The 72,089-nt window shown below is 47.6% G+C and overlaps 1 protein-coding gene across 1 annotated transcript; it reads left to right on the forward strand.

Annotated features, from left to right (window-relative positions):
• The first annotated feature begins 13,379 nt into the window (after positions 1 to 13,379).
• On the forward strand, positions 13,380 to 49,247 carry LOC119405321 (uncharacterized). Its single transcript, XM_049419253.1, has 13 exons — positions 13,380 to 13,531; positions 16,606 to 16,772; positions 19,359 to 19,506; positions 21,353 to 21,658; positions 29,669 to 29,823; positions 31,425 to 31,554; positions 33,519 to 33,658; positions 42,203 to 42,317; positions 43,717 to 43,871; positions 45,088 to 45,268; positions 45,766 to 45,950; positions 47,891 to 48,032; positions 48,686 to 49,247. The coding sequence occupies exons 1-13, from the start codon at positions 13,428 to 13,430 to the stop codon at positions 48,918 to 48,920; spliced, it is 2,163 nt and encodes a 720-aa protein (XP_049275210.1). The 5' UTR covers positions 13,380 to 13,427; the 3' UTR covers positions 48,921 to 49,247.
• The last annotated feature ends 22,842 nt before the right edge of the window (positions 49,248 to 72,089 follow it).

Consider the following 72,089-nt stretch of genomic DNA (forward strand, 5'->3'; position numbering starts at 1 on the left):
TAAATGGTATACGAAGTAAGGCTAGAGCTCACTCCGTTAGAATTCAGTCTGGCGACCCTACAAAAATTAAAAAAAAGCTCCACTAACGTAAAACCTGTGGAGGGGCGAAGCATGCAGTACGCGCCGGTGTTTCCCACAGCAATATCACTGCTAATAGGCAATGGGAGACAGAAGAGAGATTAGACACAGAGACCCGCAGTCCGCTTTTAGTTAACGTGCACGCTGCGAATTTTATTGTTTAACTACGCAAAACAGAAATCTCCTACCGGCACTACATTGCAGGTCAAGATCCAGTGCCTATGTATACGGGGTGGCCGGCGAGCGGTTGTGCAGTGCGAGCAGTCGGTTTTTTCATTCAAGAAACTCGCTGGCAGACGCTGCCTGCGTCGGCGTTGTTTCTCGCGGGCGAGGGCGCGTTCTCGTTCCTTGCGAGCTGGTAGTTCAGCATTCATCGCAGAAAGAGCGTTTCATAGTCAGCGCGCGCCGTTCGCTCTCTCTCGCCACACGGCGAGCGCTGAGGCGGTGGCGCCTTCTCTTGCACTCAAGCAAATGTACTGTCTCGACAGCAGACGACGATGCACAATGCACGCCGACACGCCGACACCATACGGTGCTTCGTCCCTAAAAGCTGGCATCACAAAATAAGGTGCTATAGGGAGCGAAGTGGCTTGCGCGAACGTCTCTCGCTTCAACGCGAAGTAACGGCGAGAACACAGCACGTATACATTGGTATGAGCCGTCTACTGATGTCAGTCGAGAGAGCGCACGCGAGCGCGCCGTTTTGATCAACGTTCGTAGTAATTCTTCCTGGTGGCGCAGCCTCACCCACCGTGGCCCCCCTTCATGCTTCTTCGCCCCGACAGAACCGACCTGCACGTTTCATCTCTGCTTGAGCCGCGCTCGTGTGCAGGTTTCGCTCGCACATAGAACATACGACGCGCGGGGCGATGTTATCGATGTGGACTTTATAGGGAACGTGACGGCGACAGAGACGGAAAAAATGCGCCTCAGTTGTCCATATAATTGTTATCGCAATAGTGTCCGAGGTTTTACGTGCTAAAACAATGATATAATTAGGGAGCACGCCGCACTGGAGGGCTCCGGAATTTGCACTATCTGGTGTTCTTTAACGTGCGCTGACATCGCACAGTACACGGTGGGTGAGGAACCTAAACTGCATAGCGAATATATTTCACGTTACAGTAACAATGCCCATGGAGGTGTTGCTAAGGTGTGCTGCTAAGGTGTATACTAGGGTGTTGTGGCTAAAGTGAGCTGCCTAGCTCGAGGGGGCGGGTGTTATTGCTTGTTGCTGCGGCCGCGTTTCGATGCGGGTGAAATGAAAATATTTCACCATCTTCCACTAAAGGGAGCCATGTGGGGATGAGAAAGAGCGCATGGGTTGACTTAATGTTCCGTTCACCACGGGCACCTTGCCCGATGTTAACGCGTCCTTGCATGTGGAGCACACCATGAAATCACTGTAGTTGCTGTTGCTGTTACTCGTCCTGAACTCTTGTTGGAGCACGCCACGCGGGTTCATCGCGCGTCTGCAGAATCTCGTTCCCCGACGCCATCACGTGATTGCCGTCTTGTTTTAATTCTTTTTGCTGGTAAAGTAGCTGCTGGCGATCTAGGTTTGCCCCTTTGTTTGTAAAGAAGTGGCTTAATTTTCTGGGTTGACAGAAACTTAGTTTCAAGATCATTCATAAAAATTTTAGCGTAGTTAGGTGTTAGGTGCCATTCGAGTCCCTATAGCAGTGCCATTTATTTGTAAATTGTATTGGTTATGAAACTCGAAGCTATTTAGTTAAAGTACCAGCTTCGCAAGGGTTTCAGTGACTATTGGACTTGACGTGTTCTCACATTTGTGCGCACTATAGGACTCTACTAATATTTTGATGCCGTCACTATGAGGAATATGGGTGTACAGGGAAGTTACATCAAGTTACAATGAAGGCACCATCAGGGATTTTTACATCGTTGATGGTCCGTATGAAGCGGTTGGTATCACGTAGGTAGGAGGAGTGTGTAGGCGGTATGTTCTCAATTAGGGAGTCTAACTTGATATTGGTTCGGTGAGGGTACCTTTTTCGAAATTATTGGTCTGCCGGGGTTTCCTTTTTTATGTATTTCCGGAAGTATATGAAACCGTCCTGGTGTGGCACGTGCTACAGTAGGGCCTTAGAAAGTTTAGGATCTAACTTTTCGAGCTCTACGAGATCATGGAGTGCGGTGTTCATTATTGCTTGATGTTCTGGGGCTGGGTCTTTATCAAGTTGTTTGTAGAAAGAGGTGTTAGTTAATTGGCGGGTGCCCTCTTCGATATAATCCGATTTATTTAATATTACAATCTCTCCCCCTTTATCCGCTGGTTTTATTATAATATCCGTTCGATCACTGAGTGCCTCAAGTGCATCATACTCCTTTCTTAGAGATTTTTAGCTGATGCCGCTCTGTGTGTGTTATATTCCCGGAGTATGTCTTTTTCAACGGCTTCGATGTAGATATCTAGATGCTTCTCCCGCTGAGAGCTTGGTGTCCACTGTTGCCCTGAACTGGAAAGTATTATGGTAGTGGTTTCTTTCTGGGTTTGTCGAAAAAGTATTCCTCTAGGCGAATATTCCGTGCGAAGTTATCAAGGTCTTGTAGTAAGGCATACTGATTGTATCGGCCAGTTGTGGGGGAAAAGGTGAGTCCGCGGGAGATTACTGCTCGTTCATGACTGTCAAGTTGAACTTTGGACCGGTTAAATATGTTTTCTTCTGTGTTGTTTTGTGTGTTATTGGTGTCTCTCGGCCGGTCGTTAAAGGTTTTATGAATGTTTCCGAGTTGTGGCCCAACCACTGGTTGAGGGCCCTCTGGATTGCCTATGTAGAGCTCGCAGGAGTGCGTAATTTTATCCTTTGCCATTTGTTTCTTGTTTACCTTTACGATTTCCTCTGTACTCTTTTTCTCAAACCGTTTCAGTTCACCGACTTATAGAGTGGTTAGGGAGGTATTAGATCTAGCGCCACGTTCCGCTGCCCTCAGAGACGCGAGCGCCCTTTCACAGTGCGCCACAACGAGTTCGGTTAGCTTTAGTGAAGCGCATTTCAGAATTAGATTGCATTTTTGGGTTTCCTCTTCATCAAAGTCGTGCATTGACAGCTTAAATGATAATGGAATGCCCCGTGGGGCAATACCGGATTGTAAATAAATTTTAAGGCTCTGCACATGCAGGTCATGGCGTAGCCGTTTATCAAGAATTTTTCTTAACCTCAAAAAATGGGGTGTCTGCGGTTTTGCGCGTGCATCGTCTGTGGGGGAGGCGTTCAGTGGGTTTGAGCGACCATATCTTCACGACCTAGTAGAGCCACAGTATTTCCGGAGATCGTACTTTTTTGAGGAGGGGGCAGATGCTTGTTCCCTGTGTGCTGGATGGGAGTCCGATAGCTCGCAGTCCTCTGTGGTCGGTGGTGGGCCTGCTGGAGTGACGTACAGGGCTCGGGTTGAGTTGACCGTGGTCTTGTGAAGGGTGGCGAAGATGTTGACCTTGAATGGCTTGGTTCTCTGCCTCGGGGCCGCTGAGAGGGCTTCCTTTCCCCGGTCATTGGTGCAGCCGTCCCTGCATTCCGAGTTGTGGCTACTGTAGCGGTCGGGTTCGACGACGAGGTCGCCGTGGTCTCGGCGCGCACAGGATGAGATTTCGTTACTTGTTTTTTCGTTGCTTGTTTTTTCGTCTAGTGTGCGGGCGTTCTGATGGCCTGTGCGGTCCTTGGTGGATGTGCTTGGCTGCCCTTTGCCAGAGTGCTCGAGCTTGGCGTCTGTTATTGGACGTTGCTGGCCGAAATGTTCGACTTGAGCACCTGTGCGAAAGATGAGTTCACTGGCGGCGGCCGGTTCGCTTCAAAGGTGGGCATAAGGTCCCTCCAGACTCCCATGCGTTCCGAGTATGAAGCAGCACATTGCAGATGTTCCAGCCAAGGAAAGAAACACCACTCAAGTTCGTGTGTAACCCGTCCGCGGCCAGCACCATTCGTGGCGGGAAGTAGTGGATGGCATGGTCATTGAAAAACACATTCCGACGACTTTTGCACAAGTTAAGAAGCCAGGAATTAAAACGATGTGTTTGCTTGTTAATATGGTTCACTTGCATGCCGTTGGGATGTCGGAGCCGCTCGTTCAAGCCTCGAGGCAGCACCAGGGTGGCAAATATGGTGCCAATGTCTGACATTTCGCTCCTTATATGGTCGAGTAGCGCGGCATACTTCCCGATGGCGATGTCGGCACTCGTCCTGGCGAGGTCATTCGTCCCGATGTGGAGTATCAAAAATGAAGTACCTCGTGGTACAAAGTCCAGAAGTCCTGCGATGTCATCAGTGTTGTGGGTCACCAGGCGGCGAGATGAACGCAGGAGATTCGGGGCTGGAACAGTCGAAGAGGTTGTGCAGATGCCTCTTCTGCGAATCCCCGAACACGGCACAAGTCGGTGTCTGCTGAGGGAACTTCCAGATTACTTGTTTTGGAGAAGCGTGGATGGTAGCCATTGTAAAGAGTACGTAGATTATGAAGAGTCTGTATTCGGTTGCCATAAAATAAATAGGAAAAAGGTATACGCCTCTAAAAAACTGTTTATTTGTCGACGTTTCGAGCGGAGAGATTTACCAGGCTTCGATGCGCTCTTGTATCGTTGTCCTCCGAGTGCACAGGGAGAGAAAAAGTAAAAAGAAAGTAAGAAAAGTTAAGGAAAATGAGGAAAAAGAAAACAGTCGCGAACAGACCACGTGCACATACTTAAACATACTAACACGTGTTTTCTGGAAAAGAAGTTGTGAAAAAAATGTCAAGATGACTGGTTCAATCAGTTGCACAATTTATGAAAAAAATCTTTAAAAGATTTCACACATGCGCGGTAGGTAGACAGACAAGCTAGGAAGCTAATTACCTACACATTAAAAAAACGTTTTGCATGAAAAAAATGATAAAACAAAGAAATAGTTTACAAATATCGGACAAAAATTAGGTGGCCTGCTAGCGCATTTGCCACCTGCTTCATGAATGAAATAGGCCTCAACGATCTCACGCTCTGTCTTTCCCTTTCTTCAAAAGCTGTGTGCCATGAAAATCACGGAGCAGCTAGAACGCCTGTAATAGTTAGCCAAAAATACACCAGTCATATGACGCACATGGTCACTATGCTCCTTAGCCCTGTCGTTGAAGCATGACCGGTCTGGCCAATGTATTGTCGTCCGCCACTTATGGGAGTCCTGTAGACAACATTAGAAGTGCACACAGTAAACTTATTCCTGTGCTGAGTCGTGGAACCCGGGCGCTTGCTTTTGTTTCTCATCGCACACAACTTCGAGATTTTACACTGCCCAGACAGTACCACTCGAACGTCATGCTTTCACAATTATTGTCTTAGTGTCGTGCGATGTCGCGTGAGTACAAGGAATCACATGCACATGCTTCGTTTTTTTCTTGCCACACTTCTCTTTGGTTTGAACGCGTTTGGTTTTGACATATTTGTGCTCATTTTGATAAATTTGTTGGGCCACAAAGCAGCCTTTTCATTATGCTGCCCCCAGGCCGACGTGACTGAATGTCTGTCTATCATACATGCTTAGTTTAATGGTCCCAAAAGAGAAATTTAGGTTGTTCTTTCACTGGCTTTTTTCTTCAACGTTTGAGCTGCTGGTGATAACGACACATACACATTGCCTTGTGGGGAGTGCGGCGCCGCAGCAGCTGTAGCGGTGCTCGCATGGCGTTTTTTCTTGTATACTGAGTCAGGACATGGATGTGATGAATGGTAAATAAAAATACATTTCAAAAACATACAATTTTCTGTGGTTCATTTTAATCGCGGGCACTTGTTGGTACCTGTCCTTGAGCTCAGAATGGAAGCTTCTCGAAAGCCGTGTCCATCACTGAAAATTAAAGAAAAATGTTGTGCATTTCTCAAGGAACAGTAATTGTACGACAGACATATTGACACTAAACTGTGAAGCTAAACTAAATATCCAGCACAACGTTACTGCCGAGGTGTGTTGATAATTCAGAGCATTCCCGTGGAAGTTTTTATTGTAAAGTATCACAATGCCCACATTCTTGTGGAGATACAATACAGAAACTGTTGTATGGAGATTTAGATGAGCTTTGAAACACAACACAAATGAAAACCAGAACCGCCACTCGTACCCAGCTGTGAGACACTTCTAAATATGTTTGAAGAGAGAAGATTATTGCACCAGAAAAAATAACATTTAAAATACTGCCACAGACATGCCCACCACAGAGTTAATTATATGCCGAGCTTTATAAGCTCACGGGAGCATTTCTTTGAAAGTATTGCTGGAAACCACGACATGGATATCGGCGGTTTTAGGTAGTATCGCATCAGAACGGTTAATTGTGCGAGTTGCTGCGCGTCCATCTTGAACGAATAAACAGCGCGAAAAAACAAGGACGAGCAAAGGGACAACAGACAACCCCGCTGACTGGCAACTAAAATTTTATTTCAAAACGAAGAGAATAAGTAGCATCTGGAAAAACGTGATAAAAAACAACCGTCACGCATGCGCAAGATAACAAAAGTTGCAAAAAACCCAAGTGGCTGATTAGACATGAACATAGCGCAAATTATCTTTAAGGTATGACACTTCTGCCTGTGATAATGCTACCGAAGGTTGACTGATGCACTTGTGACCTTCCAGTAATGGTTACTGGTAGTAAAAGCACCACTGTGTTTTTACTCCATTGTTAAAGTGCGCATCAACGAACTAAAGGTTGGCACTGCTGGCACTATCCGTGCATCATTACACGAGAAAGCTACAAAGGCATACTGACAAATGCGTTATTCTCTAGTGGACTTAGCGAAATCATATAAATGCTCAGGATCTGGGGTCTCCGCCAGGACACACAAAAACGCAAAAATACAAATGCTGTGGATCGGTGACGAGCCTACTATTTTTTTACAGAAGCCCGTGTACACTGTGATGTCAGTACTGTCAGGACTCATTATCGCCTTTCGGCCAGGAGCCCTCGTTAAATCTAAAAGGTGTTTATTCACATCATGCTGGTTCCGGGAATCTCTCCAGCGTGCCTTAAGAGTCTTTTGCTTTCCCTAGATCACTTACTAAACGAAACATCGTTCACCTCATATGTCAAATGCGGTATTAGTCTTAATGCGACGCCCACAGGGCACTACTTGACAGAGCCGATCGATATCAGTGGCGGCGACAATGCAACATTGTCGAGGCCGTCAGTACCTCAAAAGGAAGGTCAGAAATCTCTGCACCTGAAGACGAAAAGATGCTGAACATGTCATTATTGCTCTGGCTCTTTTCGGCTTAATTATCAAGCTTATCAGCTTTCTTATGGATTGTTTAAGAAGGAACCGTGCAGAGTGCAACCGGTTTCTCTTCAGATCCAAACATAATAGCTCCAATCGTAGCAGTACATGTTAAAGATCCCCAGCTGGTCGCAATTGTGTTGAGCCATCCACCACGGCGTCTCCCACAGCCTGAGTCGTTTTGGGACGTCAAACGCCATAAACCAACATAGAGTACGATTTACACTTGCAGTGACCTATGGTACACAAATGTATAAAGCATTTGAAAGCACTACAGCAATATCACTGGTGCATCACATTGCACATAAAAAAAGTAGCAAAAGAAAGAAAAGAGAATACTTTCAGGTGTGCTTATCTACCTCATTAAAGAAATCTTTAAAATAAAAGGTCTCAAGCTTGCGCACATATTCTGCCAAGAATTTTTCATCGCGTTCTACGCATACAGTGATACTTTGCTATGAGGCGTACACATAAAGAAGCGCTTCTCTGATATCTAAAATGTGCAGTATACTCATTGTCTGAGAATAATACTGATGCGTTTTCTTCAGACGAAGTTGGCCATTCACATAGCAGGTGCATGGCACGAAGCTTACTTCCTGTTCATGGTCGATGAGCTTCTTATTCTTTAAAGAAAATGGGCACTTTATCTCGACGGGACACATTCTTTCATCTCAATCCAAAATGCCGTCTAGGCTGCAGCATAGTCATGTGTGCTCTGGGTGCATGAAAGGCTAACCTGCAAATAAAAGAGTTGGCATAAGTTTCAAGCTTTCTTTCAAAGTATGCGTGCATTTTTACTTCATGGATGACAGTGCCAAAGTGCTGCGGACAGCTCTGATCTGCCTTTATTTTCCATTTGTGTTCCTGCACAAAGTGTCAGTAAAAGGTGACCCCACGGTCAGCACCAGTATATGTTGATCATGTATGCGTTAAAAAGGCGTGAACTTTCATACAATTTTGCATACTGTCTAGATTATCTAGCCTAATTCTGAATTCTAGCTTGCAATAAGAAGTTGCAGCAGATGAAAATAACTTCGGCCTCGCAAGGTAACTTGCGGGAGTTCGTAGTTGATGAGCATGGTTTGGACTTAATGTGCACTGCTGCTTGTTGTCCGCAGATGGCATTCTGTGTGCCATTTGTGATCAGGTATGTGCATCAGTAAGAGAAAACACATGTGGATACCGTAGGTATATTACGCCAAGAAACATACTCATTGATGCTTGCCGCCTTGTTGCTGAAGCAATTTCAACAATCTCATCCCTGCTTTTGGTTATCACACTCTGATAAAAGCATTTCACTGTTGCTGAGAGCGCGTACATGCCATACCTTTTCAGCCCAAGAGGTAATGTTGTTGAAACTTCAAAGTTGTGGTGAACTGTCGCTCATTATCAAATATATTTTTACAAGGTCGCAGTGCGTCTCGTCAACTTGCTTGGCAGCAACGGCGACAACAGCATCAGGTATCTCAATCGCGCGCGCTGCTCTCTTCAGAATTTATGACATGCCTTAACGCGCAGTTCACGTCCGTAAACTGGCTGTGGGCGACTGCCAGGCTGAAGGGCATCAGGATCGGCTTTATGATGGGACGACCTAGACGAAAAACATAGTTGCACATGCTCAAAAAGACGATTTCGCAAAGTGTAAACATACGCTCACACTTACTTAGGGAATGTTCCCTCATGGACTTCTTTGTGTCAAGCGTTGGTCGGGCCAATGGCTTCTGCCAAGCACACGGCAAGTGAGTGCACGACGTGTGTTGGTGGTTATTGGCATACGCCGCGCCGTGCTTACACCAGCAGGTGCAATAAGCATTTACAATTTTTCTTTCGTGTGCTGATAACTAGTGGCAGGAAAGTACACAGTTGGTTATTGCCTGCGCAGAAGTGTTTTCAGACAATCCGTGAAACAGAACAAGCCTGCTCGAGGGCGCAAGCGTAGAACATGCGCAGTAGGAAAAAAAAAGTCAGTTTCGCCGTAAGGACGAAGCAATGAATGCGATAGCAAGAAAAGCGGCCCGTGATGGACGCGCTGCTACACATCTGCCCCCCGGCAGCAACTACCGCGCGAGCAGACAGCTTAAGGGCAAGGTTCTCCCTGCTAAATATTAGAAGAAGCGAGCGAGCTGGCCGACGAATTTTAAATGCGCCCGTCGCGCTCCTCGCGCCATCTCGCTGGTAATGAAGAAACCATTGTAAGCGCCTGCCGTCTCTGAGTCCTGCCAGCGGTAAAGGGTGCGTATATAACGCTCCCCGTTAGCTGCCTGAAGGATCTGCGTTTTGTGGCATAGTGGTTAGCGCAACACGCTGCGGAGCCAGAGTTCGCTGGTTCGATTCCACGTTTCGGAAGCATTTTTCTGAATTATTTTTCTTTGGAAATTTTATATATATATATATATATATATATATATATATATATATATATATATATATATATATATATACGGTGTATGACGGCGGCGACGGGGACGGCAAAAGCCTGCCGAGACTGTCCATATAATTGCTATCGCAAATAAAAAATTCCGAGAAAGGTTTCATAGAACATAATCGACTACCGTGTGCTAGCTAATGCGCTCATTTGACATACTAACAGCGCTAGAAGACTTAGAGACGGGTACTTCATGTGGTCTCTTTCTTTTAATCGCTGCTAATAAGTCATTTAAACTATCCCAGCTTTCTGCTAATGCGCGTCGGTACAAGTGACGCGCCAGGCTGGCGATAAGAAGTAATATCTATCGCATACCAAGAAAAAGTTTACTCGCCTCTAATTGGACGTCGCACTCTACGCTCTTCATGCAGACTTCATGCCTTCAGGTAGTATCCGAGGGATTATCGGTCACCTGCCAGCTCGTAAAAAGATCACGTGCTACGTGACGCCATCAGGCAGAAAAAGTGTTCCACACTGGCCGTCATGGCTACGAACGGCGCTGACTAACACTCCCAGATTGAAATACACAGATATACCCCATAAAGTGGACGGGATGATCACCGCCGTAGCTCAATTGTTAGAGCATCGGACGCGTTATTCGAAGGTTGCAGGTTCGGTCCCTGCCGGCGGCAAGCTATCTTTTTATCAACTTTAATTTCTTCACATCTATATCGCAATTACTAGAAATAACATTCCCTATACTTTCATTGGCTTGATTGTCTCTTAGTTCCCACCAAAGCTTTTCATTTGTGCGACGCATTTTCCCGAAGATTTCCGACGTACCAACGGCACTGCGTAGTTCTTCTCTCATGCAGTAAACGTGACTTGCGGCGTACAAGTCACCACCGCGAAACAAGCTACTTCGTTTGAAGTATTTCTGAACGTTTGCTGTTCGTCCGTATAGCCGCAAACAGCAAGTTGGGCTCCTTTTACATTGCCATTTTCACGTACCGACGTTCACCGCACACAACTTCGAGCTACGCGCCGTTGAGAGAACAGGTACAAAATGCGCGATGTGGCCGCATTGGCGCTGCGCACTCCGAGGGCGGTGGCGCCACCAACTGAGCGCACGAGGCCTATATGCTGGTAGTGCGGTTTTCCCAGCACAGCATCAATATAGGCTTTACATGATGTGCTAAAGCTTTAGGCCGCACCATTATTCTTGTTATATAAATATGAACTGTTCGTGTGAGGAACTCCTACCTTATCGTCACAAGGAATAAAAGAACGCCCTGAACAGGTTTCACGGTAACGGCACACTGATTCTTCAGTGCCGCACTTTTTCAGGGCAGTCCAGGACTACAAGGCATGCCTGGTGGAACTGACGCGAGTTGATGGATGTGGAAGCGCTTCGTTACTCGTCCGACGACGGCAGCGAATGTACAAGTTCTTGCGAGAGCACCCAATCTGCGTTGAACATATGAACGGTAAGTCTCGCTATCATGGCAGAAAGAAACACGCTGCATCCGCATAGAAAACCGCACGAACGCATTCCTCGTGGCAACTTTGAACTCGGAGTAATGGTACTGATTGAGACGCTAGAGGAAGCACGCGTAAGAAGAGCTGCTCGGCGTGTTCATTGCGCCGGACGTTGAGTCATCAGCTCTTTCAGCCGCCTTGGGGAGAAACTTGGCAAATGCTTGCGTATGGGTCTCTTGAAGCACTGAATATTTAGTGACGATAGGTATTGATGAATATGGAGGCCTCGAGGCCAACACAACATTTGGACAGAAGGATTGCTCATCACCAATACCCTGACACTTTCAGGGTCTCGTCCAAACGTTGTGCTCTGCTTATGGGAACCCCGTTTATACCACAGCGGATGCGGCGCGCTTGCCCTGCACACAGTAAGCAACGAGTTGTTAGCTTTCAAAACATGTACCAGACGACAGGCAAGCGGGATTTTCTCCTAGTTCTAGACGGCAGGATTAGGCACATGGAATGACCATTGAGGGAAGGCATGGGCTGCAGTGGCGCTGTGGCGCGTGTCTGTAAGATAATATGGAATAAAAATAGGAGAAAGATCGAGGATTGAAGTGGTGAGAAGAAATAGTCGAACAGGGAATGCTGCTGGAACCAGCGTTTAGACAAGTGGACCTGTCTTCCTTCAGGATAGCAGCTTACGATTCGAAAAAGTCAAGTCCACTTTCCGAAATGTCGGTTCCAGGGGCATTTCCTGCTCAATGTTTATTTCACTAAGCTGGGCTAGCTTGTTCATATTGCGGACTCGGCAAGTGCACTACCGTGGACTGGACGGTAAAGCAGGCAGGTTTAATGTAAGGCAGGTCAAACGTTTAGGCGCGAGTGAATGAAGGCTTTTCATCAAAGAGAGAAGGGTATGGATCAGTGACACTTCTGGACTGTGGCCCGGCAATGAAGTGTTTTTAGAAATACTTCTGTAAGTTCGGCATGCGTTCAGGCCTGTTAAATGTCTGTCTGTTTCTTTCATCGTGTTCGTGTCGGTGCGCCGAATTTTGTCCAAAGAATCAGCCTCGACGTGGTTCGTCGTGCGTGGCAGACAGGCTACATACGGCACGGCATCTGAAATCGGCCGCTGTTGCGGGCCTCCACCGAGATGCTACTACAGCGTACTAGTTGTTCTAGTTCACTGTAATGCTACTGCGATCAGTCGCGATGCAAGGCTTTTACGACCCCTGCGGGCGAGCTTCAAGAGTATTGCGAGCACGCACGCACGCACGCACGCACGCACGCGCGCGCACACACACACACACACACACACACACACACACACACACACACACACACACACACACACACGCACACGCGCACCCACCTCATTAGATATCGCCGGAATCTCTAGATAAGGCTTCCGCGAGCATTGTGTAAGAATGGGAGGGTTCCCTCCTGGTCTTTCTGATAGCAGGGCCACTGATATTAGAAACATTAGCAAGTAGGGTGTTGCTGCGGCAGTGTTAATCTGCAAAAGGAGGCAGGAATGCGCTCGGGCAACGTAGGCAAGGGTGAGAGCGTAAAACCTGACGAAACATGCACGAAAGAAATCATTAAACGCTTTCCTTATTTCAAGGGACCATGCGTCGCAACACGAGTGAGAAGTCGGGCTCGTTTGCCCTTTGTTTCAAGCGCTACGAAGCTGCCGTCTGTATGTGTCGGCCAGGTTCCTCGCAGCTATTTTTGTCTGGTCGTCCTAGCAGCATTGGTCTCCTTGCAGAATAAATTCTATAGGGAAACCAAGCTCAATTTTGGGCGCGATGCTCGCGCGGCTGAGCTATGCGTTACCGGGGGCAGGCGCTGCCAGCGAAGGCGGTTTGTCGCCGCACTTGACAGCAGCGGCGGCAATGACACATATGCGCATGCGCTCCTCATTCGGCCCAGAGCACTGCTAGTCAGCAATAGTTACAATGTGACGCACCATAGATGCAATCCGAGAGCTCTGCGCGTACGCGAAAACGGAGGCGGCAGTGTTGTGGCCTTGGATGCCCCCAGTTGCGATAAGAGCAGTGGCGCCGCTCGACGTTGCTTTGGAAGCCTATACACACGTTGTTTGTGTATGCGCAAGCGTCTTGCCTTGCCGAGTAGCAGTGTGGAATTCAGGGCATGTTGCACCTGGTAATGGGGCATTACTTTGTTTCAGCGTCCTCGCAACTCGTAGTGGAGCCACTTCTGGCGAAGTCAGCCGCTTGCGCGATGCAGGACGTGTGGAACGCGCAGTTCATGTGCGCCAAAAGTTTCCACGACGAGGTGGACGAGATACGAGAGCGCAGTGGCGGACGGTCGCAAGAAATTTGCGAGTACGTATTAACACGTTCGATAGAGGATGCTATTCGTTCTGACGTTTCATTCGTCACTAACTGCTGTTATTTATTTATTTATTTTCATCATAAGCTGGTTACTACAATATGAAACGAAGGTGAAAAATCAGATTCTTCAATTTCGCAGTGTAACATCAGTACCGGCAAGTCCGGGTGACGTAACGGATTTCAGACTGTTGTTTTCGTATTTGAACCACTTATATACAAGCTGTCAGCTAGCCTCTAGGAAACGCCTTCGTCACCTATGATGTTCTGGCGGCGTCGCCACGTTTAATTGAAAGTGATTTGCCAAGCCACATTCCGTGGCAAGGGTTGCGTTCCTGTAAATAACGCGGTAGCGTCAAAGAGCCCGCGTCGCAGAAAATGCGGCGTCGGCGTCGTCTGCGAAAATATCGTCGTTATCCGTGAGCGAAAAATCCCGACGGACGCAAAGAACAAAATCTCAAACCGGAATCGAGCCCCCACATTCTGCTTGGCAGTCACGTGTTCTATCGCAGAGCTACTCACTGCTTGAGACTGCTTTGGAAGAAGACTATGCAGGCGCCGCGTAGCGCGAGGCATTCCCAGGATTTGGGGAAATTTTTGCGTGGCGCCATCTCTCGGCGGTAGCAACGGCGTCCTGCCATACCTGAATGGGAAATGGACGAAAAAAATCATATCTCTTGAAAAAAGCAAGCTACCAAACACGACTCGGGGTTCTGTACAGTAGAGACCTACTGGAGCGTTTTGGTAAAATTGTAGTATTGCATTACAAAGCGTGTGGCTTTCCCAGGACAATTGAACACCGCCCATTAGAAACACGTGGGGCCCCACTGTAAAATTTTCAACACTCTGGGAAGCCACGCGGTTTGTAGTGCGACACTGTAAGTTTAACAGAATGTTCAAATAAGTATCTACTGTATAGAACCGGGAGTCGTTTTTGATAACTAACTTTTTTCGTCAGATATGATCTTTTTTTTGCCTATTTCCCATTCAGTTACGGCAGGCCACCGCAGTAACCGGCGAGAGATGGTGGTACGTGCATATGTCCTCAAATCCTGGTCATGGGAGTCGACGTGATATTGCGTGGTAGAAGCGTAGAATCGCAGCAGGTGTACACCACGTGATTTGTGTCACGTCTATTTGTGTCACGTCTATTCGTCCATTACAAAGCGCTCAGCAATAATTCATCGTGTTCAGCTGCGTAGATACGCAGCTGCGCACGATGAGGATTACAGATGATTACCGACTCCTAATGGGTATACTTCGTTGCTTCGCGAAAAGTTCCTTGAGGTGTGCGCCCTAGGAGAGTTTACAACGGCGAATGTCACGCGCGTAGGCGTTCCTGTCCTCACGGCACTCACGGCCGGTCTAGAGACGCGCGCTCGCTCCTTCCCATACGGCCTGTGCAGCTGCCGGGAGTACAATGGAACTTTTTCTATACAGTCACGACGGCGCGCTCCGCGTGAGGGCGTCGCGAGCCAACCGCCCAAAGCGCGTTTCGCCGCATGCGCTTCGTGTTGTAAACCAGCTGTGCCCGGCCAATTTCTCGTGCTATTACTTCTATCGGTTGTAGCAAGCGGTGAAGGAAGTACAGGTGCGTGTGGGGACAGTCTGCCTTTCTCGGCACTCGGCAATAGAAGACGCACACGCAGCGCTACTAGCAACAACAATATTTTTTAAGACCCGACCACCTTATATTCGATGGAGGCGAAAATGCCTGAGGCCCGTGTGCTTAGATTGCTGTGGCTGGAAAATGAATTTTCAGGCTGAATTAAGCGCATCCAGGATTCTTCTGTCGCCGCTGGCGTTGGAAACTTTACAGACGAGACGTACACTGCCCTGCTTTTCACCACAAAGTCCACAGTAGAGACAGTCCGATTTCTTCTGAGAAAAGGAGTAAACTATATATATATGTATATATATACCTGCTCACGAAGAAATTTAACAGTGATCCTATAGAGGCATTGTTTGGAAAATTGAGGGCAATGTGCGGGGGCAATGACGTGCTAGACGCAAGAGCCGCCACAGCTGCTTTGACCCACATTGTCAAGGAAAAGGCGCTACCTTCAAAAGACATGGGCATTCGCGACGAAAACATTGAAGAAGCGGCGGTGTCTATTCCGGAAGTTGTTATTGAGGAACTTGAAGCTCTGCGAGAACCTCCTCGCAAACCACCGAACTCTGTTGCTTATTCAGGCTTGGTGTATGTAGGTGGTTACATTGCCAAACTCATCACTGATGTCGGTTGCGAAACATGCGCCATGCTAGTGACGACAAACAAAACGAGCAGTCCTTTGTATCATCATCTCCGTCAGCAAGAAGCCTATGATCTAGTGACAGTTGGCTCGGAGCGCCCCCACGAAATTGCGGCCATAGGTAGCAACAGCCCCCCGTGCGCAGGCCGTAAAGGAAGGAGCGAGCGCGCGCCTCCAGACCGGCCGTGCGGCACTGTTGATGTTTTCACCGAGAGGCGAAGCATGGCAATCGAATGAGCATGCGACGCGAACGAGGCCCGAAACGCTACCGCGTCCCTCTCTTTTAAGCGTCTTCCACTCTTCGTAAAAGGGTAGTTTATTATTGCAAGCGAAATCACTTTTGTGTGTGTGTGTGTGTGTTTTTTGCGTTATTAGATATTGTGTACTACAGTCTGGATATTCTGCCGGACTCCTAAGCAAAAAAAAAATTTTTGAGGTAGGCTGGAAGATCAGGAATAATAATAAGCTTGCTCTCGGGTGAAGTCGACAGTCGGACGGTAACCCGTCTGGTTGGGAAAATACATGAATACAGTTAAAATAGACAGTGACCACGAATGTTCACCTAAATATCAAGACGTTTCGGCTCGCGCACGGGAACCCAAACGTCTTGCTTTTAGGTGAACATTCGTGGTCAATGTCTATTTTGTCTTCTTGCGCTCGGATGACTCATTCATATGGTGCTTCGCAACAAAAGAAAGCTAATATAATTTAAAAAAAAGTCCTACTGAAAGCAGGTAGGTACGCCTGCGCTCATTTACACACGCGGTTCAATTGCACTCCGTTTTTCTTTCTCTTCTTTTCAAACCACATGTTCAGATCCGTGAAGCGCTATTACAGCTGCCTGGACGCTGTGGTACACGACGGACCCTGCAAGGAGGACGCCGACCTCGAGGAACAAGCCAAGTATTTTCGCAATGTGCTAACTTACAAGTACAGCGATCTGTGCCCCGAGGAGCTCAGAATGCCCGCATCGAAACGCAGAGGTAAGCCCGTGCACATCCAGTAAGCGCGGCAATTGTGGAAGGCTTAGGAAGTTCTTGAAGCATTTTTCAGAATATGAAAGGGGCATTGAATGTACGCTTTAACGTTTCCTGAAAGGATAATTTAAACTTCGGCAAGAGTACAGTATAAACCTTGCAATATATGACGTCAGTGGCATAGCCAGGGTGGCACAACGGGCCCGTGCCCCCCCCCCCCCTCCTCGAAATCTTTTCCCCCTTGATATACAGAGCTCAAAATGATACTCGACCCCACTTATCTGCCCGGACCCCATGTCAGATCAAGGAAGTGCCCCCCCCCCTCCTCCCCGAAAAGAACTTCTGCCTACGCCACTGCATGACGTCACGCAATAATTTTTTGTCACAATCTCGCTCGGTGGCTCTTCTTTTGTGTTTTACCGGCAAATAAGTACTACGCTGGGAAAAGGAGAAACCAGACTACAGAGTACAGCTCTGTCCAAATGGCTCACGTATGAGAAGGTACATTAAAGTCTCTGACGCTGCTATGGCGCTTCTACCGCGAAGTTATTCTCTTAAATTGAAGAAAAAGAAAACTTCGTGCTTTACCGCCGTGTCTGCCAAATTTTACTTTTTCTGTAGTCGATGGCGACATCAAATAGCAGGGGGCGAACACTGAACTGTCCTTCTAAAAGCGAATTTTATATGAACGGATTGTCAAATAACGTTTCCCCATTTTTATGATGCCATGGAACAGACGCAAACTCCTTTGAATGCATATTCAAAACCAAGACGAGCCTCTGAAGCGCAATGGATCAAAAGGTGGATGCGGCGCGGTTTTGTTGTCTGAACATGTAAAATTTGAGGACAGCGCCTCGGTCGAAGTAATACGTTATGATACTCGGACTTTACGACTGTTTTTACGTGTATAGTGTGTCGCTAAATTTCACTCGGCATGAAGATTAGTGTCGTCGAAATGAAATTATCCGAAACGGCTCCATCCGTGTGCAATCTTCTCTACGATGTACCGTTCTGTGGTGAAAACTTATTGAAACAGCCTTAGCCGTGTTATTTTCGGAAGTTACAAGCTCTGGTCAAGCATAATTCACTGAAACATTACGAAACCACTAGAGCAATCCGAAGTTCCTTTTAGAGAGAAAGTGCGGATAGTCTAAATAAATAGAATAAACAAATTTAAAGTCACTTTTGCAGACATGCGCAAATCATCGTATGGCGTGTCACAAAATCAATGGGCTTTTCTCGAGAATGCCAGCACGAGCGGTAGGCAACAGTGACATCCCCGTTGAGCGTTTTATCTTGTTCTGTCTTTCTATTTTCTTCGTTGTAAAGGTTCTTGTCTCAAGTAATGAAAACCAGTTACCAGCAAGCGCTTGTCCTTATACTCTTCACTAACGAACGAAGATGCAGGCAAGAAAAAGAGATGCAGTTTGCAGAATTTTATCTCACTTGGTTCAAGTGGAAAAGAAGAAACATTGTGACAAAAATTTCACTTTTCCAAGGGTAAGATTGGGTGTCCACAAACGGGGACTTTATTTGTAAATGTGACAAAAACACCGCCGCTAAATGCGAATTCTGGCTTTCAGTGCTTCAAATATTTTTCGTAGCGTTAGCTACACTGGTCTAGCCGAGCCAGTTTCGCGTGGATCCTCAAGAGCCGTATGGCGCATGCGCGAGAATCAGTGATGTCACGCACCGTCGGCAGCGCCCGCGCACTCCGCCGCCGCCGCGCGCGACTCGCCGCTGCCGGTCTGCGCTTTCCAGAGGAGTGACGTCGTAGCCTTGGCAGACGTATTGGCTCCGGCGCGCGCGCAGTTATTCGCCTTCGCTGTGCAGTCGCCGTCTAACATTGCACTGGAGCCGTTTGATAGCGCCTCTGACTGGCGTTTGCCAGTGTGGTATAGCCATTGAGAAGGAGAGCGCAAATGCTGCTCAACGACGCAGAAGAGCGGACAAGCTTAACTCCTCGGATCCAGAAGTAGTTGTCTGGCAAAATAAATATACATGTGCCACATAATACGTATACCGTGTGTGTGTCATTGGAGCAGCAGTAAGCATGATAATGAAGCTAATCCTAGACAATCAAGAAAGCTAAGAATAATTTGCTGAACCTTTGCTAACGCTACGTTATCCTGGCATAGCCGAGCTAAGCCACTGCAACATTTTTTTTAAATGATTGCCGCTGACAAAGAGCATAACTTTTGTTCGCAAGTTGTATGCAAAAAAGAGTAATTGCAAAACTTTAAGCACTTAGGTCCAAGCAACCGCACACTGCACGGTCTGCCCCCCGCCGTTTTGTTTTGTTTGCACACCAACCGCTACAGTTTACTTCGGCTGCTCACGTTTGGAGTATGGGTAAGGGGAACTCTGGGCGACAAATGCGCGAGTTTTTGATGACACTCAGCAGTTTGCTGTCGGGTAGTTTGCTTTAAAAGTCATGTCCACGATCGTGGACGCTGGTATAGAAGAGGTTACATTAGTCCTAATGTCGTGCTTCGCGCTGTGCCACTTCGTACAAAAGTTCGAAACGGACCTTTGTCGCTAACCATCTTCTGACGACCGGTACGCTCCGTGCACGTCTGGCACCTTCTCAAGTAAAGGTTCTTCGCGCAATTGGGGCCGCCAGTGGCCACTTGGAGGCGCAGTCGTGCCAGGAGGACAAGGCCACCAAGGAGTTCTTCGCCTGCGGCCTCCTCTTCAACGTCATCGTGAGCCGCAACCCTCCCAAGGAGAAAACCTGCACGTGAGTCCAGCGAATTTCGTTAAATCTATTTCTGAATGTGATGTTTGTATATCGATTGTACACGTAATCACATGTCCGTATAAGCCTTAAAATGCTGGGTAACTCAGCCAGTAACTGAATTTTTTTTTGCCCAGAGAGGAACTGTTGCTCCCTTGAGGAATATTGGGAAGGAGCAACTGTTGGTCCCATGAGAAGCAACTACGCGGGGAGGGACAGTTCGTCCCTTCGCCATTACCCCCAAAAGAGAGGAATGGGCGTGGCAGGTCAATTACTCCTCTGAAGGAGCAACCTCAATACCCCTCTTCCTCCTTTACTTCTTAGAGTGCAGCGTCGGCGCCGTTTTTCGCACGCATTCCCAGGATCTGGGGACATCTGCATCCTAAGAAAAGGTCGAGTAAAAAGAGCGTATTTTTGTCCGACAACGACAATCGTCATCAGTCTCGCTTACGTTCCCTTTCTTGAAAATTCGGTGCTGGGCACTTTCCCACCAAGATGCTATAATATGTCACGTTAACAACGCTCATGCCGTTCGTGACCTGGAAGTGCCGGGCGCGCGGCGACAACGCAAGGAAAGATGCGGTAGACAGATGACGTTCATTTTAGTGGCACAAAAAGACAACCTTTTTACTCGTTTTTTTTCTTTTTTTTTAGTGTGGCGTCATCTCTCGGCAGGGGCAACGGCGCCCTCCTGTAACTGAATGGGAAATAGGCGAAAAGAAAAAGTATCTCACGAAACAAAAAACAGTTGACAAAAAGGACTGCCGGTTCTGTATAGTAAAGACCCACTGGAACATTCTAACAAAGCCGAACTTTGCTCGCGTCGTCGCCGCCTTGTAGAACAAAGCGCGCGCTGCAACCGTCTGCTGGGCGAGGTAGGGTCGGAAAAGAGTAGGCACATTACGTCACGTACACAGGGTGGCCCGCGTTATCAGGCGTGATTCCGAAAATGGCTACCAATTTTAAAATTCGTTTTCTAAAAAACTAAATGACTTACGGTTGTATAATTTGCCACATATCATTAGGGTACCGAAGAGAACATATGTTGAAAGTTTAATTGAAATCGGTGAATATCGAAAAATCCCCGGAGTTCCCCTTTAACGCGGTGCCATTTTAAAGAACGCATTTCCCATATATCGTGTATGGATTATTTATGAAGGTGATTTGACCTCAGGATTCGAGGAACATATCGATTCCGACCTCCAGAATGCCGTCGATTATGAAATATAGAGATATTTTTCCTCGGTTTATTTCAACACATGGGGATCGACCGTTTATGGGGTGGCTCACTAAATAAGTGCTTGAGATCATTCCCGTATCTGTAGCTTACCCGAACAAAGCGTTATTGGACACAAGGGCGTTGACGAGGCATTCGTGTTCATGCCATGTCTTTATAGCTTTATTATCACGACCATTTTCCACTGAATTTCACTGCACACATTTCATGTCACTCGCATGATTTTAATACTTATATGTTTTACCCGCCTTCAGCGCGCGCGGTATTTTAAGGCCCATATACAGCCACTTACCACAATCATTGGTCACATTTCTTGTCCCATGACCTTGCGCTCTCTGGCCATCAAAAAGCCCTTGCGCCATAAAACACCACATATCATCAACAAAGCGTTATTAATCGCTGTAGGCGAGTAATTAATCCGAGTACTCTTTAGCAAAGTCACAAACATCTTATTTCTTCTGAAGCCGCGGGTCGCTAGCGAAGCGTCCGGGGGAGGCATGGTTGAGACCCCTGAACTAGCCCAACGAGCCACGCTTCTTAGTACATTTCTCGCTGTACGATGCTAGAGCGTACTAGCACACTCTAAAGATACCATCATATGGCTTCCCACAGGGCGTACAAGAATATGGAGAAGTGCACGAGGGACCTGCAGTGCGCCAGCGCCACGTCCACCTTCAACTTCCTGTCGATGCGCGTGATGGACCTGCTGCTGAGCCCGTTCGACAAGTACTGCCGGGGCTTCACGGGCTCCGACGTTTCGAACCGCACAGTGCCGCCTCCGCCGCCGCCCACTCCCCCGCCGACGTGCAACGAGGACCTGTACCTGCAGAAGTACTTTGAGTGCGGCCTTATGTACATGTTCAACTTGCCCGGCGCCAACGAGACCGACTACAATAAGCGCACGAGCCTTGTGTGCGAGTAAGTAGTTGAGTTGAAGTGGTCATGCTTCGACTTACCGGACCTCCGAGCGGTTGCTTAAAGCACGTCGATAATTACGCTGCTCTGGAGACGTGTCCTTTTCTGGGACAAATCACCCGCAGATTCGTGTGTGAGTCGCTTCTATATGCACCCCCCCCCCTTCTCCCCTTGTCGAAAGCCTTGGAGGGCTTTTCATGAGCACCGACGACACGGGATTATTAAAAACGTAGCAATGTCTGCTACGACACAACAAATTCGGTACTAACAACAAAGCCTTGCGAGGAGTGTTTGATATGCGGAGTATATCTTCTAAAGGGCAGAGCCTGTAAGTGCGTGTACGGTGATCGCGATATTACTGTGGTCACGTACAACCTTACAAGTCTGCGGCATGCGCTCTTTAAGGCCGGATGCACACAAGCCTTCACCAGTGGGCGCGCTCACCAGACCGACGTCATGAGTCGGACAACTGGTAACTTCGGAGATCAATGCCGAGTGCTTGAGTGGGGCTCTTTAGTCGTGGAGGCAATCGGATGCCGCGCTTCGGTCATCTGGGCGGGGCCTCTGGACATCTTAGGTTCTTCTTTGCGCTAATATAATTTTAAGCAGCTAATCTTGACTGCCTAACCTTCTAAATAACTCTACGGTACACAAGACGCGCGGGATATCGTTAATTTTAGTTTCAATACAAAAGCTATTTGCATATAGTACATTTTGTGCTGAGCATCAGGTAGCACACGAAGCTCTGTCGGTGACTTGCATTCTGCTTGTGTCACGTAATATGCGACGCCAGCAAATTAATTGATTTTCTGCATCCGCCGCCACGCTGGTTAAATCTTCCCCGAGACATGAGTGAGTGGATCTATAAAAATACGCTGAAGCAGGAATTGAGCGACATAATTTGCTCTGTCTTTACTTCTAGGCATCGCGCGCCTTATGTGCCTTCAACTACTGAGAAGTGTATCGTTTTTGACACTTTCGTTTTATCTCTTTCACGAAAGCCTGAGTGTCCTAGGTTAAGAAATATAAGCCGAAATTAATATTAAAGCCGAGCGAGAATAAGCCAATGAAAATAATGCCTTTTAGGTTCATTCTGCGTCACTTGGTGGAACTTGCTTAAAGGGACATTAAAACAAATGACAATTTCTGTCGGAGTGAAAGACCAATGCTTGAGAAACGCTGAAACGTCAGTATTATTCGCAGTTCTTTAGCAATCCAGAACTCTTGGTAATTGTAGGACACGATTTGCGCCACCATTGGGTCATTCTGGAACAACAGCCCAACGACTTCGAACGTTCGAAGTACATCTAATCATTAGCACTCAAACTACCCACGACAGAAAAGGGTATTGCAGTGCATTAGAAGACGGAATAAAATGCAAATAGTGCGTTTCTGTTTGATACAGAAAGATAACTTTTTGACGGTATATCATTTGAGAACGACACAAGTTCTGTTTCTCCCAGCTCCGCAGCGCCGGCTGTCGGTCAGTAGGGCGAACATGGCGAATGAGGCGTCACAAGGATTCCACGCAGGTGTGTGGTTTGAATTGCGCTAACGACATGCGGACCACTGAAACGTGATTTTCTTTCAAAGTGAGCATGCATTTCCTTGGCACGAAGTAAGCAATGTGGGGTTTCTGGAACGCTATTTAACCAATCAACGCCGACTTAATGCTTGCATATAGTGTCCCTTTAGGTTGGTCTACTGAGGACGGTACTTAGGCAAATCATTATCTTAACGTTGCCGATATACATGGCGACGCGCCGCGGCGATCTAGCGGTTATGAAGCTCTCTGTTGACCCAGGGGTCGCGGGATCGAACCGTGGCCGCGGCGGCCGCACTTAGAGGAGGCAAAAGGCTGCAGGCTCGTGTTCTTTATGCACGCGTGCGCACTGGGTGGGGTGGTAGGGAGAGGAGAGGCGACCACTCCCCGTAGTCGCCTAAGAGGTGGGGGGGGCGCAACGTCTGCCCCATACGTTGACCTAATAGAGAGGGGGTCGCTGCGATTAACCTTGTTCGGTGCGCTGGTCGTTCGTGCACGGAGACATGACGGTAACGAGGGCCGTCCCTGTTACAGCCCAAACCTTCCAATTACGCCTGGCTCTTGTGTCATGACGTGGCTATAGTCGGATACAACTTAAGAAGTCCGGAGAGCCCAGACGACCGAGTCGCGGCAGCCAATCACCTCCGCGACTGAAGAAATAGTCCCGCTCATGCATTCGGCAATGTTCTTCGAAGGCGGGGTCACCGGCCGTCCGGCTTATGACGTCAGTCAGGTATTCGCGCCCATTGGTGCAGGCTTGTGGGCATTCACCTTTGAGTAGGAAATGCCACAGACTTCTACGTGCTCGTAGTGCGCTGCCAGTGGACACGGACAAGAAAAAACCAGGAAAACAACACAGCGTGATGCGCAAACTCACTACATTATTTCGATCATGTACAGCTTTATGTACGTACAAGAATGAAGGAGCACGAAAAGCATTTTACATGCTTATCAGCGAAGGGTGCGTTAGCACACTTTCGATTGCCGTTTCTCAAAACGAAATTAACTTTTTGAAGGAAACCGTATCACCGCATACGTAATTTCTTGACACGTTTCGGTGACATTATTTGAAGCCGTGATATGGGCGCACCGAAGAGACTTTCAATGCCTTGTTCAAACCCACAGAAAATTTTCCACGGTTCCACGTAATCCACTGCAAAACACTAGAAAAGAACGCAAGAACGATCTCTCCTTTTCTTGTATCGAAATGCCTCACCGACACACTCGGTCAAGGCTATAAGGCTACAAGAATGGCTAGTGGGGACCTTTTGCTAGAAGTTCAAAGTAAGACCCAGTATGAAAAACTTTCAAAACTTGCCTCTTTTGGAAACACCCCTGTCTCTATTACACCACACCGATCCCTCAACAGTTCCCGAGGTGTAGTATCTGACCAAGACCTGTTGGACTTGACTGAGAGTGAGCTCCTTGAGGGCTGGAATGAACATCATGTGACGCACGTACAGCGAATTAAAATCAGACGTGACGACAAAGAAATCCCGACAAAACACCTCATTATAACATTTTCCACAAGCACCCTTCCAGAATATCTTGAAACAGGCTACCTGAAGCTTAAGGTCAGACCTTACATCCCAAACCCGAGGCGTTGCTTTAAGTGCCAGCGTTTCGGTCACGGCTCTCAGAGCTGCCGCGGCCGTCAAACCTGTGCCAAATGTAGTTCGCACGATCACCCTGCAGACGACTGTGTAGAAGTTCCGCGTTGTGCAAACTGCGAAGGTGGGCACGCAGCCTACTCTCGTAGTTGTCCCGCATGGAAAAAAGAAAAAGAAATAATAACACTCAAGGTAACGGAAAACATCTCCTTTAGGGAGGCGCGAAAACGCCTTTCTTTTCCACAGGGAACTTCATTCGCGGACGTGGCACGCAAGGGGGCAGTGTCACAAAGGTTCGCGGCGGCCGCACGTACCACGCACAGTGGACGGGCGGTAGCGCCAACTGCCCCCTCAGCGGAAGCAGCCCGTACTGCTCCGCAACCAAAGGGCATGCAGGTCTCCGGATCTGCAGGCCCAGGGCCTTCTGTTCAGGCAGAAAGCCCCAAAACACAGACACCCGTCCGCGTGAGCCGCGACTGGGCATCCAGCGCCTCTGCCGAGGTGATGGACACAACGGCAAGCCCAACGGCGTCTCAGGCGCCGAAGGAGCGGCGCGGCTCGTTGGAGCGCGCCAAAAAAGAAAAAGCCCGCATCACAGGGCCTGGAAAGGGCTCTGTGACCTAAGGTAATAGTTCTTTCAGTACACACAGCACTAACTTACACTCAAAATGGATACACAAATTATACAATGGAACGTCAGAGGTCTACTAAGAAACCTCGACGATATCCAAGAGCTGCTACATGAACACTCACCAAAAGTGCTGTGTGTGCAAGAAACACATTTAAAATCCAAAAACACGAATTTTCTACGCCAATATGTCATATTCCGAAAGGACCGGGATGATGCTGTGGCGTCATCTGGTGGCGTAGCCGTTATAGTTAACCAAGGAATTGCATGTACCCACTTACCACTCCAAACATCCCTTGAGGCAGTGGCTGTTCGAGCCGTCCTATTCAACAAACTGATCACGATCTGCTCACTTTACATACCCCCGCAGTGCCAGCTCCAAAAATATGAATTCGAATCCTTAATAGACCAACTTCCAGAACCATTTCTGGTCCTTGGAGACTTGAATGCACACAACAGTCTATGGGGTGACTCTCGCTGCGATGCGCGAGGTCGTCTGATTGAACAGTTCCTTTTCTCTTCTGGCGCATGTCTCCTGAATAAAAAACAACCAACATATTATTGCCTTGCAAACAGAACATACTCGTCCATAGATCTCAGCATAGCGTCTCCATCACTTCAGCCCCTAATTAAATGGAAAGTTCTCAATAATCCTTATGGAAGTGACCACTTTCCAATACTTCTCAACACACCAATTACAAATGAATGTCCCCATCAGGTTCCAAAATGGCAGATTAAGAAGGCCGATTGGGAACAGTTTCGGAAAGTTACACTGTTAAGTTGGACGGACATGTCTTCCTTAAGCATAGACGCAGCTCAAGAATACTTTACTTCATTTCTGATTGATGCGGCAACCAAATGTATTCCACAATCAAGTGGATACTCTGGAAAACGACGAGTTCCATGGTGGAACAGTGATTGCAGAAATGCGCGTAAGAAACAAAACAAAGCATGGAATTTGCTTCGCGACTCCCCGACAGCGGAGAATCTTACAAATTTTAAGATTATCAAGTCTCAAGGCAGGAGAACGCGCCGACAGGCTAGAAGAGAGAGTTGGCAAAAATTTCTATCAGGCATCAATTCATACACACAAGAAGGCAAACTCTGGAACATGATTAGTAGGGTAGAAGGACGACAAACACATTCACTGCCTCTAGTAAACACACAAGGCGACAGCTTAGAAGACCAAGCAAACTTTCTAGGCGCACATTTCGAACAAGTGTCCAGCTCGTCGCACTATTCCGAGGCTTTCCAACGCTACAAGACAACAATAGAAAAACAGAAATTAGAGCGCAAATCCACAAAACACGATGCGTACAACAGAGCTTTCTCCTTAGCTGAGCTGCAGGCATCGCTAAGCTGCTGCAGTAGTTCCGCCCCAGGCTCCGACCGTGTGGTATATGACATGCTGAAAAACCTACCTGCCGAAACGCAAAAAACCTTACTTTCCTTGTACAATGCTATCTGGTTTTCCGGTGAGATCCCCTCGTCTTGGAAAGAGGCGATCGTCGTTCCCATTCTTAAACAGGGCAAGGATCCATCCTCCGTTGCGAGTTACAGGCCCATCGCACTTACAAGCTGCCTGTGTAAACTTTTCGAAAAGATGATAAACCGCCGACTTATGCATTTCCTGGAAACAAACAATCTACTTGACCCGTACCAGTGCGGATTTCGCGAGGGTAGATCCACCACCGACCACCTGTTACGTATCGAGGCACAAATCCGTGACGCATTCGCCCACAAGCAGTTCTTTCTTTCTGTGTTCCTCGATATGGAAAAGGCTTACGACACAACATGGCGCTTCGGAATACTAAGAGACCTGTCCCACCTTGGTGTACGTGGTAGAATGCTAGATATAATAGAAAGCTACTTGTCGGATCGTACGCTCCGTGTCCGAGTAGGAAATGTTCTATCAAGACCATTCCTTCAAGAAACCGGAGTGCCACAGGGTGGTGTACTTAGCTGTACACTCTTTATAATCAAAATGAATTCCTTGCGTCTTTGCATCCCACGGAATATGTTTTATTGCACATATGTCGATGATGTACAGGTCGGCTTTAAATCGTGCAACCTCTCGATGTGTGAGCGGCAGGTCCAGCTAGGTTTAAACAAGATCTCTAGATGGGCAGACGAAAATGGCTTTACACTGAATGCACAAAAAAGTACTTGCGTCTTACTCTCCCGAAAGAGAGGCCTCCATCCCGATCCAGACATTGGCCTACTTGGACAGCGTCTGTCGGTAAAAACGGAGCACAAGTTCCTAGGGCTTATCCTAGACACGAAACTCTCCTTTATAACACACATCAAGTACATAAAACACAAGTGCATAAAAACAATGAATGTTCTAAAAGTATTGTCACGCACTGCGTGGGGCAGTGACAAGAAATGTCTGATAAATTTGTATAAAAGCCTCATACGCACTCGCCTAGACTACGGGGCAATAATCTACCAGTCTGCGACACCAAGCGCCCTAAAAATGCTTGACCCAGTCCACCATCTAGGCATTCGGCTATCTACGGGCGCCTTTCGCACCAGCCCCGTGGAAAGCCTCTACGTCGAATCGAACGAGTGGTCGCTACACCTCCAGAGATCTTACCTATCTTTTGTATATTTCCTGAAGGTGAACGCAAACAACGAACACCCCTCACACACTACAATCAATCAGTTGTCTGCTTCTGAACTTTTTCACAACCGTCCTTCGATGAGACAGCCGTACTCACTTCGTGTGAGGAGCCTAGCTGAAGAAATGGGTGTGCCACTTCTCGAACACTGTCTAATGGCTCCCGCTGCCTATCTCCCGCCGTGGCAGTGGCAGCTTATAGATTGCGATGTTTCTTTCGTCGAAGTTACCAAGCATGCGCCACTTGCACATATCCGTACACACTTCCTTGAATTACAATACAAGTACCCACACCCTGAGTTCTTTACAGATGCCTCAAAGTCTAACACTTCTGTGTCGTACGCAGCCGTTGGTCCATCCTTTTCCGATTCCGGTATTCTGCACCCTGATTCCAGTATTTTCACGGCAGAAGCCTACGCGATACTTGCGGCAGTTAAACACATAAAACAGTTAAAACTACAAAAGGCAGTGATATATACGGATTCATTAAGTGTAGTGAAAGCTTTAAAAACTATGACAAAACACACAAATCCGGTCCTTGTCTCGCTCTACTCTATTTTATGCACGATCTACTCACTTAAACAGCACGTCGTAGTGTGCTGGGTGCCAGGGCACCGCGAGATACAAGGCAACGTGTTGGCGGATCAGCTAGCAGCATCCGCCCACGAAAACAGTCCCAATACATCTGTAGCTATCCCTCCAATAGACTTAAAACCATTCCTCAAAAGGAAGCTCAGGGCCTTTTGGCAGAGCACATGGGATAGGCACACACAAAATAAACTGCACGTTATCAAGCCGCAGTTAGGTAACTGGCCGCCAGTATCAAAATCACGCCACACAGAAGTTACACTCTGCAGACTTAGGATTGGCCACACATACAGTACACATTCATACATTTTGTCCGGAGGCGATCCACCTGTGTGTGACCATTGTGGCGACCCCCTCACTGTACTCCACACCTTACTGCAATGCAGGGAACTAGACGCTCTCAGAAAAAAGCATTTTTCATCTGTATACCTGCAGTACCCTCTTCATCCTGCTATGTTCATTGGCAGAGAACCCCTTTTTAAATATCAGTCCCTCTTTGAATTTTTAAAAAGTGTACATAATTTCAATGTTATTTTTCCAGGCGCTCCGTAGCGCGGCCTCATTATTGAGGCTGCTGCTACGGTTTCCATCAAAGGAAGCACCTGCCTCCCGGCCTTTGGGATCAAATGCCTTGAGGAGGCACTCGTGCTCTTATCCCGTTTTTCACTTGTAAATACCATGATCACTCGTCATCTATCCCACAACCATAGATCACACCACTTGTCACTGCCATAATTTTAGACTGTATACACATTTTTTACGCTTCTTTATAGCGCGTGATTTTAGGCCTCCATACAGCCACAATACACCCTATCATCGTATCACTGGTCATCGCTAGCACCACATAAAAGACATGGCGCTCTTTGGCCACCCATGGCCCTTGCGCCAAAAAACCCCACTAATCAATGAAGCCGTGATATGTTTATTTTTCTTATTTTTGTGTTCTACTGCCTTATCACTAATCATCATTAATCTTATAGATATAATCCAATTAACTCTGTACTGCACAAAAACTTTTGCACAGTCTCATACATGGTCACAAGGCGTGCGTGGACACTGTCAAGTCGTCTACCTACTGCCCGAACGGAATTCCCATTCAGAAAAACCTCGACTTCTTCGACAACGAGCTTCGCACGGTTCCCAGGGAGAAATGCTCCGCCCTCGCTGCGAAGCGCGCAGGTACGGCCTAGTCACAAGTAACCTTAAAGGGCCCCTTAAGGGACCCTGCAACACTGACCAGCATGGTCATAAAACGCTGCCGATCGGTAGTCTGGGCTCCACGAACACGTGAGCCAGACATTACTGCACATTATAGCACGCTGCCTGAACTTCACAACTGATTCTCAAGGTCAGCTGTAAATCGCTCCTTCTTCTCTTGACAAATGATGTCATAAACCCAAATGACGGCGCCATAAACCCAAAGCCCACAGCCATTGACTCATTTGAGCATCGTGTGCGCCATAGTTACCGCGACCGCCGCGGGATGCCGCCACGCGCCCGCTCGCTATCACACTGAAAGTAAGCCGCGCGTTGGAAGAAAAAAATAGAATAAAAGAAAGTGCTTAAGATCATGACGCGCGCTGACGAAAGGACGTAGCTTCTTGCCCCCTCTTCATCCCTCCTTCGCGTAGCTTTCAACGCGCTCACTGGTACGAGAGACTATAAAATGTTTGGCGGCAGTCCATTTCCGAGGCAATAAACTGCTTTAATCAAGCCATTCTGTGATTACTTAGAAAAGTGTTGCTAGGTCTCTTTAACCACTCCGAGTTCAAAGACGAGGGAATGGTTTCTTTCTCGCTTTCACTGTCGTTCCTAAAAACACTATCTCCTCCTCGCCACTTATTTCTGTAATGAAAACGTGCTAAGCGTTAGAGGGACACTAAAGAGCAAAACCATTTTTCACGTACTAGTAAACTACTGTTTCACGATGCTAAAAACACCACGCTTGCCGCGAGCAAACGCACCAAAAGAAAATGTGGGTGAGGACGCCACCTTGAAGTTTCCACACCATTCGCCATGACGTCACATATTTGGACGCGCCTACTACGGCCTACGTACTTCATAATCGGTAAAAATGAAGTACATTGTCCTCTGAGGGGGGCATAGACTTAACATACCAAGTCTGAGGAAATTTTGTTGAGCCAATTAATGGTGCCAAAATACGATAAGTACACTTTGAAATCCATGACGTCACGCGCGGAGAAATCGGGGGGGGGTGGGGGGTGGAGGCATTTTGCGTCGCTCGAGCGACAACTGCGAATTTTGATCATAGGAGCGCGGTCGTGAGCGCTATCTCAACAGAGATCAGTAGACGGCTGGTATACCCTTGTACGTGGTGTGCTCTCGCCGCTCCGCTCCATGAAGCGGCCGTATTCCTTTACACCAACGTTTTGTAGGGTTACGCGAGATCGGATCCAGGAGCTGCTAGCCTTACTTTGTATAACAATGCAATTTGTTGCTGTGGCATTCACTGCTTCGGCCTTGTGGCGAAACTGCGATCCTTTTTTTGTTCTCGTTAGTAGTAGGTTTTCTGCGCTGATTATTATACATGTCTTGTGTCTCCAAAGCGAAATAGCAACATCTGGGGAGGAGGACTTTCACGAGTTTGCCACGTACCGCACCCTGGCGCTGAGCACAAAGTGTCAAAGATATTACGTTGGGGTCAAGACATCTGCACATCACCTCTGGGTCCGCGCGTAGTCGCTGTGATAACGCAGTGTGCACTACCAAGTTTCAATGCTGGCCATGCGCTCCATACGACCATTCTTTACTGTATGCAGCGCGAAGGCGGTTCCGGAGTTCTGTGCCACGCTGTCACATCCGCGAATACGCTGGCACCTACTTTACGTGCGCAACAGTTTTCCTGGTGGCTACGTACCCTGACCAACCGGCGGAAGACGAGCTCTGTAGGTGAGCGTGTCACACTTTTCGCTGCGATATTGCTCGTAGGGACTCGTTTGGAAACCGTTTATACCGGATGTTCAAAATTAAGCTTTATGAATTTCTTAAAATTCAACACTGGGAGGCACGTGAAAACCACTTTTGCAGATAAGTTATGTGTCCAGGGGGACATAAAGTGAGACAATAATTGTCGCTGTCAGCCACCCAGTTAACTAAGATTGAATTATGAACTTTTCAGTGAGTGCAGAAAGCGGGCATGTTTGTATTGAATAGTTGGAGGCAGTCGCGTTTCTACGCAGTTCCACTTGGAAGAATTCTTCTAGCATGTCTGTGTCCCGAGATATCCTGCTGCAAAGTTTAATTACGGTTTGCATGATTACGCATGCAAGACAGTGAGCACTGGCGCAAAGCTCCTCCTCGATGTGCCGCGGCAGTTGCGAGTGGCGTTTAATCTGACAACGAGTCGAAGGCATAGGCAAAGATGATAACGGCAGGGGCGTAGCCAAGGGGGGTGGGGGGTGGGGGTGGGGGTGGGGGGTTCAGACCCCCCCCGAAATTTTTCAATTTTGCTTCCGTATATATACACGCTCACATACAAACGCACGCACGAACATACATAAAGTATGGTTGAACCCCCCCCCCCCCCCCCGAAGAAAATTTCTGGCTACGCCGCTGGATAACGGTTACCCTTTTGCTACCTACCGGCTGGCGATAGCAAGCAATGACTGCTCGTCACATCAGGGCGGGACATTGCGCCGATCCTCACCGTCTCGCATGCGTAATCATGCAAACCGCAATTGAACTTTGCAGCGGGATATCTCGGGACACAGACATGCTAGAAGAATTCTTCCAAGTGGAACTGCGTAGAAACGTGACTGCCTCCAAAGTCGAAAGCCTTAAATGCCTCATCGATCGCAAAAATTGACCGGCGTCCCGCGTCGGCGTCTCCCGTCGGCGGCTTCAACACGAGGTATGCAGAAAATTATCATCACGTGATGTCAACATATGACGTCATCATGACATCTGAAATCGCCAAAGTCTGTGCCTTCATTCTGACGTCATCGGGAGATCACGTCACATGATGACGTCATCGCTGACATCGTAGCTTGGTCAAAGGAGGGCAGATCACAGGATCAATACATCGACCGAGAAGAAAAAGAAGATGGCTTTCGCCTTCCAGTCGTCTTATAGGTGAGCGCATAAGGGACCCTGTCAGTTTTAAAGACGATAGTCTTCCTTGGGATACTTGAACGCAGATAGTTTGGTCTGTCTGTCTGTCTGTCTGTGTCTGTCTGTCTGTCTGTCTGTCTGTCTGTCTGTCTGTCTGTCTGTCTGTCTGTCACACGATTCAGCCACCCGGCCAAAGTTTAAGCACTTGCTGAACGCCCAGCCATCTTGAACTGGTAGCTGCGTTCATACTTGTGAACATTGTCGATCAAAAAGCAAATATTGCGCATATCTGAGGCGCAACATCAATACGTAAGTATTAGGTGGTGTGTTTCTTTACGAGAAAATACACAGATACGTAATTCTAAAGACCCTACTAATGTTTCCTAGGCTGCGCTGAAAATGCGACGCTATGCACGAATAAGCCATCTGCCGACGATATGGTGCTGCCACTTGGCAGTGACCCTGGGAACAGCATCACGGATGGCCGCGGATGAGACCTGAACTCATGTAGTACGGCCGGCAGAAGACCTTTCGACGACATTTGCAGCGAAGCACGCAGATACGCGGCCAATTTTTTGTCTTGAGTCTTTCCTTGCTTATGAAGCCACGCGCAAATCTGAAGAATGGCTTTTTCGTTTTGTAGAAGAGTAATTTGTTCGTATAACTCAACATGTGATCTTTAGCGGAGGCGCCTCCAAGGTAACAGCGAACCGAACCTGACTGCTACAGAGCCTTTCAAGGCTCACGCTGATTTGAGAAGTACCCACTTTCACACTCGCTGTGTGACGTTTCTTGCTCGGCAGGTTGCTGGCGGAGTTTAAAAAATGCGTCACCAGCCTGGTGCCTTGCCGAACGGGCAGCGACATCACGGGGCAGCTGTACTACTTCACGTCGGTGCTCACGGAGGGATACACCGACAAATGCAGGCACAAAAACATCAGCGGTGAGTTGCACTGGATGCAAACGTCACGTAATTACGCATACGCAGTGCACATATCAGAATCTGCGACGTGCAGCTTTTGTAAAGCTGTTAACATATAAAGGCCATGAACATTGAGACCAATGGCGCGTTGTGGTATGTTAGCGAAGGGGATTAACAAATGCTGTATCATCATCAGCCTCGGCAAGGAATGTGCACAAGAGGTCATTTTTTTTTTCGGATGTACTTTTGCATTTTTACCAGTAAATGTGTACTGCATCGTCATGTAAAACTAAAGGTGGTACTTATCAAATTGATAGAACCGTTGCTGTCGTATGAAAATGTTTTTCCAGAAATTCACATGCTAAATCACACGCCCAGAAATTCACATGCTCAATCTCGAGAAAAAAAAAAAAAAGCTGCCAGAAATAGAAATCGCGACATTTCATCGTAAAGGGTCACTGCAACATTTTTTGAACACGGTCACAAAATGCTGTCAATTGATAGTCGAGGCTCCTGAGAACAAGTGAACCAAATATTTTAGCGCAGCACGCTGCATGCAATTTACACTTAAGTTTAAATGCCAGCTAGAAATCGCTCGCTCTTCTCTCGTCCAATGATGCCATAAGCACGATTTGGCTTACGACATCAATTTAGCTTACGGTCATTGACTGATTTGAGCATCGTGAGCTCCGTAGTTACCGCGGCCGCCGCAGGATGGCGCGACGTGCCCGCGCAACGCTCTGTAGGGCTAGAATTACACCGTCCTATGTACTCATCTTCGGCATTACCATCAGCCTTATATCGGCGTACATTTATACTCATGTCTGTTCACACCTATCTCAACGCACTAGCGTTCATGCACCACCTCAATATTTATCGATCGGATACGTGAGCTAATAATAATATCTGGGGTTTAACGTGCCAAAACCACCATATGATTATGAGAGACGCCGTAGTGGAGGGCTCCGGAAATTTCGACCACCTGGGGTTCTTTAACGTGCGCCTAAATCTAAGCACAAGGGCCTCGAACATTTTCGCCTCCATCGAAAATGCAGCCGCCGTGGCCGGTATTTGATCCCGCGACCTTCGCGTCAGCAGCCGAGCGCCATAACCACTAGACCACCGTGGCGGGGCCGGAGACGTGAGCTAGGGGTGAGGGCGGGTTGCCATGACCTCGCCCCGCAATCTCAGACGGGAAGTTCTTGATAAAAATATCTCGTGTGAGTCGCGTATTTCATAAAAATGTCCTTACTGGATTGAAAGCACTGATAACACGCATTTGAAGGTACAAGTATAAAAGGCGTATCGTAGAGCACCGATTATGTGAGATATCGGCGTTAAAGAGCATTGACACCAGGATCGAAGAGGCTAGTTTTACGCTAAGGGACTAATGGGTCGACTCACTCAGGCTCACTCAGTCTCATTGTGAGTCTGAGTGAGTCTGGCTGAGTAATATTGTTACGGAGAGGAAGTGAAGGAAGACGAAGGGCTGAAGAGCCTGACTGGCGCGCGAGTGTGGCGGTCAGCCATCTTGACTCTTTTACTAATTCCTCTCTGTAAATACATATTTTATTTACTCATACAACCCCGTATCATATGGTGGACGTGCTGGGTACTGCAGCAGGCAACGGAGCTCCGCAGCGGACGTCGCATCGCCCTCCCAACCATGGCTAACGTTGAGCCTTCTGCATCAACGTCGCTGTCTCCATCAACGTCGCCATCACCACCACTTGTTTTTGTACCACCTAAGGATCCCGGTACGTTCTGTGGGACCGATGGCGTCGACGTTGAAGACTGGTTGGCCATGTTTGAACGCGTGAGTGTACCGAACAGATGGGATCCCACACTTCAGCTGGCCAATGTGTTATTTTACTTGAGGGGCACTGCGAAGGTGTGGTACGAAAACAACGAAGAAGAACTCACTAGCTGGGACCAATGCAAAGAAAAGTTGCGAGAGGTGTTTGGCAAACCCGCCGGCCGTAAGATCGCCGCCAAAAAGGAGCTGGCCTGCCGTGCCCAATCTTCCACGGAATCGTACCTCTCCTATATTCAGGACGTGCTCACTCTCTGCCGAAAGGCCGACTGTGACATGACGGAAAGTGAAAAGGTCGGGATGTGCTGAAGGGGATCGCCGACGATACATTCAACCTCCTGATGTGCAAGGGCTGTTCCACCGTGGATGCGATCATCAAAGAGTGTCGTCAGTTCGAGCAAGCAAAAAGCCGACGCATTCTGCAACCGTTCGCCAGACTTCCAAACACCGCTGCCACGTCGACGTGTGAAGAGCAGTCAACACCGCAACATCCTTCGCCGCCGGAAGACCTGACACGAATTGTTCGTCGTGAACTGGAAGCGATGGTGCCCTCAGCATTCTATTCGCGCAGCACCGATGCCACCCCTGTTACCGTTCCTCTCGTTCAAGCCATCGTTCGTCAGGAGCTGGAAAATATCGGAGTGCATTCTGTGTGTTCTGTCGCCACTCCCAGAGTCAGCGAACGCCTTTCTGCCACGTCCTCCTCAAACCGACGATTCTCTCCACGTTCTCGCAACCCGGCTGAGTGGCGAACTGCAGATGACCGCCCAATATGTTTGACCTGCCACCGCGCTGGACATATTGCCCGCTACTGCCGCAGCACATGGTCCTCGGCACCTCGTGCAACGACCAATATGACCCGTTTTGACAGTAATGCCCACCATTTTTCACCCGCTCCCGAGTCCAACGCCGCTGACAATGCCGCTAGGAACACTTGGTACAGCCGCTCGCCTTCGCCACGTGGACACCAATCTCGTTCGCCGCAAACACTTCGCCCATCGTCCCGTTCACCACAGCCACGACGCCTATCGTCCCCCGTGGCTTTCGGCCGCACCATTTCGGAAAACTAAGAAATGCAGCCCCCGGGGGTGGTGCTGCATTGACGACTACGGCAGCAAATCCTCTCCCAGACGAAGTGTCATCGACGTTAAAGTAGACGGCGTACCTGTTCAAGCACTTGTCGACACGGGAGCGAACCTATCTGTAATGAGTTCACGGCTACGCACACGTTTAAAGAAAGTCCTCACAACAGCAGCTACACAAGTGCTCCGTGTGGCCGATGGCGGCACGCCAATCGTACTTGGTATGTGTACTGCCCGCTTAAGTATAGCCGACCAACCTACTTCAGTCATCTTCGTCGTGATTGACCGCTGCCCTTACGACGTTATCCTTGGACTGGACTTTTTGTCAAATCACTCTGCTGTCATCGATTGCGCTACCGGCGTCCTTCAGCTAGAACTGCCTCAGCTCGTCGCTGCTTCCAACACTACCCCGCCGCGACTGTGCTCTCTTCAAGACGTGCGTCTCTCACCTCAGGCAGCCCGTTCTGACAGCACAGCCGCAGGTTCCCGACGGTGAATATGTCCTCTATCCCCTCGTTGACATGCTTTTGAGCCGGAACGTTGCCGTTCCGCATACACTCGTCACTGTCACCGACAACCGTACCTCGCTACCACTTCTAAATTTCAGCTTGTGCCCTCAAGTACTTCCTCGTGGCATGTTCTTGGCCAACATATCTGATGCTGACGAATTTGAAATTGCAGCTCTCAGCGCCGAGACTGATTTACTTGCGCCTACTGCGACTCACAGCTCATCTTCTTTGCCGGCTGATTTCTCGAAGATGATTGCCCCGGACCTCAACCCTGCACAGGCCAATGACATTCGTCGCCTCCTCGCGTCGTACAGTGACATTTTTGATCTTGACAACAGACCTCTAGGGCAAACGTCCGTCGTTCAGCACCGTATAAACACCGGTGACGCAAGTCCCATTCGTCGGCGCCCCTATCGTGTTCCCCACACTGAGCGCAGAGTGATCCAAACGGAAGTCGAGAAAATGCTCAGCAAAGGTGTCATCGAACCATCAGACAGTCCTTGGGCCTCCCCTGTCGTCCTTGTAAAGAAAAAAGTTGGTAGCTGGCGCCTCTGCGTTGACTATCGCCACTTAAACAAGATCACCCGCAAAGACGTATACCCGCTACCACGCATCGATGACGCGTTGGACTGTCTGCACGGAGCTACATACTTCTCGTCTATTGATCTTCGGTCCGGCTACTGGCAGATTTCTGTCGATGCAATGGACCGCGAGAAGACTGCCTTCATAACACCTGATGGCTTATATACCAGTTCAAGGTCATGCCCTTTGGCCTATGCAATGCTCCTGCGACATTCGAACGGATGATGGACTCTCTGTTGCGAGGTTACAAGTGGTCCACTTGTCTTTGTTACCTTGATGACGTGACTGTCTTTTCTTCCACCTTCGACAGCCACCTGACGCGTCTCGCTGCAATTCTCGCAGTCTTCAGAACAGCCGGGCTTCAACTGATTTCCAAGAAATGCCAGTTTGGCCGCCGGGAGATTACCGTCCTGGGCCATCTTGTAAACGCTGACGGCGTCCAACCAGATCCTGAAAAGATCCGCGCTGTTCGCAGCTTTCCTGTGCCCCGCTCTACTTTTGACGTGCGGAGCTTCATCGGCCTATGCTCTTACTTTCGTCGTTTTGTGAAAAACTTCGCCGACATTGCTAGGCCACTAACAGATCTGCTGAAGAAAGACACCACATTCTCATGGGGCCCTGAGCAGGCTCAAGCGTTCATCGCTCTCATTGGCTTCTTGACTACTCCCCCCATACTTGCTAGCTTTGATCCATCTGCTCCAACAGAAGTTCGCACCGACACCAGCGGGCACGGTATCGGAGCAGTTCTCGCTCAACGGTAGCACAGTCAACAGTGCATGATAGCTTACGCCAGTCGCCTGCTCTCTTCCCCCGAGAGAAATTATTCCATCACCGAAAGAGAGTGCTTGGCTTTAGTCTGGGCTGTCGCTAAGTTCCGGCCATACCTGTTTGGCCGCATGTTCTCCGTCGTTACGGACCACCACGCTCTCTGCTGGCTCACTTCTCTGAAGGACCCGACCGGACGTCTTGGTCGCTGGGCATTGCGGCTCCAGGAATTTTCTTTTACAGTCACCTACAAGTCTGGACATTTGCACAAGGATGCAGACTGTCTTTCGCGTCATCCGGTGGATCCTCCTGACCCCGCTGCGCATGATCCCGACAGCTGCGTAATGGCTTTTACTGACGTGAGCGACATGCGCACCGAACAACGGCGGGATGAGTCATTGCGCACCATCATCGATGTCATCCAGTCTGGCAGCACCGACGCCGCATTCCGTATGTTCGTGCTGCATAACGGCATCCTCTACCGCCGCAACGTCAGCATTGAAGGCCCGGAGCTCCTGCTTATCGTTCCTCGCCATCTACGGCCCGTCATACTTGAACAACTTCACGACGTACCGACGGCGGGACATCTCGGAGTTTCGCGCACATACGACCGCGTGCGACGTCGGTTCTTCTGGCCTGGGCTATACCGCTCCGTGCGTCGTTATGTTGCTACTTGCGACCTATGCCAACGCCGGAAAAGGCCTCCTCTGCCGCCTGCTGGATTTCTACAACCAATTGAAGTTCCCTCGGAACCATTCCATCGCGTCGGCCTTGACCTGCTTGGCCCTTTTCCGACGACGATTTTGGGAAATAAGTGGATCGCGGTCGCTACAGATTATGCGACACGTTACGCCGCCACGAAGGCCATGCCAACTAGTTGCGCCACGGACGTCGCGGATTTCCTTCTTCACGACGTCATCCTCCTCCACGGTGCACCCCGACAGCTGCTGACGGACCGCGGCCGCTCTTTCTTGTCCAGAGTTGTCGACGACCTCCTTAGATCTTGTGCCACAGAGCACAAGCTGTCTACCGCCTACCATCCACAGACTAATGGACTTACTGAACGTCTTAACCGCGCACTCACAGAGATGCTTTCCATGTACGTCTCTCAAGATCATCGCGACTGGGACGCCACGTTGGCCTATGTGACTTTTGCATATAATTCCTCTAGACATGATACCACGGGATTTTCACCTTTTTATCTTTTGTATGGTCGCCACCCCATATTGCCGTTTGACACCGTCTTACCTTCCGCGCCATCTGTTACCATGTACGCTCACGACGCTATTGAACGGGCTCACATGGCTCGTGAAGTCGCCCGATCTCGTCTCGCCACGTCGCAGGAGATGCAGAAAGCCCGTTATGACCACCGGCATCATAATATGAAGTTTGCCCCAGGTGACTAGGTGCTCCTTTGGTCGCCATGTCGCCGTGTAGGGCTCTCCGAGAAACTCCTGACCCGCTACACAGGACCCTACCAAATCTTGCGTCACGTTAGCGACGTGAATTACGAAATTGCCCCGTTGCACTTCGATTCGTCAAGTACGCCACCTGTTGATATTGTGCATGTTTCGCGGATCAAGCCCTACTTCTCTCGCAATTCATCGCCGGACCTGCGCCGAGACGGCGCTACAACGCCCGGGGGTCCTGTTACGGAGAGGAAGTGAAGGAAGACGAAGGGCTGAAGAGCCTGACTGGCGCGCGAGTGTGGCGGTCAGCCATCTTGACTCTTTTACTAATTCCTCTCTGTAAATACATATTTTATATACTCATACAACCCCGTATCAATATGTTGACGAGTTCGAGTCCGAGTGCGTCCGGTTGAGAAAAGGTTTAGTGAGTCTGTGTCCGAGTGAACCCTAAGAGCTAAATATATTTCCTGAGTGAGTCTGAGGTCTGAGTGAGCTCCAACATTTTTTGCCGACCTATACGATTACACGCGATATTGAATTAACACCAGCGCGCTTGTGATCACATGGAAAGTGGGCCGCGCGTGCAAAGAAAACAATAAATGAAAGTGATCAAGGTGATCACGTGCGCTGCCGTACAAGCGTAGCTACTTGCCATCTTGCCACCCCCTCCGTGTGTAGCTTTCAGCGTGCTCAGTGGGACGAAAGCAGACAGAGGGCGCTTCAAGCGTCCGAGACATCCCTGTAGCTCCGCTCGTACTTGACGGTTTCTGAAAGTTTTTGCGGCAGTCGATTCGTGAGGCAGTTAACACCGATGGTGAGGTGACTCTGTGATTACTTCGACAAGTGTTGCAGGACCCCTTTAAAGGGGCACTTAAGAGAAACAATGAATCGGTTTACATCGATAAATTGTGCTCTGAGAACTCTAATGTCGTTAATTTCGTCATCACAGGTTTATTAATAGAGGGGAAAATCAAGGTCAAAGCTTCGTTTTTAAATTTCGCGCCGAAATTGCCCCGCGTGACGTCACGGACTTCAAAGTGTATTGATCGTATTTTGGCGCCATTGGCTCAACAAAATTACCCCAAACTAGGTATGTTAAGTCTATGCCCTTTCAGAGGACAATGTACTTCGTTCTTACCGATTAGGGACTACGTAGTCCCTACTAGGCGCCGTCAAAACATGTGACGTCACGGCGAATGGTGTGGAAACTTCACGGTGGCGTCGCCACCCACATTTTGTTTTTGCGTGTTTTCTCGCTTACTAAGCGTCTTCTCGCAGCAAGCGCGGTGTTTTTGGTTTCGTGAAAGAGTACATCACTAATATGAGAAAAATCGTTTTGCTCATTAGTGTCCCTTTAAGGTTTGATGTGAGGCCATTCGGAATATGAACCTAGTGCTAAAGACCCCCCCCCCCCCCACACACACACCCCCACCCCGAAGTGGTATTACATAGAGGAAACCCATGCAGGAAAACAATAAGGTGAGCTCCGTGAGACACTGCAGCGCTGAGAACTCCGAGGAAGCTGTAGGGCTGTTTAGTTTATTGCTTTAGGATTCCGAGATACGACTTGCAGCACGGTTAAGCGAATATGACGTAAAGTATGTATTGGAGGGGATATACGTTCCAAAGCAAGCTTGTACGATCCTTGCAAGCAGTCGATATCAACATACAGTTTAGCCTCTCATAATTAATCACTGTGTTATACATTTTCACGTTTTTGCTCTTCAGGCCTGGTAATTCATCAGCAGTTGTAAACCAGGCTTAGTAAGCGGGTGTGCTTTGGAGGTTTGACGTAGATTCATTTTCGATATCGAACTGAGCAAGAATAGCGACATAGCGGGAGCTAATAGAACGCGGCACCGAACACACGTAGAAGACTCTTCAAGTGCGTGAACAACCGCTTAAATCATCCATACGTAACGATCTTTACCCCATAGTGTACTTACGAAGGAGTAGATATTCTTTCATTAACTACACCGTTGCGGAGCATTTTTCAATTCCAAGACACCAATGCAGCATTAATAAAAAAAAAAGATGATCGACATTATAAAAAGAAAAAAACATCATTTGTGAGATCGAATAGCAGAGGCTTGGCTGTAAAAATTACGCAAACGAACGAACGTAGTGAGGTCTGTTAGGTAATTTATCCTGCTTTGTTTTGGATACTGCTCCCCCTGTTTAAATATGCTTCACTTCGCTTTCACTTTTCTTGATTTATCACGCATGACAGTTCAATTCTAAGGCTGAATCGAATTTAGAAATACGTGAGTCGAAAAGTGCAAATATAAACGCACCGCTACGGTTTAACGATTTTTATTCGTGCTGAGTGCGGATTTTGTCTTTTTTTTTGTTTTTGTGTGTACGTATGGCTCCAAATTCATTCTTTATGTCTCCGTTCGTAGGCTTTTGCGACGAGTTCGTCCTGATGAAGGACTACTTCTCCTGTAGCCTGACTTATTACCAGTCGTACGACGAGTTCGGTCGGTCGTACCTTCTGACCAAGCAACACAGCTGCAGGTACGTACACGTCTGTTTAGAACAAGAAATCTAGAAAAACAAGAATGCAATATATAGCTTCGACTGTTCTCTTGCGAACTTTTTACCAAGCTTATTCTCTATGGTAAAAAAAAAAAAAAACAGATGTAGTGCTCCGGAGCGGAATTCAGCCAGGCGTCACATAATTTCGATGTAGAAGGCTTAACACTATACATGACCGCACGATAGCATCTCGTCTTTGAGATGGCGTGACCGCTACCGAACGGGCGAAAAATCACGCCATATCCACGAAGTGAATGATGATTGAGGAGGTGGCTCGGAGGTAATCGGGTAAACCGTGAATGCTCCGTACAGTTCCATCTGCTGTCGTATAAGGACGTCACATGTTTTTATAGTAGCGATCGTGGTCAGGTTGTTGCGGAACCACAAGCGGTCGCAGACCTTGCAGCTGTGGCCGAACGTGGGGTCGAAGAAATCGAGGAAATATGGTTTTGCCTGCGTTAATGTCATCATCAAGGCGCTCGAAGAACAAGGGGAAGAAGACTTTTCTTTCGCGCGAGCTGCGCCTGTAGCGGTCGCCTATGGAACTAAGGTTACGCTTACGACGCGGGACATTGCCCCAGCTTAAGAACCTGGCGAGCCAGCTCCTACAAGGAAATATGGAGGGAGGCATTTGATGATAATTCGAGGGGAAGCGCTTTACCGTTTGGAGCGACGTCGGGTTGCCTTAGAGCGCGTAGTTATAAAGCGATAATCAGTAAAGAAGAGCAACAATGTACATGCTGGGGGGGGAGATAAGGAAACGGAGGAGCATGTTTTGATTGAATGTAGAGATATCCACCCAGGTGTACGTTTGGGCACGAGCCTACATGTACCCTTGGGTTTTAGGGACAACAATGGAAAGCTGAACACGCCCGCGATACAAATAAGCAGGAGACGGCTAGAGTATTGGTGGCAGAAAACTAGAGAGAAAGGACAAAAATAAAGAGTGGGAAAAGTAAGGACATTCTGCCGTAAGAGGCAGAGAACTGGGCTGTGAATTTGTTTTTGTTTTTCTCTACAGTAAGATTGATTTAATCGTAGTAGACAAAGCATACCGCCAACATAAAAATATAAAAACAAATAAATAAATAAATAAATAACAGCTTTTTCTTTTATTTTACCTTGAGCCTGGTGGCACACATGTCACCGCCCCGTTATAAAGGGGACGCTCAAAGCATGCTGGAGCGTCTAGAGTGCCAAGGGCAACTGAAGCGCGTGTCCTAAGGAACTCGCCGGGCTAAAATGACTGGCGAAGACCGGGCCATTCACGCTCAGCGCAAACGTATTATCCCCCAGGATCAAAATAAACAGATTCACTGACAGATTCACCCGCACATGGAAGGGCTCTGAATTTGCTTTTTTTTTTTCGCATGCGCAGGCTCTTGGAAGATTACGGAAGGTGCACCTACGAAAAAGTGCTGAAGAACTCTTGCGAATCTCTCAAGGCGCTCTACAGCAACATCAGGGAAGTGCGCAACTACATGGCCAAGATGTTCAACCAGAGGCACCAGGTGTCGTGCTCGATACCGCCAGGTGAGACATCGCGCGAGGAAGAAGGGTTAAAAGTGTTTGAAAGCGAGCTCGTTGCTAATGATTCGTCTAAAAAAACAGCTCTATATCATACACGGACAAGGGAACACACAGTACAGAACACACAGCACAGTACAGCGCCCCTCCTGTTGCGTGCCTTTGTCCGTGTCTAAGGTAGCGTTATAGAGTTTGGCGTAGCTGTTCTCCATTATGTCGGTAGCTTGGTTCAGCAGAGGAAAGAAATAAACATCCTGACAGCTCGAGCTTAGTAAGTTGGGCGTCGCGGTGGACCTGCTTTCACAAGTGAATAAACAGTACTTGAGTCTTGGGGGAGAGAGTGAAAGGAAACGCAGTGAGGTCACGAGTAAACATAAAGTGCGGTCGGCCTAAGCATGACAGGTTGCCGCTGTTGTGCTGGGACCGTCGGCGTTCGTCACTGGCCAGAAGCGGATGAAGAATAGAGGCTTTTAGCTTGTCCGGTATTACGGTATACGCAAAGCGGTTTATGGAATACCGGGTACTGGACTATGGTATCGACTTTTTCTGAGGCTTCGTGCAACCAAAATTACAGACACGGTTGTTTGCGTTCGCCCAGTATCCTTGACGGAAATAAGTTTCAAGAGGCAACTCATTCGGTGCTTGCCTGGTTCATCTCGGCCCCGCCGGGATGTCACCATCCATCTGGACTCGGTAAACTTGTTTTCTCGGACGGGTAGTATTACTTGAACGACTGCACGCCGGAATGGCTGAAAATGCTAGCATCGACTCACTCCCTAGCCCGGGGATCTGGGTGAACATCAAGACTAAATACGAAGGCATTTGTGTAGATAATAAACACATGTAAACACACACACACGCACGCACACACACGCACACACACACACACACACACACACACACACACACACACACACACACACACACACACACACACACACACACACACACACACACACACACACACACACACACACACACACACACACACACACACACACACACACACACACACACACACACACACACACACACACACACACACACACACACACACACACACACACACACACACACACACACACACACACACACACACACACACACACACTAAGTATGAGACCGGACGACGACGCGGGCCAGCTATCGATATTGATTCACGCCGGACCCAAGTACGTCTTACGAACGGAGCCAAAATTCTGTTTTACTCATTGCCCCGCAGACATGCAGAGGCAGCGTGGACCCGTCTCCGCGCTCCAGAGCTCGTGCGACGAGTTCGGGGCCGTGAGGAGGCTGCTGCTGTGCGGTGTCGCCTTCCATCGGTTGCTTCCGGGCCCCATCCCTGTTCAGAACGCTTCGTCGGCCTTGGTCGAAGTGGACAACGCGTCGACTGCGTTGTGCGCGTAAGTCCTCGAAGACTGCTGGCCTTACAGTATATCCACTATACCTATCCGCTACGCCAGCATCTATGTATCACAATCACAAAATGCTATAGCATCACAAAGATACAGGGAAGCTGAATTTTTACAAACACGCATACTGGAAATGACATTGAAATCTCAAGCGAATTTCTCATCAATGCTTTGTAACTTGCGAAGTTGCGTTCTAAAAAGATGTTCTTATATGTGCCAGTAGAGGATGCTTTTTTTTTTTCACTTATTGCGGAATGACACTCCGGGAAAATTAAAATTTAGTGTGATTCAATAAATGTATTTAGCCACTATTTTGTAAACAAAATGTGTAAACCCCCACCCCTTATGTAATACCTCCAGTTCGAGGTCTTTAAGCAAAATAAAGTGAAGTGAAATGAAGGGTGATAAGTGTTCTGGTATATACACCCGAAGGCTGGCGTAAACCGACGTGGTCAATGTGCTGTACGTATTCTTTCGACTGTGTCAAGGTTGGTGAAGGAGATGAAGTTCTGCATGTACTCGGCTGTAAAGGATTCTGGCTGCTCGGAGTCGCTGTTCTTCAACACGGAAGTGTCCTTGCTCAGGAGGCGACTGCTCGCGGAATTCGAAGGCGTCTGCGACGATACGCTTTCCTCCGGTAGCAACAGCAGTGGTTCTGCGAGGAATCGTCAAGGTAAGACAAGCCGAACTACAGACATACTTATCTCGCCGTTAGTGTTCGGTTATAGTTTACTAAGGCGACTGCCTTATATGCCTCACCTAACGCGAAGAGTAGCCGTCGGCGTCGGCGGCGTCAACATCGAGTGATGCAAAAAGATCATCCTCGTGTGATGGCGTAACCCTGCGACGGCATCATGACGTCACTGTGAGGGTACATCACGTGACGTCGCATGATGACGTCATCACGATATCGTCGCTTCGTCCCCGTCACCTAGGCCTGTGTGCCGGGGATCGGGAGTAGGGGGGCGCTCCTTATCTGGCGGAAAATAAAGTTATCAACATCATCATCATCGTCGCCGCTTGGTAAAACGTTGGCTGATCACGGAGGCACTGCAAACAACGGGAGGTGCTGAGAGCTTCCAGTTCCTTCGATCCCGGAGGCAATGCGAAACCACATTGGGTGCGGAAAGCTCTCGGGCGGGTTCGGTACAGTCGACTGAGTGAAAAAAAGATGGCTTTCGCCTTCACGTCGTCTTAGGCAAATTCATAAGGGACGCATGCACGCGTGCTTTCCGCTGAGAAAGCAAGTCGCTTTAGTGAACGCCTGTTTATTTCGTTGAAAAACCCGTGAGTTTAGGGCCTTGTGTTTTAAAAAGTATAATTTATGCTTGTACTCATAAACGCTTAGAAATAGAGGACACCCTGGACATCAGAAATTGGTGAATTCCCACGTGGTGTTTCTAGACGTAGTTTCTCGCACTCCGTTTTCAGGTGAGGATCATGGTACAGCCCGATAACCGTAATGCCGCGACCGCGTATATGATTTACACGGAACATACGAGTTTAAATGCGGCATCCCGAATGTAATGTGATTTTCAATACAACTGCAACTCAGACGAGCACACAAAGGTGTGGATGCTATACATGCGGATGCTTTCCATATTACTTGGGGGTGTGTGGCTATGGAAGATCGATACTCCGGCTTGAGTCCACCTTTTTTTTTTTCATTTTCCTGTGCTGCCATCTGCCGTTTTGGCAGGGTTTTGGTAGGGAATGGGACAACCGGTTACGCCGGAAAGCCTTCGAAATCAACGAACATTTCGCAACTTTCCCGCTAGGGGAATGGCGCATTCGCCGTGGCATAGTGATGGAAGCGCATTGCTTGACAAGGCCCCTGCGTAGTGTATATTTACGTGGCGGAATCTTACCACTCGTCAGCAGTGCCACCGCTCGCAGCGACACCGGCGTTATTTTTTGCCTTCCATATAGGAGACAACGAAAGTGATACAATGTGTCATAGTACCAGCGAGGGGGAACAAAATAGGGCGTTCGTAATTCTCAACTAGCGGGTGAGGTAGTTACTGCAGAATCCTCTTCCCTCTTATGCTCGTGCGTGTGGTTGTATGTGTGCTTATGCAAAATTGAAAATTTTTTGGAGGGGGGCTTTGAATGCCCCAATCCCCCTTCTGGCTACTCCAGTGGAAGAAGGAATTCTCGTTTTATTGTTCCCAGTCATTTATACTCGTTTGAGTAATAACCGTGCAAAAAAGTAGCATTAATATATATCAGAAATCTTTTGAAGACACAGTTTCAGGTCTGCCATGCGGACTGCAGCATTGTAATAGAAAACGAAACTCGACAGAAATTCCCCCGTGCGACGCGTTCACAGTTGTGCTCTCGCTGTGCCCTGGGCCTCAAAATGGCGAGAGTTCGCGTGTTCCGAGGTGTTTAACCTTCTTTGTGTTGTGCCTTTTCTCGCGCTGAATAATGCCACTATATGCACCAACAAGACCGTCAGAAAGTCGTTTTAGGCAGTGAAGAAGCTCGCCGATACAAACGCTGGTAAATGGGTCACTCTATGAACAATGAATGTGTTATCCATACTACGTTAATCCACATGACTCAAAAGCTCTTTAACCTGAAGACAAATATTGCGCCCCTACGAACCCGCAGGCTGCGAGCTCAAGGAGTTCACGCAGGAATGGGAGACGTGCGAGGAGGACAGAGCTCACCAAGTGAACCACACGTATCGGAATGGTACAGCTCCGCAGGAGAGGGCTACCACTAGCGACCGACAGCGAAATAGGTTTTGCAGGTAAGCTACTAAGGGCTTGCGCGCGAGATGCCTATCTTGTACCGCTGAATATGCAAAAGCCAAAGATGATTTGGACCTGAAATTGAACGTGGAAGCGAAAATCACCCTGGCATTAAGCGCACTGCGGAAACTAGGATGAAATTAACTACTCGGAACCGTCAGCGAAATACGTTTTGCTGGTAAGCTATAACCTTACGTGATAAACGCGGTACAGTTCAGGATCTATCAGCGTTGTTTTCTTCACTCGACGGCGTGCCGATGAACTTGATCTAGGGGTCAGCAGTTGGGCAGCTTCCCGAGCCAATTAGGGATTTGTCCTTCGGTGGCCGCATGCGGCTCTATAAGTTCTCTTTGCGACTACCCTGGGCCTCCTTGGTGGTCATCTGTTGCCAGAGTAGTCTTTGTTCTAACATTATTCAGAGGAGTTCTTCCTATTTTGTGGTTACCATACATCAACCTATGAAAAAACTGTGAATGGCGCAAACGAGGGGCTTCGCCGGCACTATTTCTTTCAATAAGATTGTCTGTTTTTCTGTCCTCTGCTTTGTTTAGATGGCTCTCAGGTGTTCGGCTAACAAAAAGAGGACCTAATACTCTGCGACAAAAAGCGCGAATGGTGTTCGCCTTAATAGTTGAATGGCCTTGTTTTTCAGCGACATCTCCGGCTACCTGCAGTGCCTGCGCGATTCGGCGAGCAGACACCACTGTCCGGCGCTCGCGCCAGGCATTCCGTATTCGGGCAACGAAGAGTGGTTCCGGCGGCTCGGGTTCTTGGCATGTTCCTCGTCACCTTCCTTGCCATTGTTGGGCAAAAGCTGGGTTGTCAAACTCCTGGCGCTCGCCGGTGCAGTGCACGTCGCTGCCCGCCATCCCGCAGCCTGGCCGTAGCGTATAGATCGTTCAGTAGCAATAAAGAGACGCACGGTATCTACGATAAGCGAAAATGAGTGAAGTTGAAGGACTCGGTATTTGTTTCCTTTGTTATATGCGGAGAAATAGCTTGTTACATATTTTTAAGCCGCCAGAATTTACAGAAATTTTCGAATTACTGGTTACTCAGTAGCTTTCGTTCTTGCAGTATCGCCATTTTGTGAGTATCCGATCGAGTTTGCTAGAAGTTTGCTATGATTTTTTTAAGGAGATATACTTGACCACGGAAGTTGCTTATACGAAACTCGACATTTCTGGAAGCACATGTCAAGCGTACCTTTGTTGTCTGGAATGCTACGCGTGATTTTTGGCGCTGTAACGATAAAGAAATAAAAAAACGTGGGTTGTTTTGCACTAAGTTACGCGAAGCTCGACATAGCGAAGCTTGTTGATCCTCAGCTCGTCGTGCTGCAGCACGGGCATCGCAATGCTGGCGGCGATTGGATCCAGCGTGCTTGGCCGAAGAAGCGGCAGCCAAGAGACGTCGACGGGCGGATCTGGAATACGCGATAAACTTGCCATTCCGAGCATGTTGAAATCGCTGTCCCTGAGCCATGGCTTAAGAAACTGTCATGGTTGCTACGGCGACGGCTCGGCGGCAGCTTGGCGGTTGCTATGGCAACGGCGCAGCAGGTTTTTTTTTTTTGTTAACGGACGTCTTACTGCCAGCTTTAACAGCTTCGCTGTTATAAAACACAGAGCTGTCGACAGAAAAGCATTTTCTTTTGGCCGCGGCTAAACGAAAGCTTTGCTGCCGACACCTCGCGGTCTCGAGCCGGTTTTAGATGGACACGTACGTATATGTGAGATAGCCCCGATCTCTTCGGTACAGTCATCGATATGGAGTTGCTGTTAACCCAACTCACTTGCGTATGTGCTTGTAAAAAAAGTAAATATAATCACTCAATACACCACGATTCCAGGTAATGAAAAGGGCAGCTATTACTTTGTTGCTGCGTAAAGCCCGTTTCAAATGTCACCGATTTCGCCGTTATGGGTTGAATGGGCAATTGGTTGTTACCGTCCTCCTTAGCACTGTGTTTCCACCTCAACTCGTCGAGCGCGCAGCCATGGCTGGCGACGGCTGTGGCTTCCCCAGCGAGTGCATGGATGAGCTATTCATAATTCCGAAATATGCTGCTTTTGCTAGCAACGCCCTTCGCATAAACAAAGATGGCTACAATGTCCAGGCTCACGGCGGCGCTTTCGGTTAGCACTGTGCTGACGTTTCCGAGTTGTGGCTCTGAATCGCGGGGTTTCGTCAAGGGCAAAGGGTGCTTGCTGTCGATCAAGTTATATTAATCGGTGACAAGTATTTCAGTGACGAAATAGCAGAAATGGTTGCGCTGTTCGTGCAAACGTCCGGTCTCTTCGGCGAGCCGCATCATATTTGTTTGGTGATCAAGAGCCTTTCAAGCGAGCCATCGGTTGAAGGCGACTCTTCGTGCATGACCAGGATTAAGGGGCCGTGTCCAGTAGCGCCATCTCTCGCCGGTGACAGCGGCGGCCTGCCGTAACTGAATGGGAAATAGGCGAAAAAAAATCGTATTTGACGAAAAAAAGCTGGTTACAGAAAGCGCTCTCGGTTCTATACTACAGCTGCTCATTTGAACATACTGGTAAAACTATTGTCGCACTACAATACGCGTAGCTTCCCAGAGTGTTTGACATTTCACAATGGGGCCCCATGTGTGTCTGATGGGTGGTGTTCAATTGTCCTGGGAAACCGCACGCTGTGTAGTGCGATACCGCAATTTTATCAAAATGTTCAAGTGGTTCTCTGCAGTATATAACCGAGAGTCCTTTTTTGGTAAATGTAATTTTCGTCAGATGTGATTTTTTTCTGCCTATTTCCCATTCAGTGATGGCAGTTCGCCGTTGCCACCGCCGAGAGATGACGCCACGTACAGATGTCCCGAAAATCCTGGGAATAAGTCATCTCCGAAAAGTGCAATAACTTGTGCGCAGTAGGAGGTTGAGTTGGGACAGCAGTCCGCTCAAGTAGTTTTCTGTCGCACTGTAAACTTCAAATTATGTGTTTTATTGCTGAAGTTTCTATTTCATAGGCAAATAATAAAATACGCCGGTTACATTTGATTGATATGTGTACTTAAAGGGCGTGTTAGGCTGCCAGGAATTAGTGATGACTAATCTTGATCAAATTCATTTGCCTGAGTATAGATGCATCACTTGGAAACGAATCTGTTGCAACAGAGTTTATCTGCGTGCACAGTGTCGGAAGTCAAAATAGCGGTGCGGTGCAGTGCTCCATAAGCTTGAGGAAGCGCTATCTGCAGTTGCTCCTAAGTTTCTTGCGAGCCGATAAATTTGTGTCCTCGGCCGCGTTGGCCGAGGACACAACGTTGTCTGCATACACAAGAGGACAAAATGTGGCAATAACTTACGAGTGTCCATCATAAGTCTACTTCAGGCTTCACTGCTACAATACATGAGGACAAAAGTACGGCAGCGTTCGCCTGCCACCTTAACTGACCATCATTAACGCTAAGGCTGCCGGAGAAAACAGAGAAACAAATTTCGTATGTGCCTACTTTATTAAAGCACTTGCTCAAACGAAAGCACTTGCCGCTCTCTAAGCGACTACAAATCGGTAGCGCATGCCAGATGATGACGGTTGAAGTCGTTTAATTTCATAGGAGCCGTGCCTATTTGACAGCTCCGAAGACATCGTTCTGTGAGAGCGGCCACTAACTGACAGCAACCGCTAGCTCTTCGCATTCGTTATTTTGTTCTCTGCAACGGCTGAAGCGCCATGTTTAGAGCTCATTCTCAGCTTATGCGTGCATATGGATCACACGAAGGGTTTATGCTTGCTCCGGATCTCGCGTTTACGTTTGGCGCTTTCTTACTTATTTAAAATAATTTTTTTACTTTGCTGAGCATTCCTACTTTCACAAGCGTGATGGCGGCGTCTAGGAAAGTAAAAAATCACAGCATATCCACGGAGTGAATGATGATGAGTGGGCGAAGCTGCGGAGGTTCATCGGTAAACCGTGAATCTTCCGTGAATTCTGCCCAGTACATCATCACCGACGTGAGATCGGGCGCGTTTATACTAAAGGTTCGATGAGTTATGACGACTTGCAGCTCACTTTAATTTTACATGTACGCTGTGAATTTTCATTGTTTAGAAAACCATTGCTTTACAAAACATCTGGCGTCTTTCGTTAAGCAGCTGGCGTCTTTTCGTTTTGCTTTAGAAACATCTGGCGTTCTTTCGTTTTGCTTTTACAAAACATCTGGCGTCTTTCGTTGGTTGATTTCATCAATCAACGGCGTTTTGAACAAAATTTTTATTGTTTAATCACGCACAGGAGAAATCTCACCAGGCGCTACCTTGGAGGTAAACAATGGCTGCTAATGGGAATGAGAGACAGAAGAAGTCGGCTTTTAGCTAACACTTACACTTCTACTAACGTTTCCTACTGGAACATGCCAATGGCTGCTAATGGGGAATGAGAGACAGAAGAATTCGGCTTTTAGTTAACGCGCACGCTGCGAATTTTTTATTGTTCAACAACGCACAGGAAAAACCTCCCACCGGCACCACCTTGGAGGTCAAAGTGTAAGACCGGTTACGCACTACGACTACTACGACTACGACTACGAGGGACGAACGGGTGCCGCCTTAAGGAGCTTCGCCCCTAAAAAAAAAGAAAAAAAAATCGAGACCACTCAACCCTGGGAAGGGGGGTGAATAATTGAGCTGACGAGCGTACTCCCGTCTCCGCTGTCGTCGGCGTTTTTCGTAAGCGTGCTGCTCCTCGGGCGTTCTCACAGTGCGCGGCCTACCCATACTTGCTACGAACTACCGTGCTAGCGCTGCGGCTCGACTGCCTCGACTCGCATGGCGTGGCAAAACAGGTGCTGACCGTTTTTTATAACTTTAATGGATTAGTTCTTCCACCGCTCCCTAGAGGGCAGTAGTGGTTTTATCAGTTGAAAGCTGCCAATACACATTTCAAGGATGACGAGGAATAAACTTTCATTAAACCGATAAAAAACCCTGGTTCCCTCTAAGGAGCGGTGAAATGACTAATGCATAAAAAGGTATTTCTCCCACTGCTTCCTGGGGAAAACCAGGGTTCTTTTTGCATACGGACAGCGACACAAAGAAATCAAGGAGGTGTATCATATACGTCCAGCTCCACCGTAAACAATAAAACTACCGGTGTTGCCCTTTAATGAGCATGCGCAATCGGATAACTGAAAGCGTAGATCTAAGAAGAACTGCCATCCTACCCTGAGTGTGTAGTTGGGGACAAAGCCTCATTCTATTTGAAACATGCACGTAGATCAGTGAACTCAATGTCTTGACCCCATGAACATCTAAGCTTTTGCCTAGCTACACTTTCCGTCTCTGCAAGCATACTGCCACGCGTTATGTGTCCGAACTCCTACACATGTAACCACCGCTTGGCGCTATCCGCACCGTAATGTCTGGGAACTTTCCCGATTGTTTCATATTTTTCCGAAATGGTTACGCGCGCGTCGCGATCAGTTGAATTTACTATGGAAATAACGCGGGCCCCTGCGATAACGCTGGAACCTTCGATCTTGGATGTATAACAGCCATCATGTTTCACCAACGATCAGATTAACGACGACCGACGATCGCGCTCGCTGATGTTATTGTTCTGCGAGTGTTACTCACAAGTCGCGCTTGCGCTTTGAGTGTTCGTTTTGCCGGGCACAAGTTCGCCCAATAAATAATTCCCTATTTACCGATTCGGTTGTTTGTGTTCTTCAACGTAACAGACCCGTGACAATATGGCCTTATGTCCGCCCATTGAGTTCCCGAACAAGGTACCCTGTTGATCCACCAGCTCTTTCACCTCTCACCACCAATCACACTAATCACACTAAACATTGAATTCAATCACAGCTTGAATGGGTAAGCTAGAGCCAACGTTAAATGTTTGAAGTTCGCCGCGTCATTACAAGAGAGTCATTTTCACTTAGCTGCCGCCTTTGCTTAACAAATATACCTTGAAAAAAGACCAATGTATGGATTCTGCTTGAAAAAAAAAACCGTAAATTTGCAAAGACAAGTTTGAACATCTGCCCAAGAGGAACTTCAGTTAGCTTTAACTAAATGAATGCAGTGGCTATGGGCCTCAAGAGTGGTGTCTCATCAGAATGAGAATCAGTTCATTTATGCTAATAAAGGGTGATAATTAATGAATCAGCATTTAACGGGAAGTCTATTCTGGGGCCACATTGTGATGTTGCAGCTGCAAATAATCAGTACGCATTCTGCATCTGATATATCAGCCATTGAACTATCATGCTACAACTATATACCAAACGAAATATTTTCACTATAGCTGTTTTTCTTGATTTCATTAATCGCAACATTTTGCTACAGAGCTTAAAATTTTCCAGGATGCGCTATACGGCACCAGCCTTGATAAGATCACGTATCAGAAAAGACAATTTTCACAATGCGCATTCAACCCATACTTTGTACGATGAAGTAATCAAAAGTAACCGTATTTACTACCTGCGTGGTATGGTATTCAGCAGGAAAGTATGCTGTGCCGTTTCCGTAAGGCGTAGTCGTCGGGGTCCCTAGCGGCCAGATGTGCGTCCAGATTTGCTTGTGCCCAATGGGCCCACTGTTACTTAATACCTATATCAATGACATTTCCTATATTGACCCCAGACTCAGCTTTCACATATGTGCATGTGATAACCATGCTTTTATAAGGCCATCATGCAAATGAACTAATTACTCGGCGCAATAAATTATTACATGAACTCTTAGTCCGTTCCAACGCAACATTAGCAATTTTTTTCTTCTGAAGACACAGTAGTCGTTCCGGGCAAAAAAAAAATCCCATCAACGCAGTCTTTGGTTAAAGCCGGCGAAGATATTTTCATGAACATTAAGTTCTAGGTGTCACAGTTTCTTCCAGCAGATTAACATTTGCAAGAAAGCCTCAAGTATAGTTGGTATATTAGCTCGTTCTCGACAGATCTTACCCACGGCTGTGAAACACCAAATATGCCACGCCCTCATTTTTAGATGCGAAGTATCTTAAGACCGAGCTCAATCCGGTGGTGTGCGGCGTTACCACCCTTACTGCGCATGCGCATACCCTCTCCACACACCTCCTCTCCACTCCCCCTCTCCACTTTCCCTCTCCTTTCCACTCTCAACTTTCCTTCTCCACTTTCCCTCTCCACTTTCCATCTCACCTCCCCCTCTCCCATACCCCTCTCCCCTCCCCCTTTCCACTCTTCCTCTGAAACGCGGGCTAGACATGCCGAAATTCTCTCCTGCGCAACGCCGCGATGAGCTCGAGCGCATGCGCCTCCCCTCCTCTTCTCTCTCCTACGCTGCCCCCCTCTCGCCCGCCTGTCGACCGCGTCCCCCGCTCGCCCTGTGAGAATTAACGGCCAGGCTAGATGGAAGATACGATGCGCGTAGCGTCCCTCTTCGCGTTCCACGACGCGAGGTCGGTAGCATGCCCAACGAACGCCAACGGAACGCGATCGTGCAAGTGCTCCGGCTTCGCATCGCCTCATGATCCCCTTTAGCAGGAGATGGTGTAATTTCTTTTTTCTTGCATCAAATACTGCAGTTCGGTGTGACCTACCACGTGAAACGTCAACATTTCGAAACTTGAAAGATTACGCATGTTCTCTCCTTCGGTCAGTGGCGTAAATCATGGAGGGTCCTGAGCCCCCTTGTGTATATGCTGGGGGGGACACCCCTTGCAAGTTTCCCCCTTTGAGATTTATCTTTCAGACGTCATATTTGAATTTCTTGAGTGTCATAACTGAATTTGATTAAACGATAGCAAAGTTTCCGTAAAACCAACTCTGAAATCTGTAACCCTTCCAATAAAGAGAAACAAAGTGCAAAAGTGAAAGCTGCTTGTCGTTTCATAAAGTACTGTAGAGCATGAGCTTTCTGGAATGCTATGGTTACTTCAGACGTGCCTCAAATGTGTATTTCGCTGAAGTTTTCATTTCATTTGAAAGCATAATTTTAATTTTGATATAATAAAAGTAAATCGTTTTTGTAAAAACAAAATGGCCGCCATCGCACGAGGTGTGTTCTCCCCTCGCAATTTTTCTTGATTTACGCCACTGCCTTCGGTGCTTTTGCATCAAGCATTAGCTCTGCACGACCGTTTGTGGACGTATCTCTCTGACAAGCACGATGGTACCACGTGAATTTTATACCGTGAACAATGTGTAATGTAGGTAGCGGACATGCGGCTTAGGCAGTGGACATGCGGTTTGTCCAAGAGAGAAGATAAGGACGACGACGAGCGATCGCTACCACGCACCTCCACCAAGAGATAATTAAAGGAATTGGCGATCGTGCACCAAAGCTACCTTATTTCTGCAAAGTTGGCCTATTTCTGGACAACTTGAACAATTGATGCCTCTGCAGCGACCGTCCGTCGCTCCTTTCTCGCTCCCCCAAGGGTCAAGTGCCCATCACCATCAACAACACGGACTTGCGTTCTCTTAGCAATTTAACGTGAAACCCTTCCCGTGTCTCCCGGGGTCATTAGTTCCTCAACTTCCATCAAAGGGAAGGCAACAACCATAACACTCAAGTCCCTTTCTCGCCGAACTCGGCAGGCCTGTTGTTACTCGTAAATAAACGTCAGTCTACTCTCTTCTCTAGAGCTGCCAACGCGCGTACATTTCGCTTGTGATGAACCGAGCTGCCAACACGTTTGCCTGTTGGATATTATGCTTATCATCTGCGCACATTCCTTTGTCCACCGAGCTCCTGTCCACTCGCGGATGTGTGCATGGGGCTGTAAGCTTTTCATCGGGCGGCTTCACTGCGTGGAGAAGGACTAAATTACAGTCCTTCCTCGATTTTAGCCACCAGTCAGGCGGCATCGTGGTTATTTTGACCCGTTTAAAGTGTATTTTGCCTTCCCTGTCCCTCAGCCCCAGTGCTTTGAAAAATTCAGCCCGATTGCCTTGGACTCAAGGGTGAAGCCCTCTACAGAAAATTTTCAGGTATTCAGCCTTTTCGTTTTCCTTTCCACGTTTACCACATAGTGTGTCTATCCCTTCGTAGTTGGCTTGGTTCGTCTTAGTCCGCAATACTCCCGTCCTGGCTTCAAACAGCAGAGAGCTACCCCGAGGATTATCGTATATCTTTTCTTTGGCAATTTCCTGCTTGAAAATTCTCTAGGTGTTCTGTGCTAATTTCGTAAGCATCCCTATTTTCAACAAGTCCGTCTTCTATTCTTCAACGTTTTTCTTAGCCGATAATTTCTTTTGACCTTTTTTTTTTTGCTCATCCACCACTTAGCCGTAGTGGGTAAGCGCCAAGTAATGTGGAGCAAGCAAGCGGACCATCGACATCGAGAGCTGAAAAACGCTGTGGTCGTGTAGGCGGCACCCGGCGTCGAGCGGCTAGGACGACGGGCGGCCTCTTGTTAACTGAAGAAATGGCTGCACCCGACGGGGTCATGTCGTTGTTCGTCTGATCCGCCAGGATTCGTTCCCGCCGAACCAAGAACAGGGTGAGTAGTGTAGAGGGAGAGCCATACCGAGTCATCGCTGGAGCTGTTCCGCCAAGTTGTAGTGAACAAGGACTTGCTGCCTCGGAGCTCTTCAGCGAGATAGAGGGAGAGAAAGAGCGCGCTTTAATTAAACTCAGAGGTTTCTGCCAGAGTGGTTGGAAGGTCGTACTACAGGTCAGTGATCTAGGGGTTATGGTGCTTGACTACGGGATCGAATGCCGGCCACGGTGGCCGCATTTCGATGGAAGCAAAATGCTAGAGGCCTGTGCACTTAGATTTAGGTGCACGTTGAATAACCCCAGGTGGCCGAAATTTCCGGAGCCCTCGACTACGGCGTCTCTGATAATCATATCTTGGTTTTGGGACGTAAAACCCCAACAGTTATTATTACTATTAAGATGATTGTGCTAGCTAGTGATTCATAATGCTTCAAATACGAGCGCGTAAGCGCGTAACTACACAGGGGCCCAAGAAGACAGGTACAAGGCGTTCAAGTATCAAGTAGTTATGTATTAAGATGTAGCATCTGTATCATACCAGTGATACCTTATTTCATGCGCATGAAATAGAGTTTCTTAGAATGAAAAGATACCTTCTTCCTATCGTTTTATCCCCCGCTGCCAAGCGACTTGCGTTTCGCAATCTAATACAGTTTTGATGTCATCACGGCCAATAAATCGAGAGAGAGAAAGCGCTCAAGCGATAGCAATTGGACTTGCCTCTCTCCGTTTCCTCGTCTTTTTCTTGCTCGTGTGCAGTGCACTTTAAAAGCTGCGAAATGATTACGCGATATTCCTACATTACGCTTTCTGGCCGTCTGTATAATAATATTAACTGCTGGAGTTTTACGTCCCAAAACCGCGGTATGAATATGAGGCACGCTGTAATAGAGGGCTCATGAAATTGCTACCACCTTATGTTCTTTCACGCGCACCTAAATCTAAGTACACGGGCCTGTAGCATATTGCCCCCATCGAAATGCGACAGCCGCTGTCGGGATCGGACCCATGACTTTCGGGTCAGTTGCCGACGGCACCACTGTACCACCGCGGCGGCTCATCCTTTCGTCTTGCGATTTGTGCAGCACTCGCGAAACAAGAAGCCGCAGAAGGATTAAAGTGCATGAATACGTAAATACCTGCTCACTATTCAATCCTAAAGAAATCTCTCCTTTGAGAGAATCAATTTTTATGTATTGCGTTGAATATTAGTATAACGGCAAATGACACAGGCGCTCCAGTCGCACTCACGATGTCGAGGTTGTGCCCACTTCCGGCGATACAGAGAATTGTGTACTGACTTTTTAAGCACACCTGGCAAATGTGTGTCTGTAGGATACGTTGTGTAATGCTACAGCGCTGCACTGTAAATGCGGGATCTGGGAAAAAAATAGAAAAGCGCAGTGCAGCAAGCGGCAAAACTTCACAAGCTGCTGCCATCAGTTTATGCGATGGTAGACTACTAGTACAGGAAAAATTTATCAGCGTGTGCCGTTTTGTCGTTCCACAATGCATAGACAAACTCTTGAATGCACTCCAAAATCGCCATATTTTACAGCCCTCAGGTACTCCACAGCACAAACAAAGAGTTGACCAAGGATTGTCCCAGACACAAATCGCAGTACATTTGCCGGAAAGCTATAACTTGACTGCGGCAATCATTCGTCAGTGATGTTTGCTCAATTTTCAGCACACCCTCTTGGTAGCCAATGAACATGATAGCAAGAACGACTTGCAGGAGAAATGGTTGGCAAAGACGTAAGCATTTGCGCGTGCTTTCAGGTCATATTCCTTCTTGCGAAGTTCGACCAATGAGTTCATGTAAACAGTATTCTCGACAAGACAGTTTTACCTTGCTTTCAACTAGGCCTGCTGCTCGATACTTGTCTCACACGATTTAGTAATTTCGAATGCTTACGCAGCGCGCTACAGGACTGGTCCTCGGGTGCCGAAGGTCTAGCTATGAAGACGGCCTTCTTCTGCCTTCTGGCTACACTGGGCGCCTACGTATGCGCCCAGAACATCGCGACATCCGCCGAAGAAACGCCTCGTAAGTCTGTGCTCCTTACTGCGGACCCAGAGGCGAGGGCTTAAAAGTGCGTGATTTGCTTATCCCAAAAGAGATTGTAGCGTTACTTCTAAGCGTTACCCGCAGTCGAGTTCGTTGCGATTCTACGGTCTCTTAACGTTCCTCTTGGGGTCGAGCAACAATAAAAATGAGGGACATTACTGCGCTGTTTAAACAACTTAAAAGTGTCAAGCCTGATAAGCGAGCTTGGCTGTGAGGGATGCTATTGAAAGTCGTCAAGATAAGTTAGCCAAATATGACTTTTCTACACAGAACTGCGTTTCTGAGGGGGGGGGGAGGAGAGGAGGCTGCCAGCAGGTCAGGGACTGGCAAGAGGCTCTACTGTCCGTTGTCCATTTCGAGCTAGGACTGACAGAGCCATAGGTGGTGTCGATGGTGCGGATTTCATCCAGTGTGTGTAGTTGTGCCACGGTCATAGATACTGTAATGAAGCAGGTGAACATTGAGGCACAAGACGGATGTGTCACCACAAACAGGCCGTGTCCATACCTCGCACACCAGGACAGGAGAGGACGGTGCACCTCGCGAGCATGTTGATCTGCTATATTAAATGATTAATTGCTTTCACTAAAAGTGACCTCACCAGCGGTATGACATTTTGGCCCCTGTTTCAAGTTCAATTTTAGATTCTGCTGCTTCAAAAGAGAAACTTGAAAGCCTGCGTATGGAAAGAAACCATTGAGAATTTGAGAAGAACTGTGCAGCCTCTAAAAAAAGTACACTTATCTGTGAAACGGACCAAATATTTATCGATCCATGCAGTGAGCCTCAGCAGTATGGGGGAAAACAGCGCGCAAACAGACGGGACGAAGATAGGTAACACAACAGAAGCGCTGGCTTTCAACTTGCGATTTATTAGAATATACAGATTATTTAAACATACACAATATACATAATGAACATGCGCAGAGGAGCTGGCGAGGGAACGTAACAATGCAAAAAGAAAAAAAATTCTCGCTGTGGAAACTGCACAGGCGCGATAAAAGAGCCAAGCATACTACTGATTAGGTTTACCTCTTTTTCATGCAAAGATACCGATGTTTGGCTGACGCATGACTCTCCCGCTTTTGTTGTGTTACCTGTCTTCGTACCGTCCGTTTGCGCGCTGTTTTTTCCCATAATGTATCCCCTACTCGCCGAACTTTCAGTGTTGCCTCAGCAGTAAACATGACTTCGGTGGTGCAACCATCAGTACCTAGCATCGGATCCGAAATGCCATCTATGGATCAGCGAATTACACCAACTCGCACAGGAAGGAATAGGTTAGAGATCATTGGAAGATGCCTTCGTTCTGTAGGGGACATAAGATAGGCTGTTGCTGATGGTCATGATGTAATGAGCGTGAATGTTTGCTAGTCACTTTGTCATCGTAAACAGCAATTGTTACTTTTTTAAGCGCCTTGGGGTTGTGTATACGAAGGAGTTTGTGAATTTCGAAGGACTTTCTGCCTTCGTGAAAATTACTCGACTGCTACTCATGTTACCGGGCGATGTGTGAAGAGTGCGTCGTAGGTCAGGAATCGTCTCAGTATACTTCCTTTTACTGTGTTCATAAACTATGCGCGGTGTTATGAACCTGTGTATTTCAGCTTGCTGAAGTTGGTTCCCTGTATGCAATCCTTGTTGTAGTGTCCTCAGGTTCAGCGCATGCTGAGACCTCTACCGTGATGCCCGAGGTATGCGCGAAGGACGCGGCCTGGAAAGCGCAGTTCCTGTGTGCCAACCGATTTTACGCTCATGTGGAGCAGCTCGAAGACAACACCGAAGCGAGGTCGCTCGATATCTGCAGGTGAGCGTGATTGTGGCACTTGATTTTGTCTCGGCTCGACTTGCCGTGGTGCGTGTACTCGTAACAGCAGAGTTGTGCAGAACAGCTTGAAAAAGCTCCAGCCTTTGGTCGCTGACAAAATTGGCATTTCTGGTAAATCAGTTTTCTGTTGAATTTGTGACTGACCATATCAAGTTTTTCCATTGTCTTGACTCCGAGAACGCTGAGTTCTTTACAACATTGGGCAGAGAAGAATGTCACATCACCATCTGTAAGACATGGCTAATTGGCTTTGCCACCATGGCAATGTCTGAATATGGGTGTGCAAAGCCCTTGCTTCAAACGGGGCTTAGTGTAATGCGTGGCCGCGACAAGAAAACAGAGTTTCTTCAAAATGAAGTCATATAAGAGTTCAGATTTGCACATATAATAAATTTTAGTAAAATTTGCTCATATGTATTACAACCATGAATCGACAAAAAATGTCACTCAATGAGACGCGAAGTGAGCGTATACGTCATTTAGCTCCCAACTCTGCAGGTCTTACTATGTTCTCTATGGTTGGCATAAGTGAAACAAAGTCAAATCAAATCAAATCAAATCAAATCAAAATGAGTTTATTAAGACATGTATACAAAAAATGCGTACATAATATTTGGACCAATAGCCTACGTGGCTAGTAGCTGGTCCAATGGAGAAAATACATAAAAGTTAGCAACGCACATGATTGGTCATGAAAAATGATTGGTTTTATACATATGGAAGTTTCAGTGATGTACAATCTACGTACGGAATGTGATTGCAAGTGAACAAGGAAGGTGAACAAGTTTCCGCGTTTTAATAAATAGCGTTGTTGTCTGTTAATGTTGTAACTCTAAAATGTGCCTGCGTAATAATACGATAGAAACATCCAGTGTACTTATTTTAATATCAGATCTACCATGTGACCGACGGAACCCCTTGCTTGCCAGACGCGCCTTCAAATTGTGCCGTCTTGTCCGGAAAGAGGCAACCCAAGCCCCACATTTTATACCGACCGCAGCTCGGCTGTGAGTTTCCTCTCATGTAATTGTAACTCGGTGCGCATCAAATCTTCCGGGCGCTCTCTCCCGTTGCGAGGGGAATGCATTAGGATGTATCCGCGTAGATATTTGCGTACACTTCAATTGAAGCCTGCATGTGGACTACATTTCGTCGGCCAGCGTCCTGGTCGACGTGTCCTTTTTCCAATCGCCGAGCTGCTCTCGCTAACCTGTATCATCAATTCTGATGTGGTACTACCTCTCTAAGGTATTCAAGATCCGTAAATTATTGCGTTCTGTGAACTCTACTAGTAACTTCCCTCTGACATTTCTGGAACCGATGCCATAGTTACCCACTGACTGGTCTCCAGGCTGATTCTTGCCTACCCTTGGCATTAAAGTCACCCATTAGTACAGTATACTGTGTCATTACCTTACTCATTGCTAATTCCACATCCTCATGGAAGCGTTCAACTAAATATTCATCATGGCTGGATGTAGGCGCGTAGACCTGTACCACCTTCATCTTGTACCTCTTACTAAGTTTAATTACCCTACTTGCCACCCTTACACTAATGCTATAGTATTCCTCCATGTTGCCAGCTACATTTTTATGGATAAGGAGCGCCGCCCCCAGTTCTCTTCTGTCAACTAAGCCACGATAGCATAGCACGTGCCCATTATTTAGCAGTGTAGCAGTGTACCTCTCGAGAGTTGGTGTGTCATTCTAGCTGCCCACCTTACATGTATGGTACACACAACTGATATCCCTGACACTCGGGCACTCAAAAGTTCCTTAGGTAATGGGACATCTTCCGGAAAGGCGTTCATGCGCAGTGGCACACGACAAAGGCGCATCTCCGTCTCGGCGAAGTTCCTTTGCGGGAAAGCAGGTCCTGTATCTACGGCATGCACAATTCATGAATGCACTATTTCAATGAAGGCTGCCTGGGTGCCGCCCCAATCCCCTGTGGTTGCTATAAATATGCGTGACCTCCCAAAAACGCACTCTCGAGGCAACTACGTCACCCTTTGTACTGCCATGCAACAGAGCAGTACTGCGGTAATGAGATATTCGTCGAACGGCGAAGATTTTCTCTAGCTATACTCTCAAATAGCCGCATCACATCGCTGGCGCCGCCATCTTGAAATCCGGCCGTATCATTTGCTTGTTAGATAGTGTGGTGCATTGACGCCTGTACAATGAGCGTCGTCAACAAAAGCCCCCAAAAAACAGTGCGGTTTTTTTAATGCTTTCTCTCCTGCCGCTTCAACAAACAGCGCTTTCTTTTTTTGTTGTTGTTGTTGTGGCGGTCATCCGAGGAACTAAAGCTAATCGCGTGGGCCACAAATCACCTAAAGAACTTAGTGCGGTGCCGTGTCTCATAGGTTCAATTCCTTTTATAGGATTCTTCAGAGCAACAGAATAGTTTCCTGCAAAGTACTTGATCCCTGATCATACCCCTGACACTGCCCGTGTGTCCGGCGTATGATCACTGTTGGGTTTGTTGAACCTGAGTATCTACACATAAACATAAAGGGTGCATTATCCACGCGTTTTGTGTAATGCAAGCTGCTTTAAACACATTGCTACCTTGAAAATTACTCGACGCATGTCTTCGCAGCGTGTGTAGACCAGACCATTTTTCCGTCAAGCGCCCGTACCTCATTGCATCAAACATTTTCGCTTATTTTTTATGCAGCTCGGTTAGCCGCTTTTACATCTGCCTAGACACAGTGCTGCACGACCAATCCTGCGACCATGACGCCGAACTCATGGGCCCCGTCGAGTACTTTCCCAGAGTGCTCACCCACAAGTATCACGACTTGTGCTCGGCCGAGCTGGGACTCACGGCACAGCAGCTCAGAGGTAAGCCTCAGCCAGGAATGCTGAGATCACACCCCGCGGAAGAGCACTTGTCAGGGTTTAAAGGGATACTGAACAAAAATAGAAAAGAAGTGAAAACATCCAAATTCCAATCGGAAGACGCGACTTTTCTGATAAATAGAGTTTATTACACAAATATTTGAACAGTTGACTGTATTTTTGGAGGACTGTGAGCGCGCGGCGTCTGCATTTCAGCGCGCGCGTAGCTACGCATCCATGGCCGTGACGTCAAACATCCTGGCGACGGAAGCAGGGCCCACGCTTTCCGGTCCTGCTACTTCCCGTTATACGCCTCTCGTTTATATCCCAGCCCCCTTTCCCCAAAGGCGCCGAGATGTGCCCCAACCAGGAGCATAGTTTGCTGCCTGTGCCTCTCGTACTGGTTCTAGGAGTGGTAGTGGAAACGGAGCGGGTTGAGAGGCGCGGGCGACAGCTGGCATGCCCGTTTACGGGGACGTAACCTCCTTTAGCTCAGGGTACGACCGCTTGATGCGGCAGTTTTTGAAAATGCATTAAATTCCATATCTTCCTCCAGTTTCTGCCTGAAAACAAGATTGTGTTGACCAATTTCAGCACCCCAGCTTTCAAGTGAGCTGAAAATTTAGGCGGCAAAGGTTTTGTTCAGTACCGCCTATAAAGTAACCACAGTTGACGCAGAGAGTTCACTTTACTTGTGACCATGCAGGTTTGCTCTGGTCGGTTAAATACAGTGTTTTAACAGAACCAAAAGAAGGTGTTGAGGTGGGGACATCAGAGAAGAAAGGGAAAGTTTCCATTTGCCCGTCCTCTAGGGCCCAAGATTTTTGTTTCCGCTGTTAGTCGAAATATGGACGGAATGAGTGCATATGTCAAAACAGTAACACGAAGTAAAAAATGTCTTCCATTTTTATTTATGATTAAATTATTTAATATTGATTTATTCACTTGCTTATTTGTTTAATTGATTGCTCATAACGAGGGCACAAAAAGTATGACAGTGCTAATACAGTTGCCTCGAAGTCAAACTATTCCACTAGACAACCCTGCTCGATAAAACTGCGGCCAGTTTGTACTAAGTCGCGCAAAGCTTAGCACAGCCTAAGCACGGGCCCGTCGTCGCTCGTACTCCCCGTCGACCGAGACGTCTAGCTTCGAGATGCGCGGCTTCCTCCTCGGGAGTACGCAGCCAGGCTATGCACTAAAGAGCGGAGGTTGCGCGCGATGTCTCCGTCGGTGGGCGTGGCTTCGCTACAGCGCATGCGCGGCTTGGCCAGCTGGTGCGGTATCTGATCGTTAGACGACGCGATGCTTGCTTCTTCTTTCTCTCTATCTTTTTTTTCTCTCTATCTTTTTTCTCTCTCTTTCGCTAATGTTCTCTCTTTCTCTGTTTTTTGTTTTTCTTTCTGCATTTCTTTCTTTCTATTTCCCTCTTCTTCAGTCTTTCTGTGCTTCGCTTTACTCTCTCCCCTCCTCTTTTCTCGCCTCTTCACCACCACAACTCTCCTCCTCACGCTCACTTTCCTTTCCCACCCCCTTGCTACACTATACAAGGCTATGCTATGCTATGCTAGCGTGCCTGGATAGCCGAGTGGTTAGGACACTCGCCCTCGGATCGAGGGTACGCGGGTTCGAATGCCGCCTCGTGAACAATTTTCTTTCGGCAAGAATTTTTCTCTTTCCCTTTCTTTATATCTCTCTTTCCGTCTCTCTGTTTGTTTCTCTCTTTCTTTCCTTTTCTCTCTCTCTCACTCTGTACTCGTTCTCAGGGTTATTGCAGGCCACACCGTAGCGGTGAGTAGTGGGATCTGCCCAAATTCTGTGGCACACACCCATTTATGATAATGATAGTTTTTTGACAGGTCGCACATTATAGCTAGCTTAAACAGTTTTGCTGTTAAAAAATCAATATTCAAAAAGCTAGTTCGGACAAACTAGAGGTTTAAAGCATTCTGGTGATTTTGGTGACTAAATCACATCACTAGTGGCAAGACTTAGGCACATTGACGGATAGAGTATCGCTTTTGTATTGACTGAGAATTTTACCCCCTCATTTGTTCTGTACGCGTTTCAAGTGACGGAATACTGTGCTTTTAAGGAACCAATAATAATTAGTTTAGGAAACCAATTAGTCATTATGAACAGGCCTTTTATCTATTTTGAGCCTTTCTGATGTAGGTAAAGAAGTTCGAAACAATATATTCCATGTGACGAGTGCCTGTGGGTCAAGGAACTTGTAGTTTTTTGTTAGCAGGCTTGTGAGGTATTTACGCAGGAAAACTCGCTCCAGCACATCAACCTTTAGGCTTTGCAGCTGAACAGTGCTTCCTTGACGTCGACCTCAATTTTTTCCCTAGGCCCCGCGAGGCTGTGGAGCTGGCGTGCGCTCGGCTAAAGGGCGATGGCCTTTAGGATTCACTTTTACCAGACGCCGCGTCGTTTCGTTTACTTTATGCCCATGTTTGTCTTCTTTATTTGTCTATACAAATGTGTAGAGATACAAAAACAACAACACTGTGAATGAAATCGGATAGGTTACACGGGTTATATAAGTCACATGACAGCGCCACGTCTCAAAATAGGGGCGGCTGAAAACTAGGTGTAGTGGTGCCGCCGTGGTTTATAATGAGTTCCTCATTCTACTCTGAGTGCCTAAAGCGTCCTGTTAAAGACCTGAAGTATCTACGCTGACAGGTCAGTGGATTCGTAAAAATATTGTCGAAGCGGTATCAGGGTCTCTTTTGAACAATAGATATATAAGCTATGACAGGGATAATTGACAACCACCCGTTTGAAGCACGAACACACAAGGGATTCTATACGGATTTCTCGAAAAGCAGAGCTTCTTAGTCGAAAAAGAAAATCGTCCCGCTCCGGGGATTAAACTCGGGACCAACGGGTGGTTGTCAATTATTCCTTTTATAACCCTCCCGCCATCGTGCGGGATTCCGCGGAACTAATTTGTAATATTAGAGGATATAGCCATTATGAAATAGCAGTACTGTGAAGGCAGCAATGGTAAAATCATACTGGTAACTGTAAAATCGGCGCGTTCAGCTCACTGCTAAGCTCAAAATGTCGTAATCTTAAACACATTGTAGCGAAATGATACACCGGACATGACAGCTAGGGCTGATGATTCGATAACATCTTCAGGACAACTGACCTCTAACGGTTAAACCTGCGCGAACGTGCGTTTTGTTCTCAAGTAAAGGTTCTGCGCGCTCTGGGCTCCTCGGACGCTGGCTTCGGCCTTGAGTACAGCATCTGCCGGGAAGGGAAGGCAGTCAGGGAGTTCTTCGCCTGCGGCCTCCTCTTCAACGTGATCGTGAGCAGCGATCCGCCAAAGGATAAACTGTGCACGTGAGTTTAAACTGCTTGTTTTAGTACTCGCGAAGGTTCTCGAAGTATCTGCTACCGCGATTGTTGCTAAGGCGAAAGCCTTAGATGCCTCATCAAACGCGAAAATTGACCGTCGGCGGCGTCGGCGTCAACACGAGTGATGCAAAAGATCATCATTGCGTGATGACGTCACCACGGCGTCACATATCGCCAGAGTTTGTAACGTCACAACATCACGTAATCACAAGACATAGTCGTTTGGTCAAAGGTGGGCCGATCGCGGAGGCAGTGCAGAACCAGGTGAGGTGAATAAAGCTTGCGATCTCCCTGATCGTGGAGGCAGTGCAAAAACCTTGTTAGATGCTGAAAGCTTTCGGAGTGGGCAGTGGACAGGGGAGGAGATACATCGACTGAAAAGAAAAAGAAGCAGATGGCTTTTGCCTTCGAGTCTTCTTAGGCGAAACCATAAGGAACCTTGTGAGTTTTTAGATGCGAAGCAGCTTATGGCGGAGGCTTTGTCCGTCCCTCCCTCGTTTCCTTCGGTGACGTCGACCCCCACTGCGCATGCGCGTCCCCTCTCTTCTCTAGGAATCCTCTACTCTACGGAGCGGCGCGTGCGTCCCTTCCCCCTCTTTCTCCTCTCCTACGCTCCCCCCTCTCTCTCTCTAGGAATCGTCTACTCTACGGATCGGCGCGCACGACAGGTGGTGCGACAGCTGCCTACTCCGCTGGAGGCGCCTCGGTAGTTCCGCGGTATAAATGACGGAGCGAGCGCGCCCCATTCTCTCCTGCGCAACGCCGCGATGAGCGCCAGCGTCAACGCCGCCGCCAGTGTCAGAGTTAGCGCCAGCAAAAGCGCAAGCGTCAGTGCCAGTGTCAACGCCAGCGCTGACACTGGCTCCCCGCTGCTTCGCATTCACACATGGTTCCCTTTAGCGGGGGATGATGTAATTTTTTCTGCGACCTTCGGCTTCAAGTTGTCGTTGTGAGCGCATACGATCTATGCTGCGTGCGTGCTACAGAGGTTGGAGGCAGGGTTGGGCAAAGATACTTTGAAATTGTATCGCGATACGATACAAGATACTCAGGCAAAAAGTATGGGAGATACAGATACAAGATACTGCCGCAACAATTGTATCCGATACGATACTTGGCAATTGTATCTTAAGATACTTCGATACATTCTCAAATTTGTTATTACAGATCCATATAATGTAGCAGCAAACGCCTATGCACGAAAATGTCTGCTCGAAAATTTCTTAACTGTGACCTATTTTGTTTCACTTGAATGAAATATCTGTTATTATTTCAAAAGTTTCGCCCTTCTTGCTCAAAGTGAATTAGTTTCCTTCCAAAACAACTTATTGGGGCTTGTTTTAGCTTCTTCACAGGACAACTGTTTATACACACAGCGGTTCTTGCTTGTCATTTTTGCATTTGATGGGAATCGCTGCTGAGCTTGCCGACCAGCTAGCGGGTTGCCATATAATCACAACAACGTCAATAGGAAGCCTTCGCACGACGGCGCAAATACCGGTGTGGACTTTTACCTTGTCCGTAAAAGCAGGTTTGCACAATACCACATATCCGAACAGGCGTACAGCAGCAACAACGCTGGTAGCAGTTTTTTCTTTTTTTTTTGAGGAGGGGGGAACGCATGGTGTATACGGGGTTTGAGACCGTTCGCTAGCGGCCCGGCCGGCACACATGACCGTCTCCGTCCCATTTGTTTTTATTTTCTAAAGTATGTTCGTGACCTGCACAGGCATGACTGGTCTCAAGCATTTTTTTCGTGAAGAACATGTGGTCACCATGTGCTGAAACATAACCGTGGAACAATAGATTTACATTTCAATCCGCGTCCAGATTTCACTCTTTGTGTACATCGGTATGGACGTTTCTCGAATCCTGACTCCAAATCCCCTTCAGAAATGACCTATATATGAGATATGGGATCCTTTCGAATGGCAACGTCATTTTGTTCAAACTCTCTCTTACCCCACCATCTTCACTGTCCCGGCCCTTGGAGCTAAATTTCGGGACTGCGGCCCGCCGGCTATAAGGTGAGTTTGAGACCCCTGGTGTATATGTAGATGATGTAAAACTGCAATGAACTTCCATGATTCTACTTAGCTGCTGGCGTAAGGGATTCTTTGTTGATATGCTCGCTAACCTGCAATCTTACAGCAATTTTTCTTCAACGATAGAACATGTGCAACACAGAAATGTCTCAGACGTATTATATAGTTGCACAAAGCGTCGCAGAACACTGCCGCTATTCGCACTATTGCCGCTTATAGCTCCCATTTCCTCACCTCTAACTTTCCTTCCTCCTCCCCTCTTCCCCAGTGCACGGTAGCCTACCGGGCTCAGCCCTGGTTAACCTCCCCCCCTTTCTTTTATTCTTATTCTCTCTCTTATTACGGGGCGATTAGTAATACGAAAAACATTTAAGAAGGCCTAAAACAACAAAACACATATACATAAAACAGAGAGGTGGTTGTGTATCAAACATTCACATTGAATGAGTACAGAAACACAATACAGACGGCGCCCTTAATAGCTATGAGCATGAAGTATCGTAGACTTACCTGTTGAGACAGTAGAAAATTCAGTGCCCATGGAGAATTGCCTGAAAATGGCTCGTTGGGACGCTCATGAGTAAAACGGAGCATTCAGTAAAACAACGTTTCTTGAATCCCCTTCCTAACATCTTCAAGATGGCTCCTAATGATTTCCATTATTATAATGCAAACTCAATTTCGCTATTTTCTCAAGCGGTAAGCAGAATATTTTGTACTGTATACAGAAGGCACGTCCACATAATAATATATTTGTTTTCAAGATCGCCTTGGCAACGTCTAATTGTTTAAACAGTAGTAGAAATAAAGCAGACAGAAGAATAAAGCAGAAATCTTATCTTGGGAGCGCGTTACAAAGTACATATTGCAGTGAGCAGACCAGAAAAATAGTGCAGAGACCTAGGTAATGTATGTGATGCAAAATGATAGCTAAGAAAGTACTTGTGCTAATAAACAAATTATGATTTCATAAATTCTTTGAATAAATGTAGGTGGAAATGAAAAATACGGTACGCCAAGATATTTTCTGTTAGGTAAACGCTTGCTCTGTTAGATCTAGCATCAGTACCAGTGGTGCTAAAGTTGTTAGAATCTTATTTGCATATAAGTTAATTCATTCCACGCAAGTCAAACTTGCATTCACGAGGTCCTTCAAATCGCTGATATGTAAAATCCACGCGACGCAAAGCAACCCCATTCTTGCACGCATCACATTTCGTTAAGGAGCAAGACGCAAGAGAATCTTCAATAACGACACTGTAACAACATCAAAATTTGCGCGATAGACGCCGCACGCAGTGGAGTACGCGGCGCAGTACAGTGGCTACGAGCAAGTGTCACGGCATTGGCGCAACTAAAAAGAAAATAAATCGAGAAAACAAAAGGTGCGTAGGCTGGGCGTAGAAGTCCGCGTGCTTGTCTTCCTCATTTTCTACCTTCACTGGATGACTCTGGCCTGAAAGTAAAATTGCGTCACTGCCCTTAAGACTTTTTCAGATGGCCTAGTGGCACCAGTACCAGCTTGAGAAGCGGAGCTTGGCCAGCGATTATTGTTTCGCACGCTTGTGTTGCGATAGAAGTATCTTGTATCTTAAGATGCACGATACATTATCGAATGTATCGGAAATACAGATACTGATACACGCCTCTCGAGACGTATCGCGATACAGATACAAGATACCCAAAGAGTATCTAAGATAGTATCTAAGATACATGTATCTTCGATACTGCCCAGCACTGGTTGGAGGTTATGTCTTGCGGGCGGCAATTGAACCGAAGCGCGGATGCGGTGTTCCAGATAATATACGGTGTCAATTATGCCGTTAAATTAAACCTGGTATGCGGCATCCATTGCTTGGCACAGCAGTTGAGCGTTCTTTTTCTATCGTGCCACTTCTTCAAACCCTGTACTGCAGAGTGCAGCGTATACCGGGCTTTGCTCATTAATGCACAATCATTTGCACATCATTATGTCGTTTCTAGTATAGTTGGTACTTATGTTACGTAGTCAAGCTGGAGTAAATACACCAGAGGTTAAAAGGAAAGAGTAAACACTTTTTAAACTTGCAGCAATTAACGCGTTTCTCTGGGTATCGCTTTCAGCATTCCGATTCCGAGAGCCCAGCGGAACTCTCGAAATTCCGCAGGTGCAGTTCTCAACACACATGCTCGGAATTAAGCAAGAGCTGAAACGAAGTGGCAAGAGAGAAGAAAGAGACAGCAGCGAATTGATGCAACAGCATAAGCTGTGCCATATGAGCAGCTTTGTCAGTGCCACGTGCCATTAAAGGGACACTAAAGAGCAAAACGATTTTTCTCATATTAGTAAAGTACTCTTTCACGATGCCAAAAACACCACGCTTGCTGCGAGAAGACGCTTAGTAAGCGAGAAAACGCACAAGAACAAAAGGTGGGTGGCGACGCCACCTTGAAA

This window comes from Rhipicephalus sanguineus, chromosome 9 (genome assembly GCF_013339695.2).
Source record: "Rhipicephalus sanguineus isolate Rsan-2018 chromosome 9, BIME_Rsan_1.4, whole genome shotgun sequence".
NCBI lineage: Eukaryota > Metazoa > Arthropoda > Arachnida > Ixodida > Ixodidae > Rhipicephalus > Rhipicephalus sanguineus.

What these genes read in the sequence shown, in the direction of transcription:
- LOC119405321 (XM_049419253.1), top strand. Translation starts at nt 13,428, where the DNA reads ATGCAGGACGTGTGGAACGCGCAGTTCATGTGCGCCAAAAGTTTCCAC. An exon ending in CGCACGAGCCTTGTGTGCGA is followed by an intron (nt 21,659 to 29,668) that starts GTAAGTAGTTGA and finishes ACTTTTGCACAG; the next exon opens with TCTCATACATGGTCACAAGG. An exon ending in GCGGAAGACGAGCTCTGTAG is followed by an intron (nt 31,555 to 33,518) that starts GTGAGCGTGTCA and finishes CTTGCTCGGCAG; the next exon opens with GTTGCTGGCGGAGTTTAAAA.